At 42.4% G+C, this 71,933-nt stretch overlaps 3 protein-coding genes and 2 long non-coding RNA genes across 6 annotated transcripts in view; 3 read left to right on the top strand and 2 right to left on the bottom strand.

Moving 5' to 3' along the window:
- rcn3 (reticulocalbin 3, EF-hand calcium binding domain) overlaps positions 1-2,166 on the bottom strand; it is a 5,621-nt gene extending 3,455 nt beyond the window's left edge. For both annotated transcript variants that reach the window (XM_035398194.1, XM_035398193.1), the window contains exons 1-3: positions 2,070-2,166; positions 1,194-1,421; positions 1-58 (exon numbers count right to left, since the gene is read on the bottom strand). The exon at positions 1-58 is cut by the window's left edge and continues 136 nt beyond it. In XM_035398194.1, the coding sequence (XP_035254085.1) occupies positions 1-58; positions 1,194-1,421; positions 2,070-2,089 (306 nt within the window). In that variant the 5' untranslated portion in view covers positions 2,090-2,166. The remainder of the gene's footprint in view (positions 59-1,193; positions 1,422-2,069) is intronic.
- An 8,242-nt stretch (positions 2,167-10,408) lies between these two features.
- Positions 10,409-16,154, top strand: pax10 (paired box 10). The gene is made up of 6 exons (XM_035398885.1): positions 10,409-10,544; positions 11,199-11,281; positions 11,461-11,695; positions 12,154-12,224; positions 14,147-14,294; positions 15,352-16,154. Exons 1-6 carry the CDS (start codon positions 10,409-10,411, stop codon positions 15,435-15,437), a joined length of 759 nt encoding a protein of 252 aa, XP_035254776.1. The 3' UTR covers positions 15,438-16,154.
- A 4,105-nt stretch (positions 16,155-20,259) lies between these two features.
- bcl2l12 (BCL2 like 12) lies at positions 20,260-55,432 on the top strand. The gene is made up of 8 exons (XM_035398883.1): positions 20,260-20,297; positions 23,820-24,005; positions 24,675-25,237; positions 25,448-25,546; positions 26,161-26,234; positions 27,766-28,020; positions 50,038-50,096; positions 52,726-55,432. The coding sequence occupies exons 1-7, from the start codon at positions 20,260-20,262 to the stop codon at positions 50,086-50,088; spliced, it is 1,266 nt and encodes a 421-aa protein (XP_035254774.1). The 3' UTR covers positions 50,089-50,096; positions 52,726-55,432.
- LOC118216760 lies at positions 37,092-38,626 on the bottom strand. Its single transcript, XR_004763062.1, has 4 exons — positions 38,492-38,626; positions 37,884-38,376; positions 37,523-37,699; positions 37,092-37,424 (listed from the first exon to the last, which is right to left on the bottom strand). It is a non-coding gene; the product is annotated as an uncharacterized LOC118216760 (long non-coding RNA).
- LOC118216762 lies at positions 47,479-49,620 on the top strand. Its single transcript, XR_004763064.1, has 3 exons — positions 47,479-47,877; positions 47,973-48,046; positions 49,580-49,620. It is a non-coding gene; the product is annotated as an uncharacterized LOC118216762 (long non-coding RNA).
- Positions 55,433-71,933: the final 16,501 nt, after the last annotated feature.

The raw sequence follows: 71,933 nt of genomic DNA, 5'->3' as shown, positions 1-71,933 counted from the left end.
CAGCTCCCCGTGGCTGATGTGCCCGTCGCCGTCCGTGTCGATGCGATCCACTATCTTCCTGCCGGAGGACAGAAGGGAAGGGTAAAACCAGCCGGCAGGACGTGGACACTGCTGGGCAGGAAGTGACACAACACTGCAACACCGTTCCACTGAAGAAGGAGGTAAACGGATTAATCATGGTCGACAGAAAGGCCGTAAGAGAGAATGAATATTCTTGTGTTTGTGCTCTTCTGTCTGTATCTTTCTCATTAGTGGTTGACACGGTTGAGGGTGCAGTGCATGCTTCCAGAAGATCCTGTTCTGAAGGATCCAAAATTGCACAAGACGATAGAGATTATGACAGTCAGTTACATTACCATAAAAACTTATAAAACAGCATAAATCTGGCTTCTTGTGTGGCACATCCAGCTAAAGCAGTGGTTGAGAGTGCTTGGATGGGCCCCATTGTCAGGAATTGTATGGTGACCATTCCACAGCCTCCCGTAGGGTGGGGTGTGGTTAGCTGTATCATTGAGGGATGGTTTCAGATGGAAGGGGGATTCCTCTTCATTGCACAGGGGCAAGTATACCTGCAGTCTGCCCGTGTAGCAAGTGTAGCGCAGCTAGTTCGCTAGTGAAGCATGGCGAGATGCGGTAAAAACAAAGGCCCTCCTGGCAGGTTACCGTGACAACACCCTCTGGTGACACAATCCTCATTTCGCCTTTAGCTGACTGGTAAAGCGTTTGCCTATGAAGTGGACGAGTCAGAGCGTCTGGTTCAAATCCCACCTCGGGCTCATTACATCACAGGCATTTAGCAGACGCTCTTATCCAGAGCGACTTACACAACGTTTACAAACATCCATTTACACAGCTGGATATATACTAAAGCAAAGCAGGTTAAGTACCTTGCTCAAGGGTACAACGGCAGTGTCCTACCTGGGAATCTAACCTGTGACCTTTCTGTTACAAGAACAGTTCCTCACCCATTATACTGCACTGCCGCAGAGTATAAACTCTTAACTCGTTACATCTGCATCAGCTGCGTAACAGCAGGCGTGCAGCACAGCTGCAGGACTGCAGAGCGCATGCTTGTTTTCCCTCAGTGGAGGAGAACTTTCAGTGGTGGGACAGGCTTTCACCTGTGATTGGCTGCTCCAAAATGGGGGTGGCGGTTAGAACACCGGAGATGTAAAAGATGACCTGTGATTTACCCCAGTTTTTCCTTGCTCTCCTCGGGAGTCAGCTGATCAAAGGTCTTAGCCTCTTCCTTTCCCAGGAAAGCCTCGTGGTCAAACTGGTAGCCCTGGGCGTCGTCATGGGGATGGTCGCTCAGGTCGCCGTGGTGATGCACACGTTTCTCTTGCGAGGGCACGGCAACCGCCACTGCCAGAAGCAGTGACACTGTCCCTAGCAACGGCATGAGCATCATTTTGCCTTTCCTGGATGAAGGATAACAAACACGACCGTAAAGCAGAACCAGTAAGAGGAGATCACTTAAAAAAACTATTTCTGAATGACTATAGACGTCACATTTATATATAGATAACTTGTTTTTAATTTTGTAATAAATATAGATAATACTGAAACATGGTGATGTACTATATTAACCCTCCTGTTATGTTGCGGGTCAAATTGACCCTTTTTAAAGTTTGAAAATCTAGGAAAAATACTTAAAATTATTTTTTCAGTATGAAACTTCTTCTACTGGCCTTAATTAGTGTAATCAACATTTTAAATGAAAATGGTTCATTTCATGTATTTGCAAACCCCCCCTGTATGGGGATTGACCCGGGAACATTTTTGCTGTACCTAAAAAATGAACAGAACAGGAGGGTTAATAAGTGTATGAGCAGTTTTTCGAACAAGTCCTGTTAAGCCAAAAAAAAAGCAAAAAAAAAAAAACATGTTGCAACATTGCAACCTCTTTGCATGCGTTTGGCAATACTTTTGCAAGCAGGTTTAACGCAATTTCTCCAGAACTAGCAAACTTCGTTTCAATGAAACAATCAAAGAATATTGTTTTAACTCCTGCCATATGTGTAATTTTATTAAGCAAAGGTAATTACATTTAGCAAAACAATACTTACCTATTTCCTCTCAAACACATTTCCAAGGGATCACTCTCTCGACTTTTCCCACAATACGCGTTGGTAGTCTCTTTAAATTATATGCCTGGAGGGGATGCAACCGATTCAACAGCGGACCAATTGAAAACCTGTCAATAGAGATGTTCACCAATGATTGCGAAGAAACAAGAAGACCTGAGTTGTGATTGGCTTTGAAGCGCCACGTTGACACGCGAATGAACGCTGAGCGGGGCGTAAGGGAAAGCACGAGACATCAGTACTGTAGTCTACACCTACTTTAACATCAGCCTGTTCAGGACACGTTTGCTGTAAATTAAACGGCTCAGAATTTGAAACAGAAGTACATTCAATTTTGAACTTTCTGACGTTTGATAACCCTTTATTGCTTTGTTCAGTTTATCTTCATGCATTTTATTGGGAAACGTTAATTTACCAGTGTACCAAAAACAGATATTAGTCTGATGCGCGCAGCAATGAATGGCCGTAAATATTGCAGTAAAACATTAACCTCCTGAGACCCGGACCATGTTTTTATGTGTATTTTTATAGATCTCCTTGCTATTTGTAACTAGCAGCACTTGATAACTGTGGAACTACGCGATATCTTTGAACAGGTAATAGTTTTTGAAAAAAAATAAAAGTCCTCGTATGGACTTTCAAGCGGAAAATGTGTGCGCATAAACATTAAGCTGTGTTTCTATGAATCTACCGCTAGAGGGAAATATAAAATCATTGTTCTGTCGCGCTCATCGAAGTGAGCAAAGTTTGAGGCGGGAATCAAAGAGCGCTCGCGCAGTACTGGGCTTCACAGAATGTTAATGAATGGCAAACGTATTATTTCCCGTTTCTTCGAGTCTCAGCGTGGGAAACATCAAATACTGAAAAACATTGCGCACCACTGTCTTAAAACACCGTTATGACACCACACACTCTGAAACATATTCAAGCTCTCTATTGCTTTGTAATACCAAAACTCCACCATCATGCTGTCCCTGGCCTGATCATACCGCTAGCTACCGTATCCACATCTTGTCTATCCTCTCCGCCAATGAGAGAGAGAGAGACAGAGAGAAAGAGAGACAGAGAGAGAGATTTGTATTAATGATCTTGCCACAGTATTAGAGAACAGAAACATCCCTGGAGTTTGTGTCCTTTCATTTTAGGGTAATGAATAGCCATCTCTTTAATCCTTTATGTCTGCACATTTTTTTCTGTACTATAAAGTGCATCTCAACAGTTGCTGGCAGTATCTGATTAATTAACGTTTCCATTGCGGGCCACGATTAAAGGTAGGAGAGGATGTCAGGAGGTGAGATGAGGCCGCAGGGAAGAATAACGGACACAGGCACTCGTGAGGTGGGAAAATGATGTCATCATCTTTAGCCGACACCCGTACACATTGAGCTCCTCTACGGTTTAACCTGAGCACTCTGAGGCCTGTGTTCAGCCAGTCTCAGTGCTCAGGCTGTATCAGTGAGTCAGCACTTTTTCACATTTATGTTTTTAATCTTTCTCCACTGGCAGGGAAAAGGAGGGAGGTCAAGCAGTTTATGGGACTGATTAATCTATGCCTCTGTGAAACTGAACGGTTTAAAGGCTTTCCAAAGTTATGCTTTACACAGAGATTCTGTGCACTGGATTGCAAAACTTGCTACAGTATTAGTGTGTTGTTATTATTGCACATGCATGAAGTTTTGCTGCACTGATTGAGCAAGAATGACTATAGTATTTGCTGGGTCCTGTGACCTGCTTAATTATATATATCCAGTGAGCTCCGTAATGTTTGGAACAAAGACATTTTATTTTCTTGATTTGGCTCTGTACTGGACAATTTTAGATTTGTAACTGTAAACATTGCACATGGTTGAAGTGCAGATGCAGATCAGTTTTAATTCCTTTGTCTGATATTACTATAACTAATGTGTATCTCTCAACACTTTTACCTTGCCTGCATGTGTGTTTGTGTGCATGTGTGTGCATGCATTGGTATGTGTGTGTGTGTGTGTGTGTGCATGCATTGGTGTATGTGCATGTGTGTGTGCGTGCATGTGTGTATGTCTGTGTGTGTGTGCGTGCGTGCATGTGTGTGTGTGTGTGTGTGTGCATGTGTGTGTGTGTTGGAGAGATAAGCTGATCCATCATGCCTATACTGTGGTCATTTCTGAAGGGACTGCATGTAATTTTGAGTGTTAATGCAGCGGCAGATTCTCAGTAGAGCGGCACCATGAAGGCTTACATGCAGGCCTGGGGAAAAGCACTCAGCCCCGAGCTCCACCTGCACATGCTCAGGTCACTGAAGCCCTGCACCCTGCGTTACTGCCTCTGAGGGTGCATGGCAGAGCCCCTGTCTCCTGATTTTACCATATTTAGCATCACCTCCTGTGAGTTGAACCTACAATGAGTGACCACATCTGCTCTGTTGCGTGTATAGGGTGATCCTACACTGGAGTTCATCTGGTCCCTTGGACAAAGAGTCCCTTCAACCACCCCATCAACTTCTCTCTCTACCTCTCTCTCTCTCTCTGTCTCTCTCTTGCTCTGTCTATTTCTCTCTCTCTCTATTTCTCTCTCTCTTTCCTCCTCTCTCCGTCTCTTCTCTCCTCTCTTTCTCTCCCCTCTCTCTCTCTCTCGCCTCTGGCACTGTGTCTAGCTTCATAGAGCAATTGAAGGTGACAGGGGCAGTGAGAGAGAGAGAGAGAGGGAGAGAGGTGGGGGAGGAAGCATCACAGTGTCGCCTGGGGCTACACAGCGAAAAGAGGGAGAGGGGGAGAGAGAAATGGGAAAGGGAAAGGGAGACAAAGAGAGGAAAGGAAGAGGGAAGGAAGGAAATAAAGTACTTGGCCAATTTAAATCAAAATGTAGGCAGAGTGCTCTCCTTTTATACCCTGAGAGAGCACTTTACCTGGGGAAATTAATATTTATGTGACGCTAAACATATTAACATTTATGAATCCTTCTCTTTGGATGGTTCAGTCTCTTATCACTTTTAATGTCCTTATTTCCATATGGTCCAGTCATTATGTGCCCCCCCCCCCCCTCCAAAAAAAAAAAGAGAAATTACATTTTACTTTGTTTTAAAGCCTTGATGAAAATATGTCCCGGCATGGTTGCTATGGTGACCTTGTTTCCTTTTCCCCTCCCTCTGCTCATCCCCCCTTCCAGCGGTTAAAAGAGGGAGAGAGGAAGGGTGACAGGAATGAACTAACGAGAGACGGAAAAAAAATGGCCTACAGCCACACAAACTGCTGTACGTGTCCATGCGTGAGGACTGGAGATGCCCCACGCACGTACACACATACACGCGAACACACAGACACACTCACGCGCACAGACAGTAAACAAGCACGCGATTAAACACAATAACTATTCACAGAGCCGAGCGCACACTCAAACACACGAAACGGGTAACGTACTGTGCGTACGCAAGAGTGTAAACCAGCACACACAGGTATTGTGATATGGATATGAATGTTGCCTTAGATCGATGATGCACACGCAAACCCGCGTGCCCTTAATTCTTTCTCTCCTTATTCTTCCTGGCGTTTTTTGTCTCTCTTTTCCCTTGTTTGTCACTTCCAGCCCTTCTCTCCGGCTGTCCTTTGAAGAAAATCACCCTCTGTCACGAGAAGAAAGTGGAGTGTAGCGTTTTGTCAACCGGAAATAAAACAAGTTGGCACCACTCCTCTTTCTCCAACCGCCCCCAACACCCCCCCCCCCTTCCCTCCCTCCCTATTCCAGCTTTACATACTTTCACCCGTATCCCTCTCTCGTCACTCTGTTGTTAAAAGTTATTCTCTACCAATGTCATTTTTAAAGTTAAATATCAATCTGACAGCCTATCCATAGGACTGGTGTTTTGTGTACACGTATACCAGTACACAGCGCTGTGAAAAAGAAGTAGCCCCTTCCCGAATTCCTCTATTATCGCATGTTTGTCACACCGAATGGTCTCAGATCTTTAGACGAAATGTGATATTTACACAAAGGGAACCCGATTAACACAAAACACATTTTTAAAATTATCATCTCATTTTTTTAAATGAAAAAAGTAATCAAACATCCACATCACCCATGTGAAAAAAGTAATTTCCCCCTTATTTACTCAATCAACCAATTAGCCAAATTGATAATTAGGTTTGTCTAATTAAACACAGCCAGGCTTGATTGCAGTCAGCCCTGTTGAATCTGAACCTCACTCATATTGAACCTTACCATCAGAGTGAAGTAGTCACCACAAAGTTTCTACGAGCACACTGTATCACGACCAAAGGAAATTCCAGAAGAGAGGAGGAAAAAGAATTGTTGAAATAATCAGTCTGGAAAGGGTTACAAAGCCTGGAACTCTACTGAAGCACAGTGAGAGCCATTATCTCCACCTGGAACACTTGGAACAGTGGTGAATCTTCCCAGGAGTGGCTGTCCTGCCAAAAATCATCTAAGAATCATATAAAATGCATCAAATATCCCAAAATAACATCCAAAGAACTGTAGACCTCTCTAGCCTCAGCTAAGGCCAGTATGACTCCACAATAAGAAAGAGACTGGGCAAAAATGGAATTTATGGGAGAGTAGCAAGGCGAAAACAACTGCTAACCAAGAGAAAAGTCAATGCTCAGGGTTCAGACAATGATTTAAGTAAAATATTTGCATTGATTCAAGTCTAATAGATTTACTCTGTCAGAGTTGATTCTACACTGGGCATGTTGCAAAATTGTTTTATAATTTTGTAAGACTTTTCAGCTGAAAGTTTGGAACATAGATATGGTGAATTCTGAATGAAATCAGTAATGAAAAAGAAGAAAAAGTACATCAGCATTTATGAAACAGCAAATTTGTAGATATTCACAACAAATCATATTTTTTATCAGGTGAGAGAAAGTGTGCGATTATAGACACACTGCATCCTAAACCTGAACAAAACGTAATAATACAACTGCATATTCTGCAGCAATTCAACTCTCAGCTGTCTGCTAGTTCTGATTTATTATTCAATTAAGATATGATGCACAGTGTCTGATATTAGCCTTGAAGAACTTAAATTGGTTGTTGATTAGCACCTGGGAAAACTGGTGATAAAGGAGTTCTCATCCAGTGACTGATGCCCAGGCAAAACCCTGCTGCTGTCCAGTACTAAATTCGACCATATGCACCCCATATGCACCCCAAAACTCATCAGTGTTTTATAATGGCTTTTGATCACTTTCTTTCTGTCATAAAAATAATTTTCTCAAAAAAACCTTTCCCTTCTTGTCCCAAAACTACACATTTTAATTCAATGCAGCTCTCCCCCCCCCCCCCCCCCCCCCCCTCCCCCGGTATGTCAGGAGTTCTTTGGCTTTTTTTTCTTCTTTTTTTTTGCTAATCCAGAGTAAAATATGTTAATGTGACATCAGAGATGTGACAGGGAGGAGCAATGGAAAAACGCGATAGCAGAACGCAGCGACGCCGAGATCAAAAAGCGCAATGCAATGTAAGACCCATCGCAACAACAAAAACATAGCTTAACAGAACAAACACCCAGCAGGCAATGCAGTGCAGACAGTGTGTTTCACAGCTGTAAAGAGCACTCAAAATCCAATGTGCTGCCACCACGCCCAGAGCAGCAGCATACAGTGTTACAAATAATTGCAGATTTTTAAAAAATAAGATTGATCACATTAACAAAAAAGTTTGGGAAAAAAGGTGAAAAGAGGTTAACAACCTCTCTAGGGTACATACTTAAACATGACATATTTCTTTTGCTAATTTTAATGCACAATTACTAATTATTTGCTGAATTTAACGGTTTGAAAAAATAGAACATTAAATGTAGCAGGTGCTTTTAGGCACCATTCCAGTCGATCAATTAATAATGAATACTTCAAAACAGGACTAGGCTATGATAGAACTAAGAGCAATTTCTGGAGTCTTTGTTGTGGTGCAGTGGTAGTGTTTCATGATATTACAAGATTAAATATCTATCACTTATTTGGGGAAGATTTCGGTAATTTTGTTCTGCCTTATATTTATTCATTTTTCTCCAGTATTTTAAGAATATGAATAATTTCAAGACAACTCAGAAATGGACCGTATAAATCTTCCCCTGTAATTAAAATAAATTTAGTTTAATGATGGGAACATGTCAGTTGTTTGGTAATGGTGACTCCTCCGTTGCTCGTGGCATTCTGCTCTTTATAGACGCTCCCTCCCGGAATGCCTTTGCAAAGTTACTGTTGGGTGTACAGGCAAGATGCCACAAATACCTAGAGAACTATGTGAATGTTTGCAGCAGGTATTTTGCACTGCTAAAGTTTGCTACATCGCGCGTGCAGTGCTACACAAGCAGATCCAGCCTCTAGTTTTATGGAGGTGAAGATCCATCCATCCATCCTTACTCTCCATCCTCCTCCTGTTTATCCACCTTTTGTTTTATTTTTCTCTCCTTCACACCTCTGCTGTTACATCGCTCCCTGCTTGCCCTTCTCTATCCTTTCCCCATGCTCCCTCTCTCTATCCCTCTTTTCCCTCCACCTCTTTCCTCTCTCACTTCGTCTCTCGCTTCTGTGCCATTAAGTTCAGCCCTGACACTGACACTGACTCGCTTTGTCACCCTTCTCTCTCCCTCCATCTCGCCACCTCTCTCTTGACCTCCCTCCTTTTCCCTCTCTCTCTCTCTCTCTCTCACTCCCTCTCCATCCATTGCTCCGAGGAGAAGAGTGCCTGCAGATGCTTTTTTTTCTCTTTCCCAGCCCTCCCTCACTCTCTCCCTCTCTTTGCAAACATTTCTCACATTCACCAAAGCAAGGGAGAGAAGAGGAGGAGTAGAGAACGAGGGAAGGGGGGACCACAGAAGGGTGTGGGATGCGGATGGCGGAAGAGACAAAAATGTTGAGAGAGGTGTAGAAGAAATAGAAATAGAGATGAACACAGAAAGACTGAGAGGAATAGTCAGTGAAAAACTGAAAGAAAAAAGAAAGAAGGAAATCGCTGATTTAAAGCACTGCTTGAGTAATTTCAGCGAAACACAGGAGGTAAACAAACCACCTTTGACTTACTGTCAGAGTTTGGGATTCTTAATAGATGGCATGCCTAACAAATATTGCTCACATTGCATTGGTTTAACGAAGTGATTTAGATGCAATCAGTTAAATATACACAATCGAAGTGCGTATATTAAAATTAAATGAAAATTCACATTGAAGTAAATGTGAAATATATTGAAGTCATGATTTAAATAAAAACAGACGTTACATTGTGCATGCATACTTTATATTTAATGAAGGTATCTCTCTCCCTTAATGGTAGCTGACTGCATTATCACTGCGATGTTCAGTGAGCGTGTACGTACTCCGTATGAAACCTCACACGCCATGTCAGTGTTAATGTACTATTGTTCCAATTAGTCAGTGCGCATTTTGTACGCTCTGTTCCCCCCCTCCTCTCTCTCTCTCTCTCTCGCAGCTCTTGGTGGAGTTATAGGGGAGGTCAAGGGTCGCAGGAGGGAAGGGGAGAAGGTCACAGTCAGAGCGAGCGAAAGTATTGTGTATGAGAACTCGACCATGCTGAACCTACAAAGTGGGTCAGACTGGACCGGGCCGAGCAGCTGGTACGACCAGCTGGCCCCGGTGGAAACGCAGCACGGCACAGGTGAGTGTCCCGTGCGTGTATGCGTGTGCATTCCCTGCGTACGTGCCTGCGAGTTGCATGTGTGCACGTGTGCAAGTCCTGTGTGTACATGCATGAGGGGACCTGCTGTAACACACATGTGCTGCCAGCAACACTAGATGCCTCATTGCTTTACCACGTAAATTACATTCTAACCCTCCGTGCTACTGGAGCAGCTTGCGCACCTTGCTTAGGCATGCTGGGGGGACAACGGGTAATAATCAAAGGGCAGGTACAATCACAAAATGCCACAGGTGCCAGGAGGAATGAAGAAAAAAGACACACTGTACACTGCATTTAATGGCATTTTTACCTGCAGAGCATTCAGCTGCGAAACAGGTGTGCAGTGTGATGTTTCAGACAGAAAGCCTGGTGTAATTGCTAAAGGGGTGGGCTGCACAGTGCATAAGGCAAAACATGCACAGTGTCATTGACGGGTTTGTCGCAAGTGTGGCCTTTTAATGGTAAATACGGCTGCTGTTGTTAGCCTTGGCCTGTGCCTTGCCCTCGCAGCTGCCGTGCGCCGTGTTAATGGGCTGTTGAGTTCAATTAGCAGTTGGAACGTATAAACTCTTTCATCCTTCTCACTGTTTTTTGTTGTGAATCTCTCTTACTCTCTCGCTCTCTTTCTCTCTCTCTCTCTTACCCTCTCTCGCACTGTGTCAGTGAGCTGTTTGGGGACAGCGGAAGGGAGGATGGGGAGAAGAGGACAAGGGGAGCCGGGGGAGGGGGATGAGGGGGAGGAGGCTCAGCTTCAGCTGCAGCTGAAGCGGAAACTGCAGAGAAACCGGACAAGTTTCACCCAGGAACAGATTGAGGCTCTAGAGAAAGGTCAGTCCTGCGCCCTCCTGGGTTCTGATAGGGTAGTCCACAACCCTTCTGCGTTCTGATAGGGCAGTCCACAACCCTCTTGCGTTCTGATAGGGCAGTCCACAACCCTTCTGCGTTCTGATAGGGCAGTCCACAACCCTCTTGCGTTCTGATAGGGCAGTCCACAACCCTCCTGCGTTCTGATAGGGTAGTCTACAACCCTTCTGCATTCTGATAGGGCAGTCCACAACCCTTCTGCGTTCTGATAGGGCAGTCCATAACCCTCATGTGTTCTGATAGGGCAGTCCCACACCCTCCTGTGTTCTGATTGGCTGTTGTCTGAAGAAAGGGCAGTTAGAACGCATTCCTGAGTTCTGATTGGCCACTGTCTGAAGAAAGGGAAGTTCAGCATAGGAGTGCTGATCTAGGATCAGTTTAACCCTGTTAATTTCCTTGCCTTGTCTGTTATGAGCTGAAGGCAAAACTGACCCAAGAGTCCACTTCAATACCGGACCTTGAGTATCTCCTTAATCTTAAGAAACAGCACTAACTTCTTTTCTTTATCAGAGAGACTGCAAACTGTGGTACAACTCCAGATGTGTGTGTGTGTGTGTGTGCTTGTGTGCGCGCAAGAGCGTGCCACATATGATGAAGTGATGTTACTCTGTCTCTCAGAGTTTGAAAGGACACATTACCCAGATGTCTTTGCAAGAGAGAGATTGGCATCAAAGATTGACCTTGCAGAAGCTCGTATCCAGGTAAATGGTTTTCCAGATCTTTCTGAACTCATTGAAAACCCACTCAAAGATCTGTATACAGTTAATGGCTGGATAACCACCACACATTACCTAGAAACAGGTTTAATGACATTAATGTTTAATGTGACACGATGTGCAGTTGGTTTCACTGACCTGCTTTGTCCACAACTGATTGACAGGTGTGGTTCTCTAATCGAAGAGCCAAATGGAGGAGGGAGGAGAAGCTGCACAATCAGAAGAAGTCAAGGGGCGGGATTTCCTGTTCCCAGGCACACACACCCCTGAGCACCTCCTTCAACTCTGCAGTGTATCAACATCAGCACCAACATCAGCACCAACACCAGCACCAGCACCAACACCAGCACCAGCACCAGCACCAGCACCAGCACCAGCACCCGCACAGCCAGAATTCAGGTGCTTCTTCGCTCTTTTTCCCTCATTTCTCCACAGTGTCCATTTCTCAGTCCCAGTAGTTCTCCCTCTGATCTGTGACATCCACCTCAATCCCTGTGGCTGAAGGACAGTGCTAGCCAGCGTTCACTTTTACAGCTGGTTTTATCAGATTGTGTGTATTGTACTAAGCCTGCGGTGTGTACAGTACTAAACCCTTGTCTTTACTAAGCCTGCGGTGTGTACAGTACTAAACCCTTGTCTGTACTAACAGCCTCTGGTGTGTACAGTAGTAATCCCTTGTTTGTACTAAGTATGTGGTGTGTACAATACTAACCTCTTGTCTGTACTAAGTATGTGCTGTGTACAATACTAACTTCTTGTCTGTACTAAGTCTGTGGTGTGTACAGTACTAACCCCTTGTCTGTACTAAGCATGTGCTGTGTACAGTACTAACCCTAAGAACTCTCACTGTCTCCCAGGCCCTGTGCTCAGTCGCAGTGACCCCTCCCTCCCCAGTTACAGCTCTCTCTCTGTCTTCTCTGGTGTTCAGGTAAATCGGCTGCCTCTCCCACTGCGTATCCTCACTCCTGAGTGACAGTTTCAGTGTTGCCAGGGCGATGTGGAACGCATCACAATTTAACAGCGTGAACGCCTCCGGAGTTCTGCTTATCCATGTTTTGTTTCCTTAGCGATTGATACTGTCAGCTGTGCAGTTCAAAGCACAAAAAACATAAAAGAGCTTTACATATAGAACAGTTATACATATAGATGTTGTGGCAATATCAAAGGCAGAGGACTGGAATTCCTTTAACAGAATTTGAAATGTTGCTGACAGAGCTTGTGTAACTGTAACCAATAATGCACAGTTCCAAGGCACAGGAGGTCATCCCTTATCCTGTGTAAGTCAAACTTATGCAACTGCTCCAAGGACCAGTCCAGTTAATCGGCCTATCATAAATCACAATGATAGAGATATTATGAGATAATGTAACTGTATGTAACTCAGGAACATTGAATATGTAGTAACAACCAATATGACACACAGCACAATCCACATAGCATGCGTATTATGTATTCACCTCAAGGCTACATAAAACTATACTATAAAACGAGTCTGTATTCTTAGAGAGGAGAATTGACTTGATTGTAGACTAATCAATGACACAAAAACAATTTGAACAAAATGAGCCACAAGGTCTCAACGATAGCTTATTGCTCCCTCTTGTGGTTACTCTGGGACTTTCCCCAATACCACTGCTAAATTTACTTTTGAACACTATCATATTGCTTATGCCATTACCATTTTTGTACCTTACTTAAATAAATAATAATAATAATAATAATAATAATAATAATAATGTACCCACTTTTGTCTCCAGAGCCAGGTACTGTAAAACTGATACATGGTGTCAATGCATAACACAAAGATGCACAAATTTACGGATTTGTAAAATAAGTGGATGAATCAGCTAAATCCTTTTACCCCTCTGGGTTCAGCCAGGGAATATAAAGACCAGTAAATCTGTGCGTACTGTGGTGACAAAGATAATATAATGACATTATCTGGTCTCAGATTATCAGATTTAATTTGAGAATAAATGAACAAACATTAATTAAATTATGAATAAGAATAATGGCTGCTTTAAGGTAGCGAACCCACAATTCAGAAAGTATGGTTTCTCGGAGCACTTTGAATTTAACATGCCACACTGTTGTTTCATATTTAATGTCTGGGGACTTTGTGTGGTATTATATTTTAAAAGCTTGTGAAATTAATTATATATTGCTCTTTCAGGGTAGAGAGTCAATGTTCAATTAAGATTTCACTATGGAGAACAGTCAAGCCATAATTACAAATAAGTATTAAGAGATTAGAATGAATTTTCTTCTCCTTTCTGTTATTATTATTTCTCAATCGTCTCTTTTGCCTCCTTGCTTCCCTTTCCCGGCACCACTCAATGTTTTTATCTGTCTTTTCTCTGATATCCATCTCTCTGCCTCACACCCCCTCCCTCTCTCTCCCCCCTCCCTTCCTATCTCTCCCCCTCCTTCTTTCTCCCACTTCGTCTCTCTCCCCCTTCCTCTCTGCCCCTTCCCCCTCCCCCTCCTCTCTCTCCCACCCTCTCCCTCCCTCTCTCTTTCCCCTCTCCCCCCTCGCTTCCCTCTCTCTACCATCCTCCTTTCTTCCCTCCACCGCTCTCTCTCCCCCTCCCTCTCTCTCTCCCCCCTCTATCTCCCCCTTCCCTCTCTCTCTCCCCTCTGTCTCGCCCCTTCCTTCCCTCTCTCTCTCTCCTCTCTCTCTCCCCCTCCCTCTCTCTCCCTCTCCCCCTCTCTCTCCCCCTCCCTCTCTCTCTCCCCCCTCTATCTCCCCCTTCCCTCTCTCTCTCCCCCCTGTCTCGCCCCTTCCTTCCCTCTCTCTCTCTCTCCTCTCTCTCCCTCTCCCCCTCTCTCTCCCCCTTCCCTCTCTCTCAGTCTGTACCCCACCACTCTCCCCCTTCTTACTCTTGCATGCTCCCTCCCTCCCCCTCTGCTCCTCCTGCGCCTCCTCGCAACTTTGAGGCCTCCGCTCCATACTCCCCAGGCCACATGGCTCCAGCTCCCCCAGGTAACTCCAGCACAGGTGAGTCTCTCCATCTCTCAGTGTCTGCCATTTCGGGTTTGTCAGCTTGTCCGTCAAACTCACATTCAAATATCCTTTATGACGAGTGAGAACATGTTGGAAAAGTAACTTTCTCTCCTCGTGCAAATAAAGGATATTTAAATATGAATTTGAGAGACAGGGAGAGGGACTGAGAGAGATTATTTAACCCTGATTTATTATTCGCTTTTTAAATTTTTTATTTATATTTATTTTTTTTAATTTATACTTTTGAATTGTACTTTTCTGTGACAAAAATTAAAGTGTTGCACAAGGTTTTGTAAAATAAAAGGTGAATGTGTTCTAGCCTAGTCAAGCAGAAGCGTTACATGCTGGATGAAGACAGGCATTTCAACTGCTTTAGCATATCGGCTAACTGGTTCAGTGACTTTATTAACTGCATCTGTCCCAACATCGTACAAAGAATACAATAATTTATTCCAACGGTATTTCCTTTTATGCCCTCCCACGTTTATCAACACTGGTCAAAACCAAAGTAATGAACTGGAGGGGAAAAAATAAAATGTATCCATGATAATGAATTTTTAAAAACATTTTAGCCGTGTGCCCCTGGAATCGTCACCACCTTGTACCCCACTGACGACGGCCCTGACGTTTTTTTTTTGTTCAAACCAAACAAAACAAGACACGTCTCTTTCAAAATGAATGAGCACAGAATATATTGCTGTAGACACACGGTCGCTGGCCGATTACCAAAGACAATTAATTCAAGATTCCATTTATAAAAATGTTGCTAGACAACGTCCCAACAGTCATGCCGACGTTTTTGCAATAGCCTATCAATTATAACGTAAACAAAACAGAGTGATGCCTTCCAGTGCAGCCGTTCTGCGTATCAGCACTCATGGAATGCCTCTTGCCCAATCAAATTACTCGATCAGAACTGACTGCTGCATAATCTGATACACGCGCACTGCCAAAGCTTTACTCAAACACATTTATGTTAAACATAATCTGCAATACAACATGCCTTGAAATAATTAACATTTAATGATCTCTCTCTCTCTCTCTCCCACAGGTCTCATCTCCCCTGGAGTGTCAGTACCTTTGCAGGTTCCTGGGGATGAACAGAGTCTGGGCCAATACTGGGCCAGGCTACAATGAGAGAGGAGGAGAAGAGAGGAGGAAGAGAGGAGAGGAGGAATGGGATCCCAGCGAGGGCATGCTTCTGCACTCATTTACTGACAGAGGTGGAGAAAAGAGCACTCTGGTAGATATGAGGATGGTATGGACACGCAGAGCCCTGTTCATTTCCAATGAGCCTGCAACTGATGTGACAGGCAAAGGGAGAGGTGAACTTTTACAGGTAAACATGAGAATTACATATGTAGGGATGCGGCAAGCGCTTAACTGTCACTGAACTGACGAAGCCCTCAACCGAGCCACGAATCACAGAAGAACTCAAACACTGCCTTCCACTCACGACAATCAAAGATAGCCACCTCAGAGCCCAAGACAATCAAACGCCACGAACAGGGAAATGTTCCGGAAGCACTTGTGCAATTCTTCTGACCAGTGGTAGCTGTGCATGGACCACATGCAGCCGGTTGGACTGTGTACAATGAAAATCATATGCCGTTCGAATGCTGTAAAGGATTCATTTTTTTCATTTGAAGTTTCTTTCTTGTAGCTTGTTATATTCTTTATATTCTTCTTTTTCTTTATCTCCATACTTCTTTATCTTCGTTCTTTTGCTCTTGTCTCTCTCTGTTGGCAGTGATTCCCTGGGTGATGCGTGTTTGTGCGTTTGTGTTTCCAGTGTCACCCTATGTGTGAAACACTTTCAATCATAAATAAAAAATCCCAACTGTGAAAATGTAATATAGAGAGGTTTGTTATCATACTGGTTAATATTACATTTAAGACAGATTTTTATAATTCTTTTGGGGGAAAAAAACATTCTGCACTCACATTTCACATTACTGCATTGGTATTCTGACCGCTCACTGACTAGAATGAGAACAGTAGGTTGGACTACATTAGCAACTGAACTGTGGAGACCACTATAAATGTACAGCCAGGCAGAGATGGATAAGGCAAGTGGAATGATAATTAGCTGTTTAGCTTTTGTTTATTGTTGCTCTGTTTTTTTGTTGCAGAAGTACTTCCTCAGTACGTGACAGTGGACTTCCTGTTTTAGGAGCCACACCCACACAAATGGGCAGATACATTGCATGTGCTCACGAACACTCTCTGACCTGCAGAGATAGATTCACACACAAGCCTCTATTCATGTAAGCGTTAGTTTCAGTTCTAACTCACACATCCGGAAAAAAGTACAAATTAAAATTACATCTGGGGTGTCAAAGTCAAGGAGATCATATCACACACTTCTGATAAATGCTGTGCCTGATGTCTGAATGCATAAATTGGACTAAATCAGATCCTGATTTATACGACATCGTCCAGGGTGCATCTCGCATTAACATTAGAATAAAAACAGCTACATGGTGCTTAATAGGATCTCAGTGCATTACATTACAGGGATTTAAGCAGACGCTCTCATCCCCAGCTTACACAGCTTTTTACATTTCATCCATTTACACAGCCAGATATTTCCTGAAGCAATGCAGGTTAAGCACCTTGCTCCAACAGTGTCCAACACAGGAACTGAAGCTTTGACCTTTAGGTTACAACACCAGCTCCTCACCCATTGTACTGCAGTGCAATGTCACCTTAATGATAAATTGCGTCGTTGACCGTCACAAACCTTTTGATTCAAGACCGACGACGGTAGTATTGAACGTTTGATTTTGTCGGAAGGGTCAAGATGAGGAAAAAACTCTGTGCCGTCTCAACGCAATCTCACGCTAATCGTGACGGGGGCACGCGCCGACTAGGGTAAGACTGCAAAGGTTCTTAGACTGTGTTAACCTGCTTAAAATATTGTCCAGTGTAAAGGCGGCGTAACTTGGGTTTGGGGGTAATGAGGACCGAGCCGCCGTGGCTGATCGCTGCGGCGGGGAGACGGGGAGGGGCGCGACACCCCCGTTCAGAGCGGCCCCGCGTGTAGTCACGCCAGCCTCGGTCCCTCAGGACTCCCGCTGCAATTAGGCAGCGCCTTTGTTTATTTGGTCTTTCTCGAACGGGACTCACCCTTTTTTTTTTTTATCTGCGTCTGCCCCGTTCCCCCATCTTCGACTCTTCCTTTTGATTTGTCCTCTAAACCTCTTTTAAACGCCCTCCCAGCCTGCACTCCTCTTTCCCCCTCAACTCTTCGTCGTCTTTTCAAATTTAAATAAACAAATGAAATCAGGCAATAATTTCTGCTTTGCAAAGATAAGCGTCCTCTTCTACCTCTCCCTCATCATGTTTCTGACTGTAATGTATGTTTCCAGCCAATCATCTCTTGGCTGTTTGCAGGCCCGATACTCATCGCTGACCTGACCATCATAATGTTCTCTGTCTCCCTGCGCCTGGCTATATCCGTTACATGGCATTTTATCTAAACTTTACTCCCACAAGGGCACTGTTCAGCATACACACAGCATTGCATTAAATGAGCAGGATTTATTTGGCCCCTGGGGAGTCTGACTGTCTCAATAGTTTTTAACTGCTCTAAAAAGTTTTCATTTTTTATAGTGCCAATGACATTGTACTCTAGAATCACTGCCCCATGTAGGCTACATACTTTCACCCACCAATCTCCCCCTGCCCTTCGTCCTCCCTCTCTCTCTCCCTTGCTCTCTCTCTCTCTCTCTCTCTCTCTCATTTCCTGTCACAGAGGAAGTGCCTCGCCCTACAGCCTCCTCCGCCATTCGCCCCCGTCGGGGCAAACTGATCTGGGAGAGATAGAGGCCCCGGCGGGGGATGGGTAGGGGGTTAAAAAGGGGGAGGAAGAGAGGGAGCAGAACAGAAGCTGGGGAGGAAGGTGGGTGAGAGGGAGAGTGGAAAGACATTTTGAGAGAGAGATAGAGAAAGAGAGAGAGTAAGCAGTGCAAACTGAAGGCACTTAGAGGGGGATGCAGGACGCAACGGCTGAGGTAAGCACACCACAGAAACCGAGAGAGGGAGTGAGAGAGAGGGGGGCCAAGAGGTGAAAGAAAGAGAGAGAGAGAGAGTGAAAGAGCACACCAAGGGAGAGCTGTACCAGGCAGGCAGAAGGGTATTGTTTTCAGGGAGGGGGGACAGAGAAACTGCACTTAACACTTACGTCACTGTTTAGCTTTGAAGTGCTATAGCACTGAGGAGACATGAGCATTGAGATCAATATCATGTCTTTAGTAGAGTGAGTGTTGAGATCATTATCATGTCTTTAGTAGAATGAATGTTGAGATCATTATCATGTCTTTAGTAGAATGAATGTTGAGATCATTATCATGTCTTTAGTAGAATGAGTGTTGAGATCATTATCATGTCTCTAGTAGAATGAGTGTTGAGATCATTATCATGTCTCTAGTAGAATGAATGTTGAGATCATTATCATGTCTTTAGTAGAATGAGTGTTGAGATCATTATCATGTCTCTAGTAGAATGAGTGTTGAGATCATTATCATGTCTCTAGTAGAATGAGTGTTGAGATCATTATCATGTCTCTAGTAGAATGAGTGTTGAGATCATTATCATGTCTCTAGTAGAGTGAGTGTTGAGATCATTATCATGTCTCTAGTATCATGACCCCTGCCTCATACTTTTGCCTAACAGCTTCTTCAGTCTCTGTTCTCTCTCTCCCAATCCTTGTACCAGTGTTAAATATTCACGGGACGCTGGTCGGGGATTGGGGGGGGTGGGGCGGGGTCTTAAACACTTCACCCAGCGACACACCTCAGTCCGAACTCCATTAAGAGCTTTGTTTCTTGGCTTTAGATCTTACTGCTTATCACAGGTGCTACACCTTAACAGGCTTCAGTGGGTCTGCCAAGTATTCCTCTATCCATTTTTGTCTACTGTCATTGTCGAATGTTGCGGACAACTAGCCTGCATTGATTACATTGCTTCAGCTTTCATTGCTCTGAAGAATTGTCAACTGTAATTATTTCAAATGGCTTCCACTATGAGAATGAAAACTAATAAATGTAATAAATGTGTGTGTGGGTGCGTGTGTGTTTGCGTGTACGTGCACATGTGTGCGTTTATGTGTAGACTGTTTTGCAAATAAATATCACACAAACAATTCCTGTGGCTTTATTGTTATTGCGTAAAGTCACACATCCTCTTTGGTTAAATAGAGTACACGCAACTCCTCATGTCTGCATCTATATTTCATACCATAGATCTCTGTGTATCGATGCGTTAATGTTTCATACCATAGATATCTGTGTATCAAACTATTAATGTTTCAAACCATAGATCTTTGTGTATTGATGTATTAATACCATAGATCTCTGTGTATCAATGTATTAACTATCAATGTCTTCAACTGGTGGGTTTACTGATTAGCAAGGAGTTTTACACAAAACGCAATTTCACCAGAAAGTTCCATTTTATTTCATTTTCACTTTAAAAAGACAATATATACACCAAATGTCATAAGTGTCACATTTTTGATATATGTACTTCTAATTTCTAATAATTTTTATATATGTTATGTATGCTTTATTGTAATATAAATGGATTACTGCAAAATAAGATTCATAAAATAAATCAGCATGACAGAAACAGAAACTACATTGCAGTGTTATGAATTTACAGAATGCAGAAAGGCTGAATTCCATTTCAGACTGTTGGTTGAGCACCCTATTCATGCCAGTAACCGTTCAATAATTTAGCAGATGCTAATGACCTGAGTGAACTGCATTAAAAGTTTGGCAAGGACCGAACATGATGCCAAGTTATTTGTGTCCAAATCAATCATAGGAATTGTTACTTAACCCTATAACAATGTTAAGTGATGTATAGGTCCAAGAGGCAGTTTAATGCTTTATGCAGCAAATGCATTTGAGGGAATCGTGTTAAACATTGCATAAGTAGGACTATTTAAGAAAGAATGAATAATGAGAGCGAGAGAAAAAACAGTTTGAACGGGTGAGTTTTCAGTTTTCGGTGGAAGATGGTCAATGCTGCAGATATCTTGACTGTCGAATGGACATCTTGACTGTTCCTGTGGCTGGGATTCCACCACTGGGGGGCCACAGCAGCGAAGAAACGAAGGGGGGGGGGGGGGGGGGGGGGACGTTTCAGGAAGGGGTGACAAGGCCACCAGAGGCTGTGGAGTGGAGTGGTCTGCAGCATGGGAGTGTAAGGATTGATAATGGATTGCAGAAGAGTAAGGTTTGATAATGGATTTCAGAAGAGTAAGGTTTGATAACAGGATGCAGAAGTGTAAGGTTTGATAATAGATTGCAGGAGTGTAAGGATTGATAATAGATAGCAGGAGTGTATGGTTTGATAACAGATTGCAAAGTCTAAGGTTTGATAATTGATTGCAGAAGTGTAAGGACTGATAATAGATTGCAGTAGTGTAATTTTTGATAATAGATTGCAGAACTGTAAGGTGTGATAATAGATTGCAGAAGTGTAAGGTTTGATAATAGATTGCAGAAATGTTAAGGTTTGATAATAGATTGCAGAAATGTTAAGGTTTGATAATAGATTGCAGAAGTGTAAGGTTTGATAATAGATTGCAGTGTAAGGACAGTGAAGAACATCCCATTCTTTGATAGAGTGCTACAATATAAAGCAGCGCCAGAGCGATGGAAATTGAGCTATTTTGCAGTATATTAAGATCATACGTTTTCATAGTCATATATGCAGGAGAGAAACTAAAATACAAACCCTTACAACAAAACGAAACCAAAATATACCATCAATAGACTGAAAGCAGCCTCATTGACTTTCAATCGCTGTTCAACAAAACAACCTTCCTAAACACCACTGAGAGACTCCACTGCACAAAAGGACGTCTCATTTTCAACCCGTTTGGCGAGTTTGGAGTAACTAAGAGTAACGCTCAGGGGGAAAGTATTTTCCATTGTATGAGCATATATTCACCACACACAACATGGCAGAAGCGGCCATTAGGGATGTCAAGTATCATCAAGGAGTAAGATTTGAAGCTCTTTTCCATGTTGAAGGTTGTATGAGCACCAGATCAGGAAAAATTACTAAACAGAAATAACACAAGTTCACCATCAAGTGACCCTCGGTGAAAATCCCAGCTTGGTTCCAGCCTGGTTTTAACAAGACCAGGTCAAAACCTAGTATATGGCCGGACCGGCCGACCAATGGTGTAACTTCATCACTCAGTCACAGATGTTCGCATTTATACCCCACTGTTGTGGTCCAGCCAAAAATGGTCCAGCTGGCTTGAAGATGGTCAAGCTGGCAACAAGGTTTTGAGATAGCAACCATGCTGGCAAGATCATGTCCAGCTGGTGGGCCAGTTTACAGACAACAGACCATCGCCTAATTCCAGATGGTATCCAGCTGTATCAGCAGCTGGTTTCCTGCTAGATTCCATCTCGGGCTGGTAGGCTAGAAATTTCAGCAATGAGCCCACATGCTTGATGGAAATGGGGGCAATGTTTGATTTTGGCATCATGTGTGTGCCCATTCCCACATTCCTTTGCCATTTGAGAAGCAGGTGACCCGTCATGGTGCTATAGCCTAAACCTGAGGTTTTCTCTGGAAGGCTATTTAAAAACAATTTGGTGCTAAAAATGTGGTGTTCATCTGTAGCAGGCATGGCTGTAAGTGAGCTGATGAGTGCAAAAACTTTATGCGAGTTTGAATAAGCCTGGTAGCCTATGTTTGACATATTTCATTTAGATCAACAACAGCTGACATAAACTCTGGATGTAAAATATGGCAGATAAACGATAATAAATAGACCAAAAGATAAGGGGTAGTAGCAAAACGCACACGCTTTTCTGGCGTTGACGCCTAAAAACTACTCTAGCTGTTGGACCTCCCATTTGCATGAGTGCTTCAGACATGTGTGAACACCTCGGGAACGAAAACAATTAACTTTACCTCGAAACCAGGAACAAATGCCGAAATAAAAAATATAGACGCGAGGCGTAACTTTCGAGTCCCTACAAGACATAATGCAAATGAGGGGGCGAAGGAGTGAACGAAGGAGTGAACGATGAGAACGGAAGATATCAGCAAGAAAATCTATTCACAAGGAAATTAAATAGGCTTTAAACTACACCAGGAAAGACACGTATGCCTACTGTATATTAGCCAAACAAATGTAGGCTATTTGGGTGGCTGGTCACAAAGCAAGCCGCTTGTAAGTCACCAGCTACCGTATGCGATGATGTTATAACGTTCACAGCCTGTAAAATTAGCTCTGTAGTTAAAGTGCATAAGGAGCGTGTCGAGGATCGCTGCGCTGGAATCCAAGGAGCACAGGTAGGGTAACTAAGCATATAACTATAGTCTTTACTGTCTGTAGCTACGGCTACAGAGAGTTACTGTTAGTTACAAGGTAGGAAACGTCTTCTTCAGCTCCGAGAGATGTAATATTTACTGAGCAACAGCTAATATTTGCACTTTTCACCGGAGAAGGCAATTACTTGCTTATACTGAGATGAATAAAATCACGAAGTTTGTTTGTGTCCAGGGCGAAATAGTCTATTCCAAAGAAAACAGGCTCACTTTAATAGATGTACCTTGTAAATGTGAATGTTTATATGAGAGATTTCGTACCTAGGACTGGAGTCCGCTCTGATAGCCGAATGCAGTAACATTCATTCATTCATTCATTCATTGCATTTATTTCTCTGAATCGGCTCAGGAATTTTACAACCCTAACCAGCTATGTTTGTGGTCACGCTGCATTTTTATAACTCTCTCTGTCATCTTCACTCAGTTGCATATCTTTTAACAAGAATACAGAAACCTATTCATTGTTTAGACTACTCGTTCCTGGGGATCAGTGTATGATGGGTTTTTTTCCAACCAGAGTTGCAAACCCAGAATTTTAACAAGCTGTTCATTTGTTTAACGAGGTGCTATTCATGATTGCATGAATTATTTACCCTCTTAAACCATGTTATGTCAGAATAGCTATGCATGGCACGGATAATAATAATCCTATGTTTACGTTTATGTTGATATTGTGCTATATTGCAGACAATTACATAAAAACAAAAAAAAATTTTTTCACTTTTTATGTAATAGTTTGCAATATAGCACACTAACAACATAAACGTAAACATAGGATTATTATTGTGCCATGCATAGCTATTCTGACATAACATGGTTTAAGAGGGTAAATAATTAATGTAATCATGAATAGCACCTTGTTAAACAAATGAACAGCTTGTTAAAATTCTGGGATTGAGACTGTGGTTTAGAATGAAAACCAGCATGTGCTAGTGGGTCCCCAGGATCGAGGTTTAAGACCCACTGATCTAGACGATATATGCCATGGAAACCGATAGCAAACGACACAGCTGCGGTATTGGATAAGAGTTTGTTGTGCTGGAAGCTTCATGCTGAGGCATGCAGAAGGACCGGAATGTTGACAGGCCAGAATTTCCACCTGTGGGCTGCAGCCCTGCCCTGGCGCTGATTGGTCCGTTGTGTCCTCTCTGGCAGCGATGTCAGCGGGGGGGGTCTACCCTCTGCACGGCCCGCATCTCCGGCCCCCTCCATCTCCCTCCTGGAGGTCAAGGCGGAGACGCGCCTGGTGCTGGGGGCGTTCCTCAGGCGCGCCCTGTCCACCCCCCTGACTCAGCGCCCCGGGAGGGTCGGGGGGGCGTACCGTGACCATAAGAAGTTCAGGTGAGTCCGCCCTGGCCCCAGCCCGCACCCGTGCCCTGATTACGCTTCTCCTCCCTCCTTCTCTCCCGTACTCCTATTTTTCCTCCCTCTCTCACACCGCTGTTCCACCCTGTCTGTACATCCATCTGTTTGCTTTGCACGGGGCAGTTTGGACACAGTAAAATGCTCAGTGTCAAATCAACACGGATGGAGTGCATTCACTCTGGGAGAGCACACTGGATTCCTATTGGACTCATAAAATGAACACTAAATGTTTTACTGCATGTCTTTGAGCCCTCAATTTCTCATTATTATATCTTTGCATGTACTTTCTGTCATATGAGTAAAACAATAATAATAATAACGACAACAACAACGATAATAACTTTATAGAGTGGTCTTCTTGCGTAGGACACAAAATGCAAAAATGCTAATGGGATAGCACTGATAATATAAGTTTCAGTAGGTATAAGTGTTCAGAAAATGGCTCTATAGCTTTCTGCTGCCTCAGTGTGTCAGTGTATATCTGGTCATATTACTGTTACTTGCTCAATTCATTTTGTGTAATTGTGAACTTCGGCTTTAATCAAAATTTGGTTGTTATTCTACACTGACTTTAATAAACATTAGTTTGGTGGTCTACTCTGACTTTACTAATCATGTTTATTCTACTCTGCCACTACCATGCAGTGCGAGTCCTAAAGATGACCGTGTTAGAGCAGAGGTTTCTAAAGATGGCCGCCCTAGAGCCGAGGGTTCCAAAGATGGCCGCGTTAGAGCCGAGGGTTCCAAAGATGGCCGCCCTAGAGCCGAGGGTTCCAAAGATGGCAGCTCTACAACAGAGGGTCCTAAAGATGGCCGCTGTAAAGCTGAGGGTGATAAGAACACGCTGACTTCTCAGAGCAGCTCAGAGGGGGAGAAAAAACTCAAATTTAAAGGCCTGTTAAAGAAGCACCTGAAAGCTCGTTCCTTCAAATTGCATTTACGAGACTCACAGAAGACAGACGGCAGACTCCAGGAAGATGTGGTGTCGCCGTATTCATCCACTACTGACGACGGAAGTGACGGTGAGGAGGAAAACAAGAAGAAGAAAAAGAAAAAGAAGACACTGAAGTCCCCCTTTTCCAGTATCATTCGTAGGATGAAATCTAAGAAGGACACCTCAAATAAGGACGTCCCAAATCCTGGGAGACCCAGTTCACTGGTGACCAGTGACACAAAAACAGACCCAGTGGAGCCGCTGAGGTCACCTGGTAAGTGTGTGTGTCTGTGTGTGTGTGCGCGTATGTGTGGGTGCATGCCTGTGTGTGCACGTGTGTGTGTGTGTGTGTGGTGTGTATGTGTATGTGTGGGTGCATGTGTGTGTGTGCACATGCATGTATGTGTGTGTGTGTGTGTGCGTGTCTCTCTCTCTCTCTCTCTTACTCACCTCTTGCCCTCTGTCTCTCGCTCTCTCTCTGTAGGCCACCCTCCTGAGTTCTATGCTGAAGTGGCAGAGTCCATTGACAGATTTGCTATGAAACACAGTTTGGAGACGCAGGAGCACTCTCTGGCCAGCTCAGGTGACAGTCTGAACCTCTTGCTGACCCTCCTGCTGGTCAGCATGATGACTGTTGTAATCATCGATTGGTGTAATTCCAGCTTTAATAGAAATTTGGTTGGTGTCCTGCACTGGCTTTATTGCAGAATGGGCCCTGTTTCAGGAAGCAGGATTAGTGAGTTAACTGAATAGCTTCACTAAGTAAAGCCCAGAACCCTCCCAAATCTGGAACATGGACTGTAAAGTTTAAAAAATGCTGGTCCGGGTTTTACTCTGCACGGTTATCCAGCTAACTCAGTAATCCTGCTTTGTGAAACACCCCCCTGGTTGTTATTCTCGTCTGACTTTAATGAACGTGTAGTGAGCTCAAGATGAAAGCCGTAATCATTCACAGTACTACCTGTGAGTGACTATTTCCCACCTGGGCAGTGACTGTTGTTCCCTTAGGGCAGGGTAGTTCACCTGAAGTGCTTCAGTGAGTATCCAGCCATGGAAATGGGCTGTGTAAGACTGTTAAATGGGTGAAATGGAAATGGGTTGTGTAAGTCCCTCTGGATGGGAACGTCTGATAAATGCCAAATTCATTCACTTAGATGGCGTGGCTGTTTGACTAATATTGTCTGTTTTCTGTTGCAGCCAATAACAAGGAGGCTGTGGTGCAGCAGTTGGTCCAGATTCTACAAATACAAGGAGATGCCATCAATGACAGGGTAAGGAAATGAAAATGGTTGCTGCCACAGGGGGAGGGTGCACCACTGGATTCAGGCTGTGGGTCTGTCTTCAATTGTGTGGAGGGGCCTCTTCTGTGGTTTCCTCACTGCAAGGACTCGGCCAGTTTGAGCTCTGACCTGCGTGTGGCTGGCTGTGTAAAGCTGGGCCATTTTCTGAAGGCCTCCAGTGAATCGTCTTTGGAGGTGCTGGCAGGGTTGGGTAGGATCAGGTCACAGGAAGGTTACAGCGGGTGGCGGAGGAGGTCCGTGTGTCCCTGCCAGGGCCGGCCCGTGGCATAAACGGTCTATGCGGTTGTTTAGGGCCACAACCGCTGCGGGGGGCCACACGATCCAATGTTTATCTAAGGTAAATAACGTTATCTTCACAATTACGTTATTCATCCCCTATCGCGGAACTAGCGGTATTAATTTTAAACAGAATGGCAACCAAACTTTTCATAACAATGTAATGTAAGAAGGTTTTTAGCAAGTGAACTCCCCCCCCCCAGTCGACAGAATGGAACACCGCCCCCCCCCCCCCCTCCCCACCCCGCTCGGACAGATTTGCTTAGGGCCATCAAAATTCTAGGGCCAGCCCTGGTCCCTGCCAGGCTCCTGTAGTGTGTTGGTTGGGCGCTGTGTTTTCTGACCGGTGGGATGATGAACGTGAGTACAGTCTCCCCACCGGCTCTCCTGCTGTGGGAGATCAGCTAGAGGAGGGGGGGGTAGGGGTTCCTGTCTTTTACAACCCCAGAGCTTGGGGGGTTTGAAGTGGTGGGGAAGAAGGCAGCACACTTTACTTGTATGAAGGTGATGCACAGATGCTCTCTAGCAGGGATGAAGGTGTGAGGGTGGACTGATTTTTTTATTCCCAAATGTTTCCCCAAAAAGCAGCTGCCCATTGAAAAGTGGGAAGCTGATATCCTGTAGAGGATTGTGCACGAGGCTATAGCAACAAACAGGTATCTGGCACACCTGGACCAGAGCTAGGGGTTGTCCTTTTTTTGTTGAATAGTCTAGGTGTTTAGGTGAGTTGAGGTTGTGTTTCTTGGTTTGGGGAAAAGTTTTTCTTTATTCTATTTTACTTAAGTATACACAAAGAAAGTGGCTGGTGCACACTCAATGTTTTGTCAATTTTGTTTCTGGTGTTGCAAAATTGGGAAGGCGCAACAAGATTGGGGGTCTGGGGGCTGTGGATCCGTTTTGATGATGAAGGGGATGTTTAGCTGCTCACCTGAGGGTTGAGGTGGCATATTGTGGGCTGGTTGGGGAACATGAAAGGCTTGGTGTGTGGTGTGTAGGGGGAGCTCTGAATGATGATGGTGCTTTATTGTTTGCATTTTAAACGCCGTGTTATTTTGTTTATTTTCTCTTGTTTTTTATTTCTTTGCTTTTTTTGTGAGGTCAAACTTTGATATTCTCTGTGCTTTTTCTTTTTTTGTGGTAATATTTTCTTTTTTGCAATCTCAGTCGCTCTCTCCGCCTTTTCTCTCTTCCCCTCTCGTTCCCTCCCTCTCTCATTCTCCCGCAGATCCAGTCCAGCCCTTTCTTACGCACCTCTCTGGCCAATATGTCATACCCTTCCTTCGCCAACCTGGTGGATAAGTTCACCAGCCAGACTCGACCCCCGGCCCCCGCCCCCGCCAGCCCCACCCTGTCCCGCATCGCCATGACAATGGAGGTGTCGCGCCGTGTCGTCACGGCCACGGGTCCGCACAGGATCCAGGGGTACGCCGAGCGCTACATGGAGAAGTTCACCCCCTGGGTGAAAAGTCATGGAGGATGGGTAAGAGCTTGGACCCTCGTTCTTGAAGACTGAGAAGATACACGCCTGATTTGAGAGGGAGCCTTGAGTATGTCTTACAGTCTGTGCTGATGAGCTGGTTGGATCAGAGATATTTTTACGTTGTTTCCCTCCTGCTGAAATCTCTGTATCGACTCCATTTATTAGCTTGATCGTTGATTGTGTCATTTCCTCTTTCTCTGCAGGAGAACATCCTCCAATTAGAGGAAGTTTTGGAGTATGACTGACAGGTCTGAATGTGAAGGTATTACAGTTACCAAACAAAGGAATAATAATATACACACACTGTATATTAGTACTGCACTACAGCGAGAGCTTGATGGGTTACACCAGATGCACTAAAAGATTCCTATGTGCAGGCTATAAGGCAAGTGTGGGCTTTTTTGCAGAATTAATCAAGGATTTTTGGCAGAAGCATCTACAGTTATGTCAATTTATAGCTACACTTTTAGCTCAAGTGTCAACATTGCACATACCTCTACTCTGTTGAGTCAGATTTGTTATCTTCACTTTCTGTGCCTATGAGAGAATAACCCTCTCCAGGGGCTGAGGGTTTTCCTGCATCTTTAGGTTACGTTAACACTATTGCTTACATTATCATTTAATGTACAGCATCCAGGTGTTGGGATGTCCTGGTTTGACCGGGACTGTCTCAGTTAAGAGCCCAGTGTCCCAACAAATATCTAAAATGCTGAAGTTTTAACAGCAGATAGAAAATACATTCGCTGATTTATGTTTTTGAGCTAAAAAAGAAGCTGCTGATAACTCTCTCTACGCCTTTCCCTTTCATAGCTTTGATCCATTCATAAAGCAAACTACAGGACCCCCCTGTGGGGATACACCATACTAATCTGTGATCTTTTCAGCTGAGTTCAGTAGATCCTTACTGTCCACTAAGGGACGTTGGTGTGCAGTATTAAACATTCACACGCATTTGACAACCACAAAGAACAAAGACTTAACAGTTAACAACATGACCAGGACAGGGAAGTGCCTACAGTTATAAAGGAGTAAAACTAGTGTGTGCGCAAAGAGTAAAATTCAGAACGTGTGAAATTTGCAGTAAATTTGCCATAAGAGCAGCTGGTTTTCACCTTAAAATTTGATCCAAGTACCCAAGGGAAGTGAGTTAACTGTGTAAACAGCAGCTCTGATTGGTTCATTAAGTGCAGAGTCGCGGTGAAAACCTGCTTGGGGCAGGGCCAGGATTGTAGACCCCTGGTTTGGCTGAATGCACAGCCAGGGGATAAAGCTAATGTGCCATTCAGCTGGTTTACCACTAGGGGGCCCCTGTGCCTGGGAAATAATGGACACTAAAGCTTTGGAGCTGCACACTGGAGGTTCACCACAAGTAAAGGAAGCCTTTGAATATTCACTGTCTGTCCTCAACAAGAGCTCTACCCAACTCTGCCCCTGCCCAAAATGATAAACCAGCTCACTGTAGTACCTTTACCCCTGCTGCTGCTGTGTGCATACCCTTACCCTGTGTTCCAGTGGCTCAGCCCAACGCTGGGTCAGCTGTTCTGCAGTTCACTGCAGTGACCGACGGGGAGACCAAACTGTCAACCCATACTTTTGCCCTTGTGTAAATGTTTACATTCAGTTTCACTGTATTTTAATGAGATGGGCAGCTGCATCGGGTCATCTCAGGCAGGTCCTGTGTGGGTGTCTCCACGTCGCTGTCAGGGTTTCCTAACATTTTTGTTTGTTTGCTTTCTATCAAATGTCCTTAGTGCCTTGCAGACCTGGGTCAAATTTGTGTTTGTTTTGGATTCAAATACTTTTCTACGCTTTACTGATCTTGTCTGGTGTATTGGAACCAATGAAATACTCTCAAAAAGTGCAAACCCCGCCTTCTGGTCATATTGGCAGGCTCAATTACACCAGCCAAGATCAATAGAGCACAGAAAAGTAATTGAATCCAAAACAAATACATATTTGACCCAGGTCTGTTGCCCTGTGGGCCACTGTGAAGGAGAATGTGTGTGGCACTGTGTGTGGTTTTTCTGTGCAGCTAAATCCTCTCTCTCTCACTGGCCTTTGAGTAATGATGTCATATCCAGTCACATGATGCGATCACTCACTGAAAGCTTAAGAGCTAAAGCTGATCATTTCCCTGGCGCAGACTTATCCTTTGCTGTACATAACATCAGCCCCCTCTGTGTATATAATCCAAGAACTAATAGAAATGATACTCCTTTGGCTCTATATTTCTTATTGCTGAATGCTGACAATAGTTTTCATTTTTAACATTTTTTATACAAATTTAAAAATGGCTAATTTTTCTGATTACAAAGAGGACACATATTAGACATTTTAAATATTTTATTATTTTAGTAATCGGTGCATTTGTAAAATATTAATATCATGCAAAGGTAACATGTCAATATGCAAAAACGCCTTGTAAGTTCCTGTTATACATTGAAATTGGTCTTGGTATGTGTGCTTATAATGTGTCAATTTCTGCAAATTCTGAGTAAATTTGTAATGAATGTGACTTTTTTTTAACACTGTCACCTGTGTCATTTATTATCTTTGCAGTGACACCTCGCCTGATTTCATATTCAGAATTCCCCAAAAACTCACGCCCTTTATCCGAAGGAGTACTTTCGCTGACCCTTATTACCTCCTTTCCTGTACAGCCGCACTTTTTTTTACTGCTTTGTGTTATCTTTACATTTACGTTCACATTTTAGGCATTTAGCCGACACTCGTATCCAGAGCAACTTGCAATTAGTGCGCAGAGAGAAGACCTAGATTCGTAAATCACCCACAAGCCAAGTGGCAGTTATTGAGAGCGCTGCAATGGGCGGGGCTTAACATCCTGGCGATAGGTAATGCTGAGTCATGTGGAAGGGAAGGTAGAGAGGGTTTTTTTGGTAAGGAAATGCGGGATAGACAGGAGAAGAGGGGAATGGGAGTCAGACAGGGTGGTCTTCAGGTTACTCTGGCATGTAGGGAGTGACTATGCTGTCAACATGTTCTCATTCCCAACTCGTTAAATGTTGCAGCTTGGGCAAGGGCTCTTCTCGTCACTATTCGACACGTTGGAAAGACTTGGGCGTCTTGGGTTGACGAGTGAGATAGCCCATTGGATTGAATTAGCCTACCACTTCGGCGGATTTTGAGGCTATGGACAGACAGTAGCATGAACCTCAGCGCAAATTCGGAGCTCCAGTTTGTAGACAGTCAATACTACTGTGACCTATTAGAATTGAATTACTTAAAATCACATACACATATACCGAAATATACCATTAATTATTTCATTTTAATACTATAGACTACACGGAGTATTATTTTAAAAACATCAACGTAAACCTAGGCTAATGCATGCTGGGTGACATAGTTCATTTTGAGTGTATTGAATTACCTATGATCAACGTTTTTAAAAATAATACAGACATGTTATTATTGCATTTTGTTCAGCGACCATTGTTTAATCTCTTTCGAGGCTGGTGTGGTTGATTTAATGTCTGGAAAAGGTGTTTCGGTCCCCTTTTGTGGAAAATTGAAGTCCAAATCCAAATCATGTTGGCCAACGAAGAATGTTTGTGATAGGGCTTTGGGACTCAAGCTTCCCAAATAATGTCCACAAAAAGGTATTTGAGACGATGCCAGCAACCGGCTGTCCTCCGATGGGTTCAGTCACTAACTCTACACATGGTAAGAGAGCTCTGTAATTTTTAAATCTTAGCAATGATTACGTTGTTCATTGAAACTACTCTGTTTAAATAAAGTTTTGACGTCATCCCCTGCGACGATCTCACTTCTACCTATCACGCGGTAAGTAACGCCAACGTTACCAATAACGTTAACGTTGGCTAACTAGCCAGCTAATTTGGCATTCCAAATCGTAGAACGGTTGAAACAGGCAGACCATGTGTTGGTGTTATTATGTTTACAGATACGAAGATGGCAATTTTTTAGACAATATCAACAATTAAATTAATAAATGTTAGCTTGCGAGCTATTGATGGTATCTTGCTCACTGACTTTGAGGTTGAGGAGCTAACGTTAGAAGTACTAGAGGTCTGTGCAGTTGCAATGTCAGCATCGTGTAATTGATCTGTTCCTTCATCCTCACCACTGGTAGGAACCATTTGTTTCTTCAGTTCAGGGGTATGGCTGAGGTGGTCTGGGAATTGGAAAGTCTCCCCCTCGTTCCATGCGAATCACGATGGCCCAACAGCTTTGCCATTAGGGAAATGCCAACTGCACACCCCAGAGTTGCAGTTTGGGCTGAAGTTTTCACGCCTGTAAAAAAAAGAAATTGATCACCATTACTTAAGTTCTTTATTAGTCATGTGCACAACAATTACAATGAAGCAGTCATTGGCAATGAAAATCTTAAATCTCAGGCTCCCTCCAACAACGCTCAAACAATGTGTATAGGAAAGAGAAACACACAAGTTAAAGTAAAAATAAGAATCTAAGACCTAAAATAGTGCAGAAGTTAAAATATAGTAATAAAATAGATTTTACAATGGCTTGGCTGAATACTCGATTCTGACTGGTCCAAGGGTGGGCATTATTTCTCAGTAAAGGGACACATCGGCCTTTTAACAGTTCTAAAATCAATGTGCTACAAAATCCTGCATTCTAAAGCAGTTAAAACATTATTCTTTCGATTTTGAATTGTTATTACGTCCCCTCCCCCTTTCAGTGTCCAATTTCGCAATAGATGAATCACGGTTCTAGTTACTGGCTTCATTTAGGGATGCCAACCATCCCGCAAAATACGGAATTGTCCCTTATGTGGTCAGTAGAATAGGCGTTCCGTATTTAACTCATGGCTACGGGGCACACTTTTCACTCTGTCATATTTCTCAGGCGTGCCATATGTTAAAATAGTCTAACTAGTACCAACTGAAAGATTAAGATCTCAGCTAAAAAAAACAGATACATTTAATGTTCACAAATTATTCCTAAAATGATTTTATTCATGATTAAAGTCAAGTTGTGCACTTGCGCCAACCAGCCCCAACACGGGGGTTGGTTGGCACATGCAATGGGGCTGGTTGGCACAAAGTTAAAATGCTATAATTACAAAGAATGAAGTGGTACATAGAAATAATTTGAGCATTTAATTCAAACCAGAACCAGAAAACAAACATTCAACAGAATTTCTGCCCATTTTTAACCAAATAACAGTTTTCGTAATTGGCCTTTATATGCAAGTGTACCACTTGACTTTAATCATGAATAAAACCATTTTTGGAATCATTTGTGAACATTAAATGTATCTGTTTTTTTTAAGCTGAGATCTTAATCTTTCAGTTGGTACTGGTTAGACTATTTTAACATATGGCACGCCTGAGAAATATGACGCAGAGTGAAAAGTGTGCCAACCAACCCCGATCTCCCCTAATACCGGATGTTCCCTTTAAATACATTGAAAACCCTATTGACCGCACGCACACACCCGACATTTAATGAAAAAGTAACTCAGTTATGTTCTGCTTAATATATGGTGTGAATACATGCAAATGGAGTGTGCATACTAAAAAAAAGTTTCTGTGTTGATATTTGTTGAAAATAACTACAATATTGTGTCTAAATAGCTTCGCCTATTGCGCGATACAAGGCTAAAACATGCCACTTGATAAGCAGAAGAGTTTTTGAAGTACAATCTTCATTTTTGACATGCATCTTCTGTGGTATGACAACATTGGGCCTCATTTATCAAGCAACATACGAACTGAATTTCTCGTAATTCCTTCGTACCAACATTTACACATGAAAACTGGGATTTATAAAAGTTTTCGGGAGTCCAACTTGTTCGGACGTGCGAAGGAAATTTACGAAAACCTCAGACCACGGGCAGAGTGTGTGTAAACTCCGCATTTCGTCTTTTAACTCGAATCGTTCACTTTTATTGATGAAATTGGTAATTAAATGGGCTTCTTTATCTACGCATTCTGTCATGAAATATTGAAATATCAAAAAGAAAGAAATTATAGAGAAACTTATCACGCGTTTCTAAAGGCGTCATTTGTGGTGTAGGGGAGATTGGGGTTGGTTGGCACACTTTTCACTCTCTCATATTTCTCAGGCGTGCCATTTGTTGAAATAGTTTACACACACACTGCCCGTGGTCTGAGGTTTTCGTAAATTTCCTTCGCACGTCCGAACAAGTTGGACTCCCGAAAACTTTTATAAATCCCAGTTTTCATGTGTAAATGTTGGTACGAAGGAAACACGAGAAATTCCGTTCGTATGCTGCTTGATAAATGAGGCCCAATGTTGTCATACCACAGAAGACGCATGTCAAAAATGAAAATAGTAGCCTACTTCAAAAACTCTTCTGCTTATCAAGTGGCATATTTTAGCATTGTATCGCGCAATAGGCGAAGCTATTTAGACAAAATATTGTAGTTATTTTCAACAAATATCAACACACAAACTTTTTTTTAGTATGCACACTCCACTTGCATGTATTCACACCATATATTAAGCAGAACATGACTTAGTTACTTTTTCATTAAATGTCGGGTGTGTGCGTGCGGTCAATAGGGTTTTCAACGTATTTAAAGGGGACATCCGGTATTAGGGGAGATCGGGGTTGGTTGGCACACTTTTCACTCTGTGTCATACTTCTCAGGCGTGCCATATGTTAAAATAGTCTAACCAGTATCAACTGAAAGATTAAGATCTCAGCTAAAAAAACAGATACATTTAATGTTCACAAATGATTCCAAAAATGATTTTATTCATGATTAAGGTCAAGTTGTGCACTTGTGCCAACCAGCCCCAACAATTTAAAGAAAATAACATTTGATCACTTAATAGTAGTTATGATCTTTCATTCTCTCATTTAAAACGAAAAACACAAATAATTATATATTGACAACCATGACAGGTTTATATTTCATAAGAGAATTTCCCCTCTGGAGTCAAAATTAAAAGGAACCTTTTCAAATGAAATTGAACAGCCAATAACCTCCAGTATTGTAATTCTACTCTTCCTTTCTCTTGCTTGTGCATGTCAGTGTGTGTGTGTGTGTGTGTGCGTATGAGTGGGTGTGTGGATTTGTGTGTATATGTGTGTGGTGTGTATGTGTGAGTGTGTGTCTGTGTGTGTGGTGTTAGGAGTGACAGAATTATTGCAGTATGCTGTTAGATTAGACCAGTGGTGTCAAACTCGTTGCCATGGAGGGCCGTGTGTATGCAGGTTTTCATTCCAGCCTCAGATCTTGATTATATAATTAGTTAAATTATTTGCTGAATTAGGGATGCAGGTTTGTGCACAATGGTGACCCGACGTCTATGGTGACCCGCATTGTCTAAATAAAAATTTTCTTATATTCTGTGCTTCAATGCAGTTAAACGCATATGGCTGAATGAGTAATTGGACTCAATTAAGGCAGCATTAATTGGTTGGAATGAAAACCTGCATACACACGGCCCTCCATGGCAACGAGTTTTACACCACTGGATGAGACTAACTAGCGTGTCAATGTGTCTGTGTCTCAATCAGAGTCACATGAATCACAGTTCTGGCAGATGTAGGTTGGTAGACCTGGAGTGCATAACTCGTGTGCCTGCCTTTTGCAATATTTTGTTTTGAGTCTTCACCTGTCTATCTGCCTCTAGCATAATGTGTGCTGGTGTCTTTCCTCTGTCTGTTTTTCTTAAAAATGTTCTGACCATTTTGACCCCTACAAGAAATGTTTAAATGTTTAAAAATGTTTCCAAATACAAAATCCATATTTAATAAATAATAAGTTTATGTTCATGAACAATTAACCTACAATCCCGATAAAAATATAATGCATAATTTATAATAATATAACCTACAACACATAATAGTATTGTATAATATTAATTATGTTTAACATATGTAAAATGCATAAGTTAATACATTTGTAACCAAATGGCTATACCAAGGTTGGTTGACACATGTTGCCAACCAACCCCAAAATCAGTGTGCCAACCAACCCCACCCACATTAGGACACACCTCTACTAAAATTGTGTTAGCCAGCTAACATCACTCACCACAGGCTTTCAAATTTCAAATTTCATATCAAAATATAGCTGATTCCTATCTCTATCAACTGAAATTAATACATTTTCTAAATCTCTATCTAACACAGTTCTATAATGTATTTAGTGGGGGGATCATTTTTTTTGTTTTGACACTGCAAAATTGAAAAGTTGTCCTCACCTCAACGGTTATTTACCTTCAGATGTTTTGACAGAATGGATGTGCTCAGGTCAAGAAGGCAATCATTTTAATGTTAGATTTTTGTGGCAGCACCCTTTAGTGGCCTGGAAATGAACTGTGTGCCAACCAACCCGTGTGCCAACCGACCCCTCTCTCCCCTACCCTTTCGCATTAATGCTTGATCCAAATGTCTTGAAATCATACACACAGTGTTGTCATACCACACAGAAGATGCATGTCAAAAATTAATATTGTACTTCAAAAACTCTTGTGCTTATCAAGTGGCATGTTTTAGCCTTGTATCGCGCAATAGCCGAAGCTATTTAGACAGAATATTGTAGTTATTTTCAACAATTAGGTGGCAGATGGAACAAACATACCAAGTTTTTGAGTTGTATTGCAATGGGGGTGTTAACAGTGAACTGTAACAATGTCACAGGTTGTGTGCTTGACCTTACCTCGGAGATCTCGCTGTCACTGGTTCTTGAGTTCCTGAGATGTGCTTTTTAAAATATCCTCTGGTTGAGAATTGTATGCGTCAACTGTACACATAATTGTAAATAACTTCTGAACACACTTTCAAGTTCCTGTTTGTGCATGGCATGGCATGGCATAGCTTTAAACCAGGGGTGACCAATGTTATCCTGCGAGGGCACAACGATGGTCTTCAATCAGGCCTTTCATTATTAGAATCAGGCATGTGACTGCTTGGCCGGAGCAAGAGCATGCACCCACACCGGCCCTTTCTGGCTAAGATTGACCCCTGTTTTGAACAATTAACATGTTTAGCTGTTAACATATTTTAACATATCAGGTCTAACAGGTTGAAATTTAAGCTATAACTATACAAACATGTTCGTGAAGTACAACAGAGACACATCAGATATAATAGACTTAAATTTATTAGACATACAAAGATGAAAGACAGAAAAGACAAATCAAGATCACACTACTGCCGGATTCAAACAATTTAATCCTACCAGAGATTAGATAATGCCCTGCACTTATACTGCATTACAGCTCATAGGAGCTTTCGGAGCCACTCCCACTCTCATATTCGTCGCTTGAGATGTCCTGTAGCAAGTTGCTGTCTTCTGTAAGTAACAGTAAGTAACAGTCTCTTGCACGGGCCTTCATCCGTTTAAGGTTCCACAGCTTTCTCTGGATGACGCACTGCAGTCCTTTGGACCCTTCTTTGGTCAGAATCCATTGTGAATCTTAAAAGTATAACACAATGAAACACTTGTGTCAGTTAACTTTAGCAACAATCATTGTGAACTTTTATGAAATGTATCATTGAAATGCATGGTCTTACTCATCTCTGTGTCATCAGACACCAGGTGGGACAGCTTTTCCAGGGTGTCTCCACGACTCAAAAGGGAATTCCAATGACGGTCCATCTCTGTGACCAAAATTTTCTTCTCCTCCTGGAGTCTTCTTAATGCCATGATTTGGTCAAAGGCTTTTTTTTTGGTCCTTAAATCAACAGAATCTGAAATGCATTTGAGTAACTTATTCTAACAGTCTGTGTCCCTGTGATAAGTTTGAAATGCTCGTATTTTGCTTCCCATTCACTTTCAATACAGTTGCGGAAATAGCATAAAACTTATAACATATTCGCAAACACATTTTCTGCCGGTACCTGCTGGCTCTCCTTCAAAAAAACGCATACATACCACTTTGTGGTTGCTGCCACGGCCATGCTGTTTCGTGAGACAGAATGGTTTCAAAACAGACAGTTTGTGTGCTTGGAACCATGCTGTTGTACTTCTCCACAACAGCAGCCAGGATCCCCTTCTCCGTCCTGATCTTCGCACGGAGCCTGGCATGACCCTTGTTGCCGTCTCTTTCCTTGTAAAGCCGCAGTGACCGTTGTTTTATCCCGGCTACAAGGACCTCGATCTTACTGCCTAAGTCAGCTGCTGCTGTTGTTGCTGTCGTTGTTGCTGCCAAGAAATAGGTATGAAATAGGTAAGAATAGTGTTTAATTCAGAATACTGAGACAAGATCCATTTATAATTTGTAACAAATATGTATTAACAGCAATTTCCCAACTTTCTGCCCAGTATACACGTCATCCACCCAGTCGTCCAATTGGCTGTCTGCCACTCCCAACTGCTCTGTCATGGACTCCAGGGTCTGTACCTGTTTTTGCAGTGCCTTGTTGGTCTGCAATGGCAAACAAGAGGGCAAGGCACACAAAAATAAATACAAAATCATTCAGATAAACATGCTGGTAACACAGAAAAATTAACATGCACAAATGAATGACTGATGTCATTACCCGGTGATATCTTCGGGTCAGTGACGTGGCCAAATTCGCAACCTTTTGCTGATTCCACCTCATCGCCATAAGGGTCAGCATGCCTGTATGTCCTGTAAGCACAGACAGTGGGATGTTAGCGTTATCACACTTGAAACTTATGTCATCTCACAGGGGCAACAGTGGTTGCAGGAGAGACAGTGGCTCAGGAGGTACAGCAGGTTGTCTAGGAATCGGAAGGTTGCTGGTTTGAATCCCAGCTTCTCTGAGAATACGTCCAAGTGTCCTTGAGCAAGACAATGAACCCCACTGAACTGCTCATGATGGCGTGGTTTCCGTCGCCATCAGTTTGTGAATGTGAGGAAAAATTGTAAAGCGCTTTGAGCGATCAGAAGATTGGAAAAGCGCTATATAAATACAGACCATTTTCCTGGTTTTGACATATGTTTAGTTGTCACTGCAATCCTAGAGAGAAAGGCATTGCACTGTTCTACCTCCTCCCCCAGTGTAGAACCAGCTCCAGCCTGGTAAGACCCACTCCATTTAACCTGGTTAAAATACACAAAACTCTAAAAATCAAGAACATTCGTGATTGGTAGTCAAAGGTGATCTTATGTGCTAACTTTGTAACTCCATAACAGTGCTAAAACAAAGAGATGTAGTAAAATAAGAAATATGCCAATATTTTTCCAAAAAGATATATATATATATATATATATATATATATATATATATATATATATATATATACTACTGTGACCTATTCAAATTTAATTACTCAAAATCACATACACATATACCGAAATATACCAGAAATTATTTCACCAAAATCCTAGGGCCGGCCCTGGTTGAGGAGGTAACGCTAACATTAGCTATGTAGTTTAGGCATTTTAGTTTGCTAACCATATAGTAGGGATGTGCTTCTAAACTTTAAAACACATTTCTTTAAATTCAGCTTTCATGTGATAACGTGAGTTCGCAAATAGGCCTCAGAAGTCTGACTTAACTCAGAGCAAAAACCTTGCCCATATATGGAATTCCAGTTCAAAGGGAAATTTCTCTTTGGAAAAAATTAATGGATTTTCACATAACCGTCCCTGTCACAGTCTGTGATTTAAGATGGCGTTTAAAACTTGGACGTTTTCATCCAGACATATTTCACTGGCACCGCTGAATTCTGATGTCGATATCGAGGGCACTGTTCAGCATACACACAGCATTGCATTAAATGAGCAGGATTTATTTGGCCCCTGGGGAGTCTGACTGTCTCAATAGTTTTTAACTGCTCTAAAAAGTTTTCATTTTTTATAGTACCAATGACATTGTACTCTAGAATCACTGCCCCATGTAGGCTACATATTTTCACCCACCAATCTCCCCCTGCCCTTTGTCCTCCCTCTCTCTCCCTTGCTCTCTCTCTCTCTCTCTCTCTCTCTCTCATTTCCTGTCACAGAGGAAGTGCCTCACCCTACAGCCTCCTCCGCCATTCGCCCCCGTCGGGGCAAACTGATTTGGGAGAGATAGAGGCCCCGGAGGGGGATGGGTAGGGGGTTAAAAAGGGGGAGGAAGAGAGGGAGCAGAACAGAAGCTGGGGAGGAAGGTGGGTGAGAGGGAGAGTGGAAAGACATTTGAGAGAGAGAGAGAGAGAGGGGGGGATAGAGAAAGAGAGAGAGTGAGCAGTGCAAACTGAAGGCACTTAGACGCAGGACGCAACAGCTGACGTAAGCACACCACAAACCGAGAGTGAGAGGGCGAGAGAGGGAGAGAGAGAAAGGGGGCCCAAGAGGTGAGAGAAAGAGAGAGGCCAAGAGGTGAGAGAAAGAGAGAGGGAGAGAGAGAGAGAGTCACACTCTCTCTCACACCAGGGGAGAGCTGTACCAGGCAGGCAGAAGGGTATTGTTTTCGGGGAGGGGGGACAGAGAAACTGCACTTAACACTTACGTCACTGTTTAGCCTTGAAGTGCTACAACACTGAGGAGACATGAGCATTGAGATCAATATCATGTCTTTAGTAGAGTGAGTGTTGAGATCATTATCATGTCTTTAGTAGAGTGAGTGTTGAGATCATTATCATGTCTTTAGTAGAATTAATGTTGCGATCATTATCATGTCTCTAGTACAATGGTAACCAACCTTTTCAAGCCCAAGGTCACTTTTTATTCCAAAATGTAAGCCGAGATCTACCACTCCGATATCTTCCAATTAAAACCCACTTACCACGAGTAAGACTGTTCACTGTCATATTTATTTTTGCAATTTCTGTTACGACAGACTCTATATACGTGCATACATACACACAAAGAAAGACACAGTTATGCACAGTTATCTGTTCAATGCACAATATTCATATTCACGGTAGGCCTATCTATTCAATGCAAAACATTCATATTTACAGTATCTGTTCAATGCACAATATTCATATTTAGCTTCTCAGTTCAATGAATGATATTCATATTTACAGTATATGTTCAATGCAGAATATTTAGTTTCTAAATTCAATTAATAACATTCACATTTACAGATACCATGTCATGTTAGTCGTGTAGTTTTATTTTTACTTTTGGAAGCCAAAATAAACATATTGACGCTGAATACACCTTAACTAACAACAACATCGATATGGCTGAGGGTTCGGTGAAAAATAAATCAAAAACATACCATTTTTAGCACAGTCGACAGGCCCCACTGTTGCGGTCCAGCCAAAAATGGTTCAGCTGGCAACAAGGTGTTGAAATAGCAACCATACTGGCAAGATCATGTCCAGCTGGTGGGCCAGTTTACAGACAACAGACCATCACCTAATTCCAGATGGTATCCAGCTGGATCAGCAGCTGGTTTCCTGCTAGATTCCATCTCAGGCTGGCAGATAGAAATTTCAGCAATGACCCCACATGTTTGATGGAAAATCGGGGCAATGTTTGATTTTGGCATCATGTGTGTGCCCATTCCCACATTCCTTTGCCATTTGAGAAGCAGGTGACCCGTCATGGTGCTATAGCCTAAACCTGAGGTTTTCTCTGGAAGGCCATTTAAAAACAATTTAGTGCTAAAAATGTGTTGTTCATCTGTAGCAGGCATGGCTGTAAGTGAGCTGATGAGTCCAAAAACTTTATGAAAGTTTGAACAAGCCTGGTAGCCTATGTTTAACATATGTCATTTAGCTCAACACAGCTGGCCACATAAACTCTGGACGGAAAATCTGGCAGATAACCGATAATAAATAGACCAAAAAATAAGGGCTAGTAGCAAAATGCGCATCACTTTTCTGGCGTTGACGTCTAAAAACTAGTCTAGTTGTTGGACCTCCCATTTGCATGAGCGCTTCAGACATGTGTGAACGCCGTGGGAACAAAAAAAATTAACTTTACCTCGAAACCAGGAACAAATGCCGAAGTAGAAAATATAGACGCGAGGCGTAACTTTCGAGTCCCTAAAAGACAGAATGCAAATGAGAGGGGCAGAGGGCGAAAGAGTGAGCGATGAGAAGGGAAGATAGAAGCAAGAAAATCTATTCACAAGGAAGTAAAATAGGGTTTAAACTACACCAGGACAGACATGTAGGCCTACCATGGTCGTTGCAGCTATTATATGAGGTTGGGACAAGTCCCACCCACTTTTAAATGATCAGTTTAGACCCCCCCCCCCCCCCCCCCCCCCCCCCCCACACACACACACACACACACTTTTACCATGCCGAAAAAGTGCGTCTGTCTATCCACTCTGCCAATTGCACTGTCAGTGCTTCATTATCAAATCCATTCCGCTTGCCTATTGAGAGAATGCCCAAATCAATGAAATTCCATACCACGTTCACTGCTACCTTGCACCCAGGCAGATTCTCACATAGCACGCTCACACGTACACACGAGCGCGCGCTAAAGTTAGCTAGTCATTGATGCCCGTATGCCAGGTAGCTGAGTTAAGGTGGGTCACACAGTGTCACCACAAAATGTTCAGATGTTCAGGAAATTCTTAATTTACCGAAAATCAAAGCTTGGCATTTAACTAAATGTTCGTATTTTGTTCGCCTGTTGTTTATAGCCTTCTTGTTTTTGTTACAAAGTGACTGTTTGTCCCGCCATCTCTTGTTTCTGTCTTTTCCTGTTATATTTTATGTCTCATGCTGATCTGCCAAGGCAAATTCCTGTGTGTCTGTATGATACATTTGGCGAATAAAAACTGATTCTGATTCTGACCTGATTCTGATATACTGACTGACAGCAGCCTCGCTGTTCGGTTACCTAACTGTTAAGAAGCGCTGACGCTAGCTAACGTTAACGTTAATTAACGTTAACGTTAATAAACCCCGACAGGGTGATGCAGGATCATGACGCGAAGCGCAATAATGACCGGCTCGCAGTACAATGTCCCGCTTATTACACGGCTACTTACTAAAGAAATCAATGACTCAAAATATTGATTTAAAAATTATTTTATTGCTTTCGCTAAAAAATAGTCCGTTAGATTCTACAGTGTACGTCCATAGCAACGGTCTGTTATTCGTAGCAGCGCGGTCTGCCTAAGGCCTTGGTGGTCCTGGTGATTCTTCATAGGATTCATGGAAGATGAAAGTAGGCTAGTTTATTGGAGAATGCATAGGGGCCCGTGCACTTTGACTACAGTTGTCCTCTCCACTTTACTAATCGATTTGATAACATTAAAGAAATTCATTTAACAGAAATTGCAATTGCATGCAAGCATAAAGAGATCCTCAAGTTTAAATAAACAATGAGTGGTTATTATTAAAAATGGCTCTGAATTAGCCATCGAATCAATTTCTGTACTTCTAGCTTTTTAATATCTTCAAATATGTGATCTGGGGCCAACCACTTCCTCTGGATGAAATTACAAAATGTACCCATAATTTTTCTCATGCTAGTATAGCCAGATAAAAGTATCAAACCACCTGTTAAAAGGCACCAGAATAGAGGAAATGACATATACTCTGTTAAAAATATTCTGGGGGAGGACCCCCAGACCCCCTTTAGATTGTCCCACCCACATTTTCAATGCTTCCTACGCCCATGATGCCTACTGTATATTAGCCAAACAAATGTAGGTTATTCGGGTGGTTGGTCTCAAAGCAAGCCACTTGTAAGTCACCAGCGATGATGTTATAACGCTCACAGCCTGTCAAATTAGCTCTGTAGTTTTAAGTGCATAAGGAGCGTGTCGAGGGTCGCTGCGCTGGAATCCAAGGAGCACAGGTACGGTAAGCATATAACTAGTCTTTACTGTCTGTAGCTACGGCTACAGGGAGTTACTGTTAGTTACAAGGTAGGAAACGTCTTCTTCAGCTCCGAGAGATGTAATATCTACTGAACAACAGTTAATATTTGCACTTTTCACCGGAAAAGGCAATTACTTGCTTATACTGAGATTAATAAAATCACGAAGTTTGTGTCCAGGGCGATATAGTCTATTCCAAAGAAAACAGTCTAAATTTAATAGATGTACCTTGTAAATGTGAATGTTTATATGAGAGATATACCTAGGACTGGAGTCTGCTCTGATAGCCGAATGCAGTAACATTCATTCATTGCATTTGTTTTTTGAATCGGCTCAGGAATTTTACAATCCTAACCAGCTATGTTTGTGGTGACGCTGCATTTTTATAACTCTCTCTGTCATCTTCACTCAGTTACATATCTTTTAACAAGTCTATTAGGACGAAAACACAAACCTATTAATTGTTTAGACCACTCGATCGTGGGGACCAGTGTACGACGGGGGGTTTTTTTTCCATCCAGAGTTGCAATCTCAGAATTTTAACAAGCTGTTAACTTTTTTTAACCAGGTGCTATTCACGATAACCTGAATTATTTACGTTTATGTTGTGTTTGTGCTATATTGCAAACAATTACATAAAAACAAAAAAATAACAAAATTTTAAAACTGATTAGGTGTTCAACACGTGTTTCAGTTCATTCATAATTTCTTAAACTTATTAACACAATGCACGTTTAGCTCGTTATTATTTGTTTTGCCGTTGAATTTGTAATTATCTACCAAATTGTTAGTTTTAGTTGCCATGTGTCCACACTTTCACCAAGTAGGAGCTGGTTTATTCGCCAGTCTTTGATTTGATTGGTTAAATAATTTTGGTACCACTTTTTATGTAATAGTTTGCAATATAGCATAATAAGCACAACATGAACATCACACTGTTATTCCTCATGAAATGCTTAACTATTTCTGACATAATGCAGTTCAAGAGGGTAAATAATCCCCCTAGACATGAGAAACTCCTGAGTAAGAAAAAATTGACAGCTTGTTAAAATTCTGGGATTGAGACTGTGGTTTAGAATGAAAACCAGCATGCGCTAGTGGGTCCCCAGGATCGAGGTTTGAGACCCACTGATCTAGACGATATATGCCATGGAAACTGATAGCAAACGACACAGCTGCGGTATTGGATAAGAGTTTGTTGTGCTGGAAGCTTCATGCTGAGGCATGCAGAAGGACCGGAATGTTGACAGGCCAGAATTTGTTGTGTCCTCTCCGGCAGCGATGTCAGCGGGGGGGGTCTACCCTCCGCACGGCCCGCATCTCCGGCCCCCTCCATCTCCCTCCTGGAGGTCAAGGTGGAGACGAGCCTGGTGCTGGAGGCGTTCCTCAGGCGCGCCCTGTCCACCCCCCTGACTCAACGCCCTGGGAGCATCGGGGGATCGTACCGTGACCATAAGAATTGCATGTGAGTCCGCCCTGGCCCCAGCCCGCACCCATGCCCTGATTACGCTTCTCCTCCCTCCTTCTCTCCCACACTCCTCTTTTTCCTCCCTCTCTCACACCGCTGTTCCACCCTGTCTGTACATCCATCTGTTTGCTTTGCACGGGGCAGTTTGGACACAGTAAAATGCTCAGTGTCAAATCAACACGGATGGAGTGCATTCACTCTGGGAGAGCACACTGGATTCCTATTGGACTCAAAATGAACACTAAATGTTTTACTGCATGTCTTTGAGCCCTCAATTTCTCATTATTATATGTTTGCATGTACTTTCTGTCATATGAGTAAAACAATAATAATAATAACGACAACAACAACAATAAATTTATAGAGTGGTCTTCTTGCGTAGGACACAAAATGCAAAAATGCTAATGGGACAGCACTGATAATATAAGTTTCAGTAGATATATGTGTTCAGAAAATGGCTCTATAGCTTTCTGGTGCCTCAGTGTGTCAGTGTATATCTGGTCATATTACTGTTACTTGCTCAGTTAATTTTGTGTAATTGTGAACTTCAGCTTTAATAGAAATTTGGTTGTTATTCTACACTGGCTTTAATGAACATTAGTTTGGTATTCTACTCTGACTTTACTAATCATGTTTATTCTACTCTACGACTACCATGCAGTGCGAGTCCTAAAGATGACCGCGTTAGAGCAGAGGTTTCTAAAGATGACCGCGTTAGAGCAGAGGTTTCTAAAGATGGCCGCTCTAGAGTGGAGGGTTCCAAAGATGGCCGCCCTAGAGCCGAGGGTTCCAAAGATGGCAGCTCTACAACAGAGGGTCCAGAAGATGGCCGCTGTAAAGCTGAGGGTGGACTGGATTCCCAGAGCTGCTCAGAGGCGGAGAAGAAACTCAAATTTAAAGGCCTGTTAAAGAAGCACCTGAAAGCTCGTTCCTCCAAATTGCATTTACGAGACTCACAGAAGACAGACGGCAGACTCCAGGAAGATGTGGTGTCGCCGTTTTCATCCACTACTGACGACGGAAGTGACGGTGAGGAGGAAAACAAGAAGAAGAAAAAGAAAAAGAAGAAACTGAAGCTCCCCTTTTCCAATATCTTTCATAATATGAAATCTAAGAAGGATACCTCAAATAAGGACGTCTCAAATCCTGAGGGACCCAGTTCACTGGTGACCAGTGACACAAAAACAGACCCAGCGGAGCCATTGACGTCACCTGGTAAGTGTGTCTGTGTGTGTGTGTGTGTGTGTGTGTATGTGTGGGTGCATGTGTGTGTGTGCACATGCATGTGTGTGTGCGTGTCTCTCTCTCTCTCTCTCTCGCTCTCTCACTCACCTCTTGCCCTCTCTCTCTCTCTCTCCCTCTGTAGGCCACCCTCCTGAGTTCTATGCTGAAGTGGCAGAGTCCATTGACAGATTTGCTATGAAACACAGTTTGGAGACGCAGGAGCACTCTCTGGCCGGCTCAGGTGACAGTCTGAATCTCTTGCTGACCCTCCTGCTAGTCAGCATGATGACTGTCGTAATCATCAATTGGTGTAATTCTGGCTTTAATAGAAATTTGGTTGTTATCCTGCACTGGCTTTATTGCAGAATGGGCCCTGTTTCAGGAAGCAGGATTACTGAGTTAACTGAATAGCTGAACTGTGTAAAACCCGGAACCCTCCCAATAACCCGGATCCCGGGAACATGGATGAAGTGAAAAGAGCTGGTCCGGGTTTTACTCTGTGCGGTTATCCAACTAACTCAGTAAACCTGCTTTGTGAAACACCCCCCTGGTTGTTATTCTCGTCTGACTTTAATGAACGTGTAGTGAGCTCAAGATAAAAGCTGTAATCATTCACAGTACTACCTGTGAGTGATTATTTCCCACCTGGGCAGTGACTGTTGTTCCTTTAGGGCAGGGTAGTTCACCTGAAGTGCTTCAGTAAGTATCCAGCCATGGAAAGGGGCTGTGTAAGGCTGCATTCACCCCAGATCAGGCAGTGCGGCACGGTTCTGCGCCGGTGTGGGCGTGTCACTACATGGCCCATTTGTGTAACGTCATGTTGTGAGCTTCAACGCCCCCCCCCCCCCCCCCCCCCCCCATTTCCGGTCTGCTAAAACTCAAAAAAAAAAATGGACACAAACGCAAACCGAAGGAAGCTTCTTGCTAGTGTTATTTTGCAGCGTAGACTGCCAGCCAGACGCAGACGTCGAAGCTGGGTACACGAAATAAACCAAGCGAGGACACCGTTTGGTCCATGAACTCCGTAGTGCTAGGTACAATAAACTAACATGCAAGAACTGCTAAATAGCGAATCTTTTATACAGCTTAATTCCGACGTTCGGAATTGATATTTAGCTAGTAATTATTGTTTCAGTACTCGTCTCATTACCCGGTACTGTCAAATCACGGTGACAATCATAAAATCAAATCTTAGGAAATGAATCGCGTCAGTAATTCATCTGACAGTTGCTCGGTAAACAGCGGATTGCTACATGGTAATTTAAACAACTTACGTGATTGGCCACTGCAGCGTGACGTCGGGTTGCATTCCGGCAAAAGTTGATTCTGGTTCAACTTTCTTGCCGCAGGCCGCTGCGTTTTTATTCGGCACCCCATGCGGTCCCGACTGCTGCAGCCTGAACGCACTACCCCCATTCAAATGAATGGGAAGACTGCCGTTTTTGCCACATTGCCTGATCTGGTGTGAATGCAGACCGTTATCTATGTGAGTCGCTCTGGATGAGAGCTTCTGCTAAATACCAAATTCATTCATTTAGATGACGTGGCTGTTTAAGTAATATTGTCTGTTTTCTGTTGCAGCCAATAGCAAGGAGGCTGTGGTACAGCAGTTGGTCCAGGCTCTACAAATACAAGGAGATGCCATCAATGACAGGGTAAGGAAATGAAAATGGTTGCTGCCACAGGGGGAGGGTTCTAGTGGTTCTTTGCTGCCTCGACCTGAGCCACAGACTTATTGTTGTGCCTCCACCAAACAGCCTTTGAGCATTTAGAGAAAACTCTTGTGAATTTTTTTCTGTTCTGCTCACCGCTGGATTCAGGCTGAGGGTCTATATCTTCATTTTGGACATTGTCCACGAGGTGATGGCTTTTAGGCTCCGAGCGGCTGTATCACTGTGGGCTGAACTTGCTGGATATGGCATGCCTGCTGTTCAGAAAAGCTGGTCGCCGAGAATGACTTACGCTATTTTATGAGCCAGAGCTTCAGGCTTGGTGGTTCCTCCAAGTCACTGTGTGTCGCTGGTGGCACGCCGGGGATGTGGCTGTTTGAGGAGCCTCTTTTCTTCTGTGGTTTCCTTACTGCAAGGACTTTGTCCTCGGCAGGTGTGGCTGGCTGTGTAAAGCTGGGCCATTGTCTGAAGGCCCCCAGTGAATTGTCCTTGGAGGTGCTGGCAGGGTTGAGTAGGATCAGGTCCACCAGAAGGTTACAGCGGGTGGTGGGGTCTGTGGGTCCCTGCCAGGCTCCTGTAGTGTGTTGGTTGGGCGCTGTGTTTTCTGACCGGTGGGATGATGACCATGAGTACAGTCTCCCCACCGGCTCTCCTGCTGTGGGAGATCAGCTAGAGGAGGGGGGGGGGTTCCTGTCTTTTACAACCTCAGAGCTTGGGAGGTTTGAAGTGGTGGGGAAGAAGGCACTTTACTTGTGTGAAGGTGATGCACAGATGCTCTCTAGCAGGGATGAAGGTGGGAGGGTGGACTGATTTTTTTCCCCCCAAATGTTTCTCCAAAAGCAGCTGCCCATTGAAAAGGGGGCAGCTGACCACTAGTGGAGAATTGTACATGAGGCTATAGATACAAACAGGTATCTGGCACATCTGGACACAAGGGGTTGTCCTTTTTTGTTGAATAGTCTAGGTTGACGGAGGTGTTTAGGTGAGTTGAGGTTGTGTTTCTTGGTTTGGGGGAAAGTTTTCCTTTGTTTTATTTTACTCAAGTATGCACAAAGAAAGTGGCTGGTGCACACTCAGAGTTTTGTCAATTTTGTTTCTGGTGTTGCAAAATTGGGAAGACGAGGTGCAGCAAGATGGGGGTTCTGGGGGCTGTGGATCCTGTTTTGATGATGAAGGGGATGTTTACCTTCACACCTGAGGATTGAGGTGACATATTATGGGCTAGTTGGGGAACATGAAAGGCTTGGTGTGTGGTGTGTAGGGGGAACTCTGTATACAGTGAAAGATGATGGCGCTTTATTGTTTGCATTTTAAAGGCCATGTTTTTTATTTTGTTTATTTTCTCTTGTTTTTTATTTTTTTGCTTTTTCTTTTTATTGTGAGGACAAACTTCGTTATCCTCTGTGCTTTTTCTTCTTTTTTTTGTGGTAATATTTTCTGTTTTGCAATCTTAAAAGACAATCTCTCTGTCTTTTCTCTCTTCCCCTCTCCTTCTCCCCCTCTCTCTTTCTCCCGCAGATCCAGTCCAGCCCTTTCGTACGCTCCTCTCTGACCAAAATATCCTACCGTTCCTTCGCCAACCTGGTGGATATGTTCACCAGCCAGACACGAGCCCCGGCCCCCGCCCCCACCAGCCCCACCCTGTCCCGCATCGCCATGACAATGGAGGTGTCACGCCGCGTCGTCACGGCCACGGGCACGCTCAAGATCCAGGAGCATGCCGAGCGCTACATGGAGGAGTTCACCCCCTGGGTGAGAAGTCATGGAGGATGGGTAAGAGCTTGGACCCTCGTTCTTGAAGACTGAGAAGATACACGCCTGATTTGAGAGGGAGCCTTGAGTATGTCTTACAGTCTGTGCTGATGAGCTGATTGGATCAGAGATATTTTTACGTTGTTTCCCTCCTGCTGGAATCTCTGTATCGACTCCATTTATTAGCTTGATCGTTGATTGTGTAATTTCCTCTTTCTCTGCAGGAGAACATCCTCCAATCAGAGGAAGTTTTGGAGTATGACTGGCAGGACTGAGTGTGAAGGTAATACAGTTACCAAACAAAGGAATGAGGGGAACATATACTGTATATTAGTACTGTACTACAGAGAGAGCTGGACGGGTTACACTGTAGTATTGTACCACAGAGTGAGCTGGACGGGTTACACTGTAGTACTGTACTACAGAGTGAGCTGGACGGGTTACACTGTAGTATTGTACCACAGAGAGAGCTGGACGGGTTACACTGTAGTACTGTACCACAGAGAGAGCTGGTTGGGTTACACTGTAGTACTGTACTACAGAGTGAGCTGGACGGGTCACACTGTAGTACTGTACTACAGAGTGAGCTGGACGGGTTACACTGTAGTACTGTACTACAGAGTGAGCTGGACGGGTTACACTGTAGTACTGTACCACAGAGAGAGCTGGTTGGGTTACACTGTAGTACTGTACTACAGAGAGAGCTGGTTGGGTTACACTGTAGTACTGTACCACAGAGAGAGCTGGTTGGGTTACACTGTAGTACTGTACTACAGAGAGAGCTGGACGGGTTACACTGTAGTACTGTACTACAGAGAGAGCTGGTTGGGTTACACTGTAGTACTGTACCACAGAGAGAGCTGGTTGGGTTACACTGTAGTACTGTACTACAGAGAGAGCTGGACGGGTTACACTGTAGTACTGTACTACAGAGAGAGCTGGTTGGGTTACACTGTAGTACTGTACCACAGAGAGAGCTGGTTGGGTTACACTGTAGTACTGTACTACAGAGAGAGCTGGACGGGTTACACTGTAGTACTGTACTACAGAGAGAGCTGGACGGGTTACACTGTAGTACTGTGTCCCAACAAATATCTAAAATGCTGAAGTTTTAACAGCAGATAGAAAATACATTCGCTGATTTATGTTTTTGAGCTAAAAAAGAAGCTGCTGATAACTCTCCCTACGCCTTTCCCTTTCATAGCTTTGATCCATTCATAAAGCAAACTACAGGACCCCCCTGTGGGCATACACCATACTAATCTGTGATCTTTTCAGTTGAGTTCAGTAGATCCTTATTGTCCACTAAGGGAAGTTGATGTGCAGTATTAAACATTCACACGCATTTGACAACCACAAAGAACAAAGACTTAACAGTTAACAACATGACCAGGACAGGGAAGTGCCTACAGTTATAAAGGAGTAAAACTAGTGTGTGCGCAAAGAGTAAAATTCAGAACGTGTGAAATTTGCAGTAAATTTGCCATAAGAGCAGCTGGTTTTCACCTTAAAATTTGATCCAAGTACCCAAGGGAAGTGAGTTAACTGTGTAAACAGCAGCTCTGATTGGTTCATTAAGTGCAGAGTCGCAGTGAAAACCTGCTTGGGGCAGGGCCAGGATTGCAGACCCCTGGTTTGGCTGAATGCACAGCCAGGGGATAAAGCTAATGTGCCATTCAGCTGGTTTACCACTAGGGGGCCCCTGTGCCTGGGAAATAATGGACACTAAAGCTTTGGAGCTGCACACTGGAGGTTCACCACAAGTAAAGGAAGCCTTTGAATATTCACTGTCTGTCCTCAACAAGAGCTCTACCCAACTCTGCCCCTGCCCAAAACAATAAACCAGCTCACTGTAGTACCCTTACCCCTGCTGCTGCTGTGTGCATACCCTTACCCTGTGTTCCTGCAGTGACCGACGGGGAGACCAAACTGTGAACCCATACTTTTGCCCTTGTGTAAATGTTTACATTCAGTTTCGCTGTATTTTAATGAGATGGGCAGCTGCATCGGGTCATCTCAGGCAGGTCCTGTGTGGGTGTCTCCACGTCGCTGTCAGGGTTTCCTAACATTTTTGTTTGTTTGCTTTCTATCAAATGTCCTTAGTGCCTTGCAGACCTGGGTCAAATTTGTGTTTGTTTTGGATTCAAATACTTTTCTACGCTTTACTGATCTTGTCTGGTGTATTGGAACCAATGAAATACTCTCAAAAAGTGCAAACCCCGCCTTCTGGCCATATTGGCAGGCTCAATTACACCAGCCAAGATCAATAGAGCACAGAAAAGTATTTGAATCCAAAACAAATACATATTTGATCCAGGTCTGTTGCCCTGTGGGGCACTGTGAAGGAGAATGTGTGTGGCACTGTGTGTGGTTTTTCTGTGCAGCTAAATCTTCTCTCTCTCACTGGCCTTTGAGTAATGATGTCATACCCAGTCACATGATGCGATCACTCACTGAAAGCTTAAGAGCTAAAGCTGATCATTTCCCTGGCGCAGACTTATCCTTTGCTGTACATAACATCAGCCCCCTCTGTGTATATAATCCAAGAACTAACAGAAATTATATTCCTTTGGCTCTATATTTCTTATTGCTGAATGCTTACAATAGTTTTTATTTTTAACATTTTTTATACAAATTCAAAAATGGCAAATTTTTCTGATTACAAAGAGGACACATATTAGACATTTTAAATATTTTATTATTTTAGTAATCGGTGCATTTGTAAAATATTAATATCATGCAAAGGTAACATGTCAATATGCAAAAACGCCTTGTAAGTTCCTGTGTTATACATTGAAATTGGTCTTGGTATGTGTGCTTATAATGTGTCAATTTCTGCAAATTCTGAGTAAATTTGTAATGAATGTGACTTTTTTTAACACTGTCACCTGTGTCATTTATTATCTTTGCAGTGACACCTGGGCTGATTTCGTATTCAGAATTCCCCAAAAACTCAACTTTCGCTGACCCTTATTACCCCCTTTCCTGTACAGCCGCACTTTTTTTTACTGCTTTGTGTTATCTTTACATTACGTTCACATTTTAGGCATTTAGCCGACACTCGTATCCAGAGCAACTTGGAATTAGTGCGCAGAGAGAAGACCTAGATTCGTAAATCACCCACAAGCCAAGTGGCAGTTATTGAGAGCGCTGCAATGGGCGGGGCTTAACAGCCTGGCGATAGGTAATGCTGAGTTATGTGGAAGGGAAGGTAGAGATGGTTTTTTTGGTAAGGAAATGCGGGTTAGACAGGAGAAGATGTGGAAGAAGGGATTGGGAGTCAGACAGGTTGCTCTTCAGGTTACTCTGGCAGGTAGGGAGTGACTATGCCGTCCTGACTGAGGGGGGCAGGTCGCTCCTCCATTGGGGAGGCAGCAGGGAGAAGAGAGGAGGCTGGGAGGAGTGATGACCAGGTCCTCACAGGGAGACGAGTGCGAGGCGCTGGGCACTCGTTGGAGGCCTCTGACCTCCAAGTCCTTCCATTGGCTGTTATTTCATGGTCCACACTAGATTGTAAACTGTCTACACACTGCACAGACCCTGTTGATGGGCAGACCCTGAACATTACAACATAGCAGCAATGGCCACGGCATTGAGAATCTTAGTCATTGCTTTAAATGCTTCCTGCACTAGCAGCAACTTGTCATTTTATGTTGGGGAAGAAGGACCTTGATTGGTGTGAATCTCAGTGAATGTGCATTTACTGTGACAACAGACAATGCCAAAAAAACTGCTGCTTGAGGAACGAGTCCCTACTTCAATGGAACATCTGAACTTTGACCTTTTGCTGTTTAAAGGAACTCAGACTTTGAAACAGGAAATAGCACCTCTAATGAAACAGTTTGACCAACAGTATTTTGCTGTCCTTCAGTATATTTCCAATTTCACTCTTCACTCTACTGATCCCATACTTCTGGGGGGCCATTCAAACGTATGGTAACACAGTAGAGTGAATTTAGCTATTTTTGCTATGTACTTACTGAAAGACATTTGGATTTAAAGTTGTGCAAAATTATGTTAATGAACAAACTTAAACGTAAATAAAAGCAATAAAGTCCAATATTTGGTTGCATAGCCCTTAAATGCAATAACTGCATGAAGTCTAATTTTAAATCAGGTGTGTGACTTCGCTAGTCCAAAACTTCCCACTTTATAAGTCTAAAATATATCATCAATCTTTACATTTTAAATAAACATTGTTTTATAATAATGTTTTTATTTAAGTACTGCGATTTCAGGTATGAATTTCACATTTGTGAATGTTAATTGTCTTTATTGTCTTTTATACCTCCATTTTATGTACACCTTTATGATGTTGAGGGTTTGTGTACTACGCATGAAAATCTCTCTACAAATACAGGAATTAATATTGAAGTCATTCTCAAACGGCCCTGCACGCCTATCGTAATGCAACCATCTTATGGAATTAGTTTCCACTTTCAGGTCCTACTCACCCTATCAGAACAGTAGCAGTAGGACAGTCTGTTATCAGTCACTTCCAGAAATCCACCGTCCCCTCTCCAAATACTCTCTGCTCCCCAAACTATCCTTCTTTTCTGCTCATTGTCAGATTTTATGTTTTCGTGAAAAAGTCTATTTTTCTTCAGTCCTCTTTATCTTGGGTGAAGATGTTCTCTTTCCTTCTTACACAATCACTGTTTTTAAACAACTTTTTTGTCAGGGGCTTGTTAATATTAAGACGATTGATCATTATCAGTTGGTTTTGTCTTCCATTCCCTTTGTTAGCTTCCTATTCATACGATACTGTGAGTATGTTTTAAGTATGTGTTGTTTTTCTGTATTCTTTGAAAGACACATTAGTACTGTCTAAGTACAGGGAGTGAAAAAGAATTGCTATGTACTCATATAAACTTTACCTTGCCTGTCCATCAATAGATCCTTAGGATTAGCGCTGTCCACCATACACTACGAGTGCAAAAAATACTGTGTACTGAAAAATCATACTGAAAAAAGCTGACCGTTTGTACCAAAACTCAAAACAGGCGAACCGTGGTTATATTAGCACTTTATTTCGTTTTTATTTAGTTTAAAGTGAGACAATTTCCCTATAGAATGTTAAAAACACCTGCAGGAAAAGCCCCCAAAAAAACCTGGCGCTCACAGGAGGAAACTCCTATGAGTCATGTGACATGTTCGCTCATTCATTCATCCAACAAGACCGCATTTTCATGGATAAATCGTAAACAGGGCAAACAGGCACGTGAACAGGCCCTTCGAAATAGAGAACCCTCCACTTAAAGGTCCAGAAAACTGATATCTGTGATATCTGTTTCAACACTGTTTTGCATTCACAAATGACCCAGAAATATTTTTAAATGAATTGTGGAAAAAAAAAAATTGTTAGAAGCCTGTGCCGAGATTGGCTGGCTTTCCGCCTTGGATAAGCGTCAGGTTTTCAGTGGGAGGGGTAAACTCTGTACTTAGTACATCACTAAAATACTAAAAGACCAGAGAACTCCCTTCTGCTTGTAATATGTAAATGATGCTCTGGCCACTTCTGTGTGAGCAAGCTCAGCTTTTTCCTAAAAAGCTATTCCATGGCCTTTTAAAAAATTATTTTCTTGTCACGCTCTAGCTAGCTGGCACAACATGAGTAAATTAAAAGCAAAAATCTTTCCTGGGGTTTTTAAGTATTATTTTCAAAAATTAATTTTGATCAGAACATGCATCCATCCATCTAATAGCTATACCCACTTGTCCTGGGCAGGGTCGCAGGGGGTGCTGGAGCCTATCCCAGCGTGCATTGGGCGCGAGGGCAGGCTACCAATCTATCGCAGGGCACACACACCACTCACTCACACACTCATACCTGTGGGAAATTTACTGTGGAGTCTCTGCCTACCTGCATGTCTTTGGACTGTGGGAGGAAACTGGAGTACCTGGAGGAAACCCGCTGGGACACGGGCAGAACATGCTAACTCCACACAGGAAGGCCCAGGACGGGATCTGAACCCAGAACCTTCTTGTTATGAGGTGACTGTGCTAATTAGGGGTCCAAGCAGCGAAGCTGGTGGAACCCTATTGTATCTGTTAGGATTATTATTCTTATTTTTCTCCGCTAAAAGTGTCTGAGGCTCAGCAACCATAAGTCCTGGAGCAACCAAATTTGGCAGGTGGGTTTCTATGTGCCCCCACTACTCAGGCACTAAAAATCACGTACGTCGGCCAGATGGTGGCGCTATAACAAAGGGTTTTGCGTAAAAGGCCATAACTCCCACACCATAAGTCCGATCAACACAAAACTTCATCAACATATGCATGTGAAAGTGCTCTATACCTTTGCCATTGGGACCACCTGTGTCCACCATATTGTTTGCCCGCCATTTTGACTTTTTTGTTGGGGTGTGGCAGTTTTCTCCGCTAAAATGTCTGAGGCTCAGCAACCATAAGTTGTAGACCAACCAAATTTGGTAGGTGCGTTCCTGTGGCCCCCCACTACTCAGGCACGAAAAATCACCTATGTCGGCCAGATGGTGGCGCTATAACAAAGGATCATACTTTAAAAGGTCATAACTCCCACACCGTAAGTCAGATCAACACAAAACTTCATCGACTGATGCATCTGAATGTGCTCTACAACTTTCATATTGGGAGCACCTATGTCCGCAATATGGTTTGCACACCATTTGGACTTTTTCATTAGGTGGGGTGCGGAAAAGCTGGAGCTCCAAATCCAAACGATTACGACATCGAGTAAACTTCTTTACGGCAAGCGACAACCATGGCGACGCAAGCAATCCGACACCGTAGGGTCTAGTTTTTATCAGTGAAAAGACGGTCTGACACTGCCACCTAGCGTGCATGCTAGGATAGGCTACCAAAAGTTTTTCAGTAAAAGCTTTCTGAGAAGATGAATAATTACTTTTATTTGGCATGGATCCATTTGAAGACAGTATCGGGTGAGTTCGTTTAGTCTTTGAGTCTGTCATTATGCTGAGAAACAGCTAAACCATTTTATTTATAGGTTCTGAGTTTCTGTGCAAACTCGCGAAAACACGCCGGTCTAATGAAACAATGACGGTAGCCTAATACATATATTGTCCGCTTCGTTCCGTTGCTACCATAACATAATGAGCTACAGCTGCAGTTTCTCGCTGCATTTACTAATATTGAATGTAAACAAAAGACGCAATTTATGCTGTAGTCTGCCAGTGTCTAAATAAATAATACGGTCCATTTGAAGACAATATCGGGTGAGTTCGTTAAGTCTTTAAATCTGTCATTATGGTGAGAAAAAGCTAAACCATTTTATTGGTAGGTTTTGGGTTTCTGTCCAAACGCGCGAAAACACGCTGGTATAATAAAACAATGACGGTAATACATGGATAGTCCGCTTAGTTCCGTTGCTACCATAACATAACAGACTATCTTGTGTCTACAGCTGCAGTTTCTCGCTGCAATTTCTAACATTGAATATTCACAAAAGACGCAATTTATACTGTATTCTGCCAATGTCTACATAAATAATACGCTACGGTAAAGCTTTGAGAGGATGAATCATTACTTTTCTTTGACATGGATCCATTTGAAGACAATAACAGGTGAGTTCGTTTACTCTTTAAATCCGTCATTATGCTGAGAAACAGCTAAACCATTTTATTTATGGGTTCTTAGTTTGTGTGCAAACGCGCGAAAACATGCTGGTATAATGAAATAATAACGGTAGCCTAATACATATATAGTCCGCTTCGTTCCGTTGCTACCATAACATAACGACCTAGAGCTGCAGTTTCTCGCTGCAATTACTAATATTGAATATAAACAAAAGACGCAATTTATGCTGTAGTCTGCCAATGTCTAGATAAATAATACGGTCCGTTTGAAGACAATATCGGGTGAGTTCGTTTAGTCTTTAAATCCGTCATTATGCTGAGAGAAATCGTATTCTCAATTTAATCTCTAAGTTGACTGTAAGCTTAGGGTTGTAACTAGGTAGTTGTTCCGTAGGTGACTTAGTCTTAACTCGTCTTAACTATTGCTTGAATGTTCTCATAGACTGCGTTGTTGCTGTTCTTGTTTGTGTTAGCGTTAATCAGTTTAACCAACTTGGTCCAAGTTCAACTATGCGGATGTTTCCTGCACTTGGAACGGTATTTCTCTCTAGGGTTTTCGGCACACTAATTCCTGGTTATGGTTATACATTTTGTTGTACGTCGATCTGGATAAGAGCGTCTGCCAAATGCCTGTAATGTAATGTAATGTAATGCAATATTCCGTAGCAACAAGATAAACCCGACATTAGCCCTAAAATATGCCAATACAGCAGTGAAAAGGCTGCTCACTGAATAACGAAATAAACGAGACAATTAAAAACAAAAATTATACCATGTCATTCTACAGTCAATATCTGGGACTAAACATTTAATAAATATACAATCTTACCATCGGTTTTACGCGTAGAGATGTCCCTTTTGCGAATGAGTGGTTATATATTGTCTTGGATAATCCGTTTGTGAAATGTCGGATATTTTCAAAAATAGCTGTGCGTAATACCACACCTGTTGCTTACGGCGTTGTCGTTCTTCTTAGTTCAATTTGGCTTGATTGACAATTCATTTATTCAGTAGGTGAGAGTATAAGCTTTCTAACGATGTATAACATGTCTGATTTGGCTTTTGGAATAGCGTTTTATAGGTCAGCTTAACCGAAAATTTTCTGATCTGCCAATGTCTACATAAATAAACCGGTAGGCTGCTCTGCGGTCAGCACGCGGGTCGCGAGTTGATATTAAGTCCTTTTTTTAGTTTTTTCTCAATGTCGTCTTTATTATTTGAAATGTGCATTTAGTGTCATTATTCTATCTGTCTCTGTGGCGCTCTGAAATGTGCATTCTCTGCTAAACTGAGCAATGGATTGGAATATGTGTCTGACGTAGTGTTGCACGGTATGCCAAAACTTCAGCACTTTCTGGGTACTTAAAAAAAAAAAAAAACAGAAAAAAAAAAACGGTTTCGTATTTGAATTTCCCGATGTTCGGTAGTTCTGTGTCAAATGTAAAAGCCAGGGAAATGTGTCTCCCGCATTACTGATTTAGAGGATGAAAAGTGTAGTTTGTCAGAATCTTCGCTAGATGGCAGTAGCAACTAAGGTTGCCAAGTGAGGTGACCTGCGCTTGTGCATTCACTTCCCTGATACAGCGCAAGCTTTGACTCAGTTCATTTCAGTAGCAATAGGTGTTCCAATTTGGAAATATTTTATTATAGATAGATGCTTTATTGTTATTAAAATATGCTGTTTTTCAATCTATTTAAAGGTGAAAGACCTGTTTTAAAAATTATTTACTTTACAACTTTAATTTTTGAAATATTTTTAACATTTTTCTATTGTTCAGTGTTGTAACACTATAGGCCTATGCATATTAATATGTTGAAGAGGCTTCAACTTAAAGGTTGTTAATAAACCAGGTTGTTCATAAACCATGAATTCGAAAATGAGGTCAACCCTTGTGGACATTATGTTTCTGATCTATTAAGGTAATTTCAGTATCGTTAGGTACCGAATATCTAATTAGCATCGTTTAAGTTTCAAATATCATTTCAGTATTGAGTATCGTAATACTAAACCTGGTATCACTATAAAGTCAAAATTTTGGTATCGTGACAACACTAGTGTGACGCCTTTTTTAGTTGCGGCGCAGAAACGCTGCAGCTGTGCATACACGCCGGACCATCAAAGTGTTACGACATGCCATCTAAGTGTTACGACATAGTAAAGGCCTTGACGGGAAGCGGCCCGGACACATCCATGGCGACGTAACTAAGTCATCCGACAGCGTCTCTTAGCTCAAAATTGGCCGCAAGTCATCAATATTTTATACAATCATCATGATATTCAGTAGATATGTTGGGTGAAGGCATATGATCATGAGGACAAAGCCATTTTTAAATCGCTCCATAGGGGGCGCGATGCTGCCAATGCTTGGACCCCTCCCAACGCCGCTTGCGGCTTTAATTATTATTATTATTCTTATTATTTTTCTCCGGTAAAAGTGTCTGAGGCTCAGCAACCATAAGTCCTGGAGCGACCAAATTTGACAGGTGGGTTCCTATGGGCCCCCACTACTCAGGCACTAAAAACCACGTACGTCGGCCAGATGGTGGCGCTATAACAAAGGGTTTTGCGTAAAAGGCCATAACTCCCACACCATAAGTCCGATCAACACAAAACTTCATCAACATATGCATGTGAACGTGCTCTATACCTTTGCCATTGGGACCACCTGTGTCTGCCATATTGTTTGCCCGCCATTTTGACTTTTTAGTTGGGGCGTGGCAGTTTTCTCCGCTAAAATGTCTGAGGCTCAGCAACCATAAGTTGTAGACCAACCAAATTTGGTAGGTGCGTTCCTGTGGCCCCCCACTACTCAGGCACTAAAAATCACCTATGTCGGCCAGATGGTGGCGCTATAACAAAGGATCATACTTTAAAAGGTCATAACTCCCACACCGTAAGTCAGATCAACACAAAACTTCATCGACTGATGCATCTGAATGTGCTCTACAACTTTCCTATTGGGAGCACCTATGTCCGCCATATGGTTTGCACACCATTTGGACTTTTTCATTAGGTGGGGTGCGGAAAAGCTGGAGCTCCAAATCCAAACGATTACGACATCGAGTAAACTTCTTTACGGCAAGCGACAACCATGGCGACGCTAGTTTTTATCAGTGAAAGCACGGTCTGACACTGCCACCTAGCGTGCATGCTAGGATAGGCGACCAAAAGTTTTTCAGTAAAAGCTTTCTGAGAGGATGAATAATTACTTTTCTTTGGCATGGATCCATTTGAAGACAGTATCGGGTGAGTTCGTTTAGTCTTTGAATCTGTCATTATGCTGAGAAATAGTTAAACCATTTTATTGATAGGTTCTGAGTTTCTGTGCACACGCGCGAAAACACGCTGGTATAATAAAACAATGACGGTAATACATATATAGTCCGCTTCGTTCCGTTGCTACCATAACATAACAGACTATCTTATGTCTACAGCTGCAGTTCTCGCTGCAATTTCAAACATTGAATATTCACAAAAGACGCAATTTATGCTGTACTTTGCCAATGTCTAAATAAATAATACGCTACGGTAAAGCTTTGAGAGGATGAATCATTACTTTTCTTTGGCATGGATCCATTTGAAGACAATATCGGATGAGTTCGTTCAGTCTTTAAATCTGTCATTATGGTGAGAAATAGCTAAACCATTGTATTGATAGGTTCTGAGTTTCTGTGCACACGCGCGAAAACACGCTGGTATAATGAAACAATGACGGTAGCCTAATACATATATGGCCCGCTTCGTTCCGTTGCTACCATAACATAACGACCTACAGCTGCAGTTTCTCGCTGCAATTACTAATATTGAATATTCACAAAAGACGCATTTTACGCTGTAGTCTGCCAATGTCTAAAATAATACGGTCCATTTGAAGACAACATCGGGTGAGTTCGTTTAGTCTTTAAATCCGTCATTGTGCTGAGAAATTTTATTCTCAATTTAATTTCTAAATTGACTGTAAGCTTAGGGTTGTAACTAGGTAGTTGTTCCGTAGGTGACTTAGTCTTAACTCGTCTTAACTATTGCTTGAATGTTCTCATAGACTGCGTTGTTGCTGTTCTTGTTTGTGTTAGCGTTAATCAGTTTAACCAACTGGGTCCAAGTTGAACTATGCGGATGTTTCCTGCACTTGGAACGGTATTTCTCTCTAGGGTTTTCGGCACACTAATTCCTGGTTATGGTTATACATTTTGTTGTACGTCGCTCTGGATAAGAGCGTCTGACAAATGCCTGTAATGTAATGTAATGTAATGTAATGCAATATTCCGCAGCAACAAGATAAACCCGACATTAGCCCTAAAATATGCCAATACAGCAGTGAAAAGGCTGCTCACTGAATAACGAAATCAACGAGACAATTAAAAACAAAAATTATACCATGTCATTCTACAGTCAATATCTGGGACTAAACATTTAATAAATATACAATCTTACCATCGGTTTTACGCGTAGAGATGTCCCTTTTGCGAATGAGTGGTTATATATTGTCTTGGATAATCCGTTTGTGAAATGTCGGATATTTTCAAAAATAGCTGTGCGTAATACCACACCTGTTGCTTACGGCGTTGTCGTTCTTCTTAGTCCAATTTGGCTTGATTGACAATTCATTTATTCAGTAGGTGAGAGTATAAGCTTTCTAACGATGTATAACATGTCTGATTTGGCTTTTGGAATAGCGTTTTATAGGTCAGCTTAACCGAACATTTTCTGATCTGCCAATGTCTACATAAATAAACCGGTAGGCTGCTCTGCGGTCAGCACGCGGGTCGCGAGTTGATATTAAGTCCTTTTTTTTCGTTTTTTCTCAATGTCGTCTTTATTATTTGAAATGTGCATTTAGTGTCATTATTCTATCTGTCTCTGTGGCGCTCTGAAATGTGCATTCTCTGCTAAACTGAGCAATGGATTGGAATATGTGTCTGACGTAGTGTTGCACGGTATGCCAAAACTTCAGCACTTTCTGGGTACTTAAAAAAAAAAAAAAAAAACGGTTTCGTATTTGAATTTCCCGATGTTCGGTAGTTCTGTGTCAAATGTAAAAGCCAGGGAAATGTGTCTCCCGCATTACTGATTTAGAGGATGAAAAGTGTAGTTTGTCAGAATCTTCGCTAGATGGCAGTAGCAACTAAGGTTGCCAAGTGAGGTGACCTGCGCTTGTGCATTCACTTCCCTGATACTGCGCAAGCTTTGACTCAGTTCACTTCAGTAGCAATAGGTGTTCCAATTTGGAAATATTTTATTATAGATAGATGCTGTATTGTTATTAAAATATGCTGTTTTAAAATCTATTTAAAGGTGAAAGACCTGTTTTAAAGATTATTTACTTTACAACTGTTTAATTTTTGAAATATATTTAACATATTTTTCTATTGTTCAGTGTGTAACACTATAGGCCTATGCATATTAATATGTTGAAGAGACTTCAACTTACAGGTTGTTAATGAACCAGGTTGTAAATAAACCATGAATTAGAAAATGAGGTCAACCCTTGTGGACATTATGTTTCTGATCTATTAAGGTAATTTCAGTATCGTTAGGTACCGAGTATCGAATTAGCACCGTTTACGTTTCAAGTATCATTTCAGTATTGAGTATCGTAATACTAAACCTGGTATCAGTATCAAAGTCAAAATTTCGGTATCGTGACAACACTACTGTGACGCCTTTTTTAGTTGCGGCGCAGAAACACTGCAGCTGTGCATGCACACCGGACCATCCAAGTGTTACGACATGCCATCTAAGTGTTACGACATAGTAAAGGCCTTGACGGGAAGCGGCCAGGACACATCCATGGCGACGTAACTAAGTCATCCGACAGCGTCTCTTAGCTCAAAATTGGCCATAAGTCATCAATATTTCATACGATCATCATGACATTCAGTAGATATGCTGGGTGAAGGCATATGATCATGAGGACAAAGCCATTTTAAAATCGCTCCATAGGGGGCGCGATGCTGCCAATGCTTGGACCCCTTCCAACGCCGCTTGCGGCTTTAATTAGGGGTCCAAGCAGCGAAGCTGGTGGAACCCTATTGTATCTGTTAGGATTATTATTAGGGGTCCAAGCAGCGAAGCTGGTGGAACCCTATTGTATCTGTTAGGATTATTCTTATTATTTTTCTCCGCTAAAAGTGTCTGAGGCTCAGCACCCATAAGTCCTGGAGCAACCAAATTTGGCAGGTGGGTTCCTATGGCCCCCCACTACTCAGGCACTAAAAAGCACGTAAGTCAGCCAGATGGTGGCGCTATAACAAAGGGTAACGCGTAAAAGCCCATAACGCCCACACCATAAGTTAGATGACCACAAAACTTCATCGACCTATGCATCTGAACGTGCTCTACAACTTTGCCATTGGCCCCACCTATGTCCGCCATATTGTTTGCCTGCCATTTAGACTTTTTAGTTGGGGCGTGGCAGTTTTCTCCGCAAAAATGTCTGAGGCTCAGCAACCATACGTTGTAGACCAACCAAATTTGGTAGGTGGGTTCCTATGGCACCCCACTACCCAGGCACTAAAAATCACCTATGTCGGCCAGATGGTGGCGCTGTAACAAAGGATCATAGTTTAAAAGGTCATAACTCCCACACCGTAAGTCAGATCAACACAAAACTTCATCGACTGATGCATCTGAATGTGCTCTACAACTTTCCTATTGGGAGCACCTATGTCCGCCATATGGTTTGCACACCATTTGGACTTTTTCATTAGGTGGGGTGCGGAAAAGCTGGAGCTCCAAATCCAAACGATTACGACATCGAGTAAACTTCTTTACGGCAAGCGACAACCATGGCGACGCTAGTTTTTATCAGTGAAAGCACGGTCTGACACTGCCACCTAGCGTGCATGCTAGGATAGGCGACCAAAAGTTTTTCAGTAAAAGCTTTCTGAGAGGATGAAAAATTACTTTTCTTTGGCATGGATCCATTTGAAGACAGTATCGGGTGAGTTCGTTTAGTCTTTGAATCTGTCGTTATGCTGAGAAATAGTTAAACCATTTTATTGATAGGTTCTGAGTTTCTGTGCACACGCGCGAAAACACGCTGGTATAATAAAACAATGACGGTAATACATACATAGTCCGCTTCGTTCCGTTGCTACCATAACATAACAGACTATCTTATGTCTACAGCTGCAGTTCTCGCTGCAATTTCAAACATTGAATATTCACAAAAGACGCAATTTATGCTGTACTTTGCCAATGTCTAAATAAATAATACGCTACGGTAAAGCTTTGAGAGGATGAATCATTACTTTTCTTTGGCATGGATCCATTTGAAGACAATATCGGATGAGTTCGTTCAGTCTTTAAATCTGTCATTATGGTGAGAAACAGCTAAACCATTGTATTGATAGGTTCTGAGTTTCTGTGCAAACGCGCGAAAACACGCTGGTATAATGAAATAATAACGGTAGCCTAATACATATATAGTCCGCTTCGTTCCGTTGCTACCATCACATAACGACCTAGAGCTGCAGTTTCTCGCTGCAATTACTAATATTGAATATAAACAAAAGACGCAATGTATGCTGTAGTCTGCCAATGTCTAGATAAATAATACGGTCCGTTTGAAGACAATATCGGGTCAGTTCGTTTAGTCTTTAAATCCGTCATTATGCTGAGAGAAATCGTATTCTCAATTTAATCTCTAAATTGACAGTAAGCTTAGGGTTGTAACTATGTAGTTGTTTCGTAGGTGACTTAACTCGTCTTAACTATTGCTTGTATTTGTGCATGGACTGCGTTGTTGCTGTTCTTGTCTGTGTTAGTGTTAATCAGTGTAACCTACAGGGTTTAAATTGAACAATGCGGTTGTTCCCTGCATTTAGAACGGTAGGCTACTGCCCTCTAGGGTTTTCGACACACTTGTTCCTGGTTATGGTTATACATTTTGTTGTACATCGCTCTGGATAAGAGCGTCTGCCAAATGCCTGTAATGTAATGCAATATTCCGTAGCAACAAGATGAACCCGACATTAGCCCTAAAATATGCCAATACAGCAGTGAAAACGCTGCTAACTGAATGACGCAATAAGCGAGACTAACTTTTTTTTTTAAATTACCACGTCATTCTACAGTCAATATCTGGGACTAAACTTTGAATAATTATACAATCTTACCACCGGTTTCACGCGTAGAGATGTCCCTTTTGCGACTGAGTGGTCATATATTGTCGTGGACAATCCGTTTGTGATTCCTGTTGCTTAAGGCGTTGTCGCCGTTTTTCGTACGATTTGGCTTCATTGACAGTTCATTTATTCAGTAGGTGAGAGTATAAGCTTTCTAACGATGTATAACATGTATGATTTTTCATTTGGAATAGCGTTTTATAGTTCAGCGCAACGGAATATTTTCTTATCGCATTCACTTGCGCATTGTGGCGTAGCATAAAAGACGATTCACCTAACTAAACGTTGTCAACGATTTTCATAATTTCTTGTAGAGTACTATTATTACTGAGGACTTAAGGGCTTAGCTAAGCCATTTCTTCGCTGATAGACCTATCTGACATCGTTTTCTGACGCAAAACAGAAGCGGATAGGACTTTGTAATTGATTTTCTGTCTCTATACTAGGCTACTAAACACAGATAAAATGTCATGTTGCTATGTAAGTATTACTGCTCAAAATATTTCGGTTATATACGTTCTTTTCGTTATATACGTTCTTTTTGAAATTGGGTGTCTTTAAATAGGTTAGTGGTATTATATAATGTAGATTTTTCACACTGCAATGTAAGCGTTAGTGTAATAGTTTTTGTGACCCATGGAACAGTGATGACGAGAGTGTTGGAACGTTGCTAAAATGTGGTGGACGGTTGAAAATTATTTTAGTCCCATCTCCATCCGTCATTAGGCTACGCTGGGAATTAGCTAAACCATTTTTATTGATAGTAATTGAGTTTCTCTGCAAACGCGCGAAAACACGCTGGTATAATAAAACAATGACGGTAAATATAGCCTATATATATAGTCCGCCTCATTCCGTTGTTACCATAATATAACAAACTTTCCTGTGTCTACAGCTGCAGTTTCTCGCTGCAATTACTATTGAATATAAACAAAAGTCGCAAATGCTGTAGTCTGCCAATGGCTAAATAAATAATAAGGTATTCTTCGCGCAGCACGCATGCTAGCAGGAATGTCCAGTTGATTTTTCGTTTCGTTTTTTTTATGTCGTATTTATTAGGCTATATGAAATATGTATTATTATCCTATCTGTCTCTGAGGCGCTCTGAAATGTGCATTCTCTGCTAAGTTGAGCAATGGATTGGTATATGTGTCTGACGTACTGTTGCACAGTACACCGACACTTCAGCACTTTTTCGGTACTTAAAAAAAAAAAAAAAAAAAAGAAACGGTTCCGTATTAGAATTTTCCGACGTTCGGTAGTTTTGCGTCAAATGTAAAAGCCAGGGACATGTGTCTCCCGCATTACCGATTGAGAGGATGAAAAGTTATGATTTGTCAGAATCTTCGCTAGATGGCAGTAGCAACTAAAGCCGCGTTTCCACCGCAGGAACTATACCCCGGAACTAGGAACCTTTTGAGGAACTCAGTGCGTTTCCACCGCAGGAACTAGGGTCTAAATTTAATTCTGGGGGCTTTGTTTTACCCCCCAAAACGTTCCTGCTCGGGGGTAGTACTTTCCGAAAGTACAGGAACCTTTTGGGTGGAGCTTGCAGCGCTGAACATTTCTGATTGGTCGAGTACTCGTAGCATTTGTGTTGTATTTATTTTCCGCCATTACCCGCCATGTTTGAAAATATGCAGCGGCAAACCAATTTATTTTCATAATAACTTCAAATCAAACTTGTATGTTATGCGGCGCAGTAGCCTACTTTTGGTTATAGCCTGTCCACGTCTTGGAATTATAACGTGTGCTCTTCTGTTCTTTTCTTGCTTTAGTATTCGTTTTATAAAATGCTAAGCATTCGTGCTGGGACAGCATATTACGTAGGCTACCAAAACATTCAAACGGATTAATTCGGTTGCTGAATATTTTCTTCCGGATTTTCTTTGTTAGCTCGTTGTAATTGACTCAAAACGTTTGATACAGTTATGTGAGGTATGCGGTAGTTCTGCATAATTAACATTGGTGATACAGTACAAGCAAACTGGAAATCACCTTCCGCACTTTTTATCCGGGTAAAATAACAGGTTAATTCTAGTAATCTTCGCTTTAGCTTTTTCAGACTGCCGTAATTTTACTCAATTTTACTGCCATTTTTCAATTCCACGAAAAGACCAGGAAGACTATGGACTCATTTATGGTGCATGGTTCTCATCTGGAGGGCACACTTCGCTGCTCGGCTAGCAGTAACTTCGAAGGAAAGCAAACGGTGGCTGTACCACTACTAATTTTTACATTTTCACGCAAGTCCGAGTTTTCGTTCTATTCTTGTCATTTTGCGATTAGCCTATATGGAATTGACGACGAGAAAGTAATAAAACAGCAAATTGTTTACAACGTGTGCATGTTTTCTGCTGTTAATGAATGTGTTTGAGAGGATATATGAAAATCAATAAATACAAAAGTAACCATATATAGTCATTGTTGGTAACCCGTTGTATATAAGTGGAATAAACCCCTCCGGGCTGTCCCGGTTATTAGAAAATAATGTAGGCTACTTCGGTGGTAGTATGGGGTTACAGAAGAAATCATGACAGATGGACCGACGACAACGTCAGTGGGCTAATTTGCCTAATCTTCGCGGTACTTTAGACCCCGGTGGAAACGCAGACAACCATTGGCTGAAGGAACCTTTTAGTTCCTGGTAAAGTAGTTCCTGGGACTGAAAGTTCCGGGTAATTTTGGTGGAAACGCGGCTTAAGGTTGGCAAGTGAGGTGACCTGCGCTTGTGGATTTTTTCGTGGTTGATACAGCGCAAGCTTAGACTCAGTTCACTTCAGTAGCAATAGCTGTTCTAATTTGTAAATATTTTATTATAGGAAGATGCTGTATTGTTATTGAAATGTGCTGTTTTTAGATATATTTTAAAGTGAAAGACCTGTTTACAGATAATTTACTTTACAATTGTTTAATTTTTGAAATATATTTTATATAGTTTTCTATGGTTTAGTGCTGTAACACTATAGTCCTATGCTTATTGATATGTTGAACAGGCTTCAACTTAAAGGTTGTTAATAAACCGGGTTTTTAATAAACCGTGAATTCGAAAATGAGGTCATCCCTTGTGGACATTATGTTTCTGATCTATTAAGGTAATTTCAGTGTCGTTAGGTACCGAGTATTGAATCAGTATCGTTTCAGTATCAATTATCGTGATACTACACCTGGTATCGGTATCAAAGTCAAAATTTTGGTATCGTGACAACACTAGTGTGACGCCTTTTTTAGTTGCGGCGCAGAAACACTGCAGCTGTGCATACACGCCGGACCATCTAAGTGTTACGACATAGTAAAGGCCTTTACGGGAAGCGGCCAGGGCACATCCGTGGCGACGTAACTAAGTCATCCAACAGCGTCTCTTAGCACAAAATTGGCCATAAGTCATCAATATTTAATACGATCATCATGATATTCAGTAGATATGTTGGGTGAAGGCATATGATCATGAGGACAGAGCCATTTTAAAATCGTTCCATAGGGGGCGCGATGCTGCCAATGCTTGGACCCCTCCCAACGCCGCTTGCGGCTTTAATTATTCTTATTATTATTTTTTTCCGCTAAAAGTGTCTGAGGCTCAGCAACCGTAAGTCCTGGAGCAACCAAATGTGGCAGGTGGGTTCCTATGGGCCCCCACTACTCAGGCACTAAAAACCACGTACGTCGGCCAGATGGTGGCGCTATAACAAAGGGTTTTGCGTAAAAGGCCATAACTCCCACACCATAAGTTAGATCAACACAAAACTTTATAGATCCATGCCTCTGAACGTGCTCTATACTTTTGCCATTGGGACCACCTGTGTCCGCCATATTGTTTTCCTGCCATTTTAACTTTATCGTTGGGGCGTGGCAGCTTTCTCCGCTTAAATGTCTGAGGCTCAGCAACCATAAGTTGTAGACCAACCAAATTTGGTAGGTGGGTTCCTATGGCACCCCACTACCCAGGCACTAAAAATCACCTATGTCGGCCAGATGGTGGCGCTATAACAAAGGATCATAGTTGAAAAGGTCATAACTCCCACACCGTAAGTCAGATCAACACAAAACTTCATCGACTGATGCATCTGAATGTGCTCTACAACTTTCCTATTGGGAGCACCTATGTCCGCCATATGGTTTGCACACCATTTGGACTTTTTCATTAGGTGGGGTGCGGAAAAGCTGGAGCTCCAAATCCAAACGATTACGACATCGAGTAAACTTCTTTACGGCAAGCGACAACCATGGCGACGCTAGTTTTTATCAGTGAAAGCACGGTCTGACACTGCCACCTAGCGTGCATGCTAGGATAGGCGACCAAAAGTTTTTCAGTAAAAGCTTTCTGAGAGGATGAATAATTACTTTTCTTTGGCATGGATCCATTTGAAGACAGTATCGGGTGAGTTCGTTTAGTCTTTGAATCTGTCATTATGCTGAGAAATAGTTAAACCATTTTATTGATAGGTTCTGAGTTTCTGTGCACACGCGCGAAAACACGCTGGTATAATAAAACAATGACGGTAATACATATATAGTCCGCTTCGTTCCGTTGCTACCATAACATAACAGACTATCTTATGTCTACAGCTGCAGTTCTCGCTGCAATTTCAAACATTGAATATTCACAAAAGACGCAATTTATGCTGTTCTTTGCCAATGTCTAAATAAATAATACGCTCCGATAAAGCTTTGAGAGGATGAATAATTACTTTTCTTTGGCATGGATCCATTTGAAGACAGTATCGGGTGAGTTCGTTAAGTCTTTAAATCTGTCATTATGCTGAGAAATAGCTAAACCATTTCATTGATAGGTTCCGAGTTTCTGTGCAAACGCGCGAAAACACGCTGGTATAATGAAACAATGACGGTAGCCTAATACATATATGGTCCGCTTCGTTCCGTTGCTACCATAACATAACGACCTACAGCTGCAGTTTCTCGCTGCAATTACTAATATTGAATATAAACAAAAGACGCATTTTACGCTGTAGTCTGCCAATGTCTAAAATAATACGGTCCATTTGAAGACAACATCGGGTGAGTTCGTTTAGTCTTTAAATCCGTCATTGTGCTGAGAAATCGTATTCTCAATTTAATTTCTAAATTGACTGTAAGTTTAGGGTTGTAACTAGGTAGTTGTTCCGTAGGTGACTTAGTCTTAACTCGTCTTAACTATTGCTTGAATGTTCTCATAGACTGCGTTGTTGCTGTTCTTGTTTGTGTTAGCGTTAATCAGTTTAACCAGCTGGGTCCAAGTTGAACTATGCGGATGTTTCCTGCACTTGGAACGGTATTTCTCTCTAGGGTTTTCGGCACACTAATTCCTGGTTATGGTTATACATTTTGTTGTACGTCGCTCTGGATAAGAGCGTCTGCCAAATGCCTGTAATGTAATGTAATGTAATGTAATGTAATGCAATATTCCGTAGCAACAAGATAAACCCGACATTAGCGCTAAAATATGCCAATACAGCAGTGAAAAGGCTGCTCACTGAATAAGGAAATAAACGAGACAATTAAAAACAAAAATTATACCATGTCATTCTACAGTCAATATCTGGGACTAAACATTTAATAAATATACAATCTTACCATCGGTTTTACGCGTAGAGATGTCCCTTTTGCGAATGAGTGGTTATATATTGTCTTGGATAATCCGTTTGTGAAATGTCGGATATTTTCAAAAATAGCTGTGCGTAATACCACACCTGTTGCTTACGGCGTTGTCGTTCTTCTTAGTCCAATTTGGCTTGATTGACAATTCATTTATTCAGTAGGTGAGAGTATAAGCTTTCTAACGATGTATAACATGTCTGATTTGGCTTTTGGAATAGCGTTTTATAGGTCAGCTTAACCGAAAATTTTCTGATCTGCCAATGTCTACATAAATAAACCGGTAGGCTGCTCCGCGGTCAGCACGCGGGTCGCGAGTTGATATTAAGTCCTTTTTTTAGTTTTTTCTCAATGTCGTCTTTATTATTTGAAATGTGCATTTAGTGTCATTATTCTATCTGTCTCTGTGGCGCTCTGAAATGTGCATTCTCTGCTAAACTGAGCAATGGATTGGAATATGTGTCTGACGTAGTGTTGCACGGTATGCCAAAACTTCAGCACTTTCTGGGTACTTAAAAAAAAAAAAAAAACAGAAAAAAAAAAACGGTTTCGTATTTGAATTTCCCGATGTTCGGTAGTTCTGTGTCAAATGTAAAAGCCAGGGAAATGTGTCTCCCGCATTACTGATTTAGAGGATGAAAAGTGTAGTTTGTCAAAATCTTCGCTAGATGGCAGTAGCAACTAAGGTTGCCAAGTGAGGTGACCTGCGCTTGTGGATTCACTTCCCTGATACAGCGCAAGCTTTGACTCAGTTCACTTTAGTAGCAATAGGTGTTCCAATTTGGAAATATTTTATTATAGATAGATGCTGTATTGTTATTAAA

This window comes from Anguilla anguilla, chromosome 17 (assembly GCF_013347855.1).
Source record: "Anguilla anguilla isolate fAngAng1 chromosome 17, fAngAng1.pri, whole genome shotgun sequence".
In the NCBI taxonomy this organism is placed as follows: Eukaryota; Metazoa; Chordata; class Actinopteri; order Anguilliformes; family Anguillidae; genus Anguilla; species Anguilla anguilla.
The sequence above is the reverse complement of the archived record's forward strand: the minus strand, read 5'-3'. Positions and strand labels throughout refer to the sequence as shown.

Excerpts from the sequence above, each read along its gene's own strand:
- pax10 (XM_035398885.1), top strand. The coding sequence starts at position 10,409 with ATGGGGAGAAGAGGACAAGGGGAGCCGGGGGAGGGGGATGAGGGGGAG. Across the intron at positions 10,545-11,198 it reads GATTGAGGCTCTAGAGAAAG|AGTTTGAAAGGACACATTAC; the intron begins GTCAGTCCTGCG and ends TCTGTCTCTCAG. Across the intron at positions 14,295-15,351 it reads CCCAGGTAACTCCAGCACAG|GTCTCATCTCCCCTGGAGTG; the intron begins GTGAGTCTCTCC and ends TCTCTCCCACAG.
- bcl2l12 (XM_035398883.1), top strand. The coding sequence starts at position 20,260 with ATGAATAATGAGAGCGAGAGAAAAAACAGTTTGAACGG. Across the intron at positions 24,006-24,674 it reads CGTGACCATAAGAAGTTCAG|TGCGAGTCCTAAAGATGACC; the intron begins GTGAGTCCGCCC and ends ACTACCATGCAG. Across the intron at positions 25,238-25,447 it reads GGAGCCGCTGAGGTCACCTG|GCCACCCTCCTGAGTTCTAT; the intron begins GTAAGTGTGTGT and ends CTCTCTCTGTAG.